We start from the raw sequence: 72,089 nt of genomic DNA on the forward strand, positions 1-72,089 counted from the left end.
CTCCAGTTTTGTTGATACAGTGTGTCTTACCGGTGAGTTTACTAATTTATGACGCAACGCTCTCGTTTATGCATAAAGCACTATTTTGTAGTATAAAACGTGCATGAATTCACTTGCATGGAATTCAGAAACTTATTTGTCTTGTAAACTAGATCATGTACGTTCAATAAAGCACAGATCACTGTTCATTTAGTGTACGGAATGTACGGAAAAGTGACGGTTGTCACAGTCTCCCCCCGTTAAAAGAATTTCGTCCCAAAATTCAAGCGATGCCATCGGTCGCAGGGGAGTTGTGAAACAAATATGGTCACTTATATTCAAAACACGTCTTCATGTTCTCATGTCATGTATTTTATCGTACTCAAGTAAATCAATCATGTCTTTTCTGCATCTTGTGGACTCTTGGTCCGAAACCTCAACAGGTTCTATAGCATTGTGAACTCTTGGTCCAAAACCTTAACAGGTTTCTATAGTATTGTGGACTCTTGGTCCAAAACCTTAACAGGTTTCTATAGTAATTCTTGTCGTTTGTCATTGACGTGAATCTTATTTGTGGGAACTATGACTGTTCCTTGAGTCAGACTCCTCTAAAACAATTCTTGTCGTTTGTCATTGACGTGAATCTTATTTGTGGGAACTATGACTGTTCCTTGAGTCAGACTCCTCTAAAACTAGATACATGAATGTGTCGTGATCACTACTAATCTTTCCTGGAAGTTTCATCTTGTGCGCAATGGTTCTGATCCCTACACCAGGGATTCAACCTTTTTGTTTTCCAAATCACATTGCGCCTTTTCTAGGTGAGGCTCTCGTTTTGGTCATGCTTCTTGTCTCAATTTCTTACGGTTTCTGCCACTCATCGGCGTAACCTTTCTGTATCTTATGGGCTGTCTCGATATGATCACATATCTGAATAACCTTGCCTCTAGATTTTCCCGAACTAATGCGGGTCAGTAGATTGTTTATCTCCGGTCTTCGTCCAACATGACGGGGGTTAACTTATTATGTTCCATCTAAAGCTTTACACGAAGCGGTTTAGACGGCGGTGTGATAAATACTGTTGTAGGAAGACTCTACTAAGGGTAAGTGAGTGTTCCAACTTTTTATTGAAGTTTATCACACAAGCATGTATCGTGTTCATACAGTCTGCATCGTTCAACAGCTCAGTTCATATTCGAGTTCTTACGATCATTGGTGTGCTGCATTCCTTGTGATCAGTAAAGATCGTGCAGTGTTTTCTTTCAGGTAAAAACGTCCAATTTGTGGCGCGCAATTACTGTATCTATCTCAAGGTCTCTTCTCATGATTCCTAAATCAATGTGCCGCGTATGCAATGTCGTGGTCTTGTTGTATTGACGCGCAACCGAGACTTTGTCGAGAAATGTCACATAATTGCAACTCTAGCTCCTTAGCTCTTGGTTGCAGGGTTGGCATGAATCTCGTTCTTTATCCATCATGTATCTTAAAGTTCTAACTTCGCGAATTCGAAATCCGCTTTTCGTTATCATAGCACATACTGTTCTTTCTCTAAGAGTTACAAGGTAAATTGCAGCTGTTGCTCACGACCTTCCTTGGTCGTTGGCCATATGAGAATGTAGCCAATAAGTATATGGCTTATCTAGGTATGGCTTACACGTTCGATTCATGAGGTCCATGAACATTGTCGATGCATGTGTTAAGCCAAATGGTACGACAAGGAACTCGTAACGTACGAAGCGAGTCCTAAAGGTCGTTTTAGGGATATTTCCTTCTTGTATTCACCGTTGTGGACATCCTATCCTCAAGTTGATCCTTGGGTGGTAACTAGGATCTTACAATTTTGTCTGCTTATGTTATCAGTCCTTGGTAAAGGATTATGATTCTCAATTTTCTGGAATTTACGCAAAATGGAACTGTCAACTTTCTCCTCATATCCTTAACTAAGGGCGTCATGTCCTTAATTTCCTCTGTCTAGCAGCTCTTGCAGTTATGTCTGAAGCTCATGCTTTACGGATGAAGCTAGTCGGTAAGATGTCATTAGGCACTGGTGCTGCTCCTGGCACGAGGTTTATCCTAAACTTCTCTTGACGTTGTGGGGGGGGGGTGGCGTTCGTGGCAAGTCTTTAGGAAAAGGCTTCTGGAACTTCTTCCATTATGGGGATGTTCTCAGGCTCTGCAGTCTACTCGGAGGCGTTTCTGTGCCTCTTCGACCAATGCAGGATGTCGCAGATCCGCCGCCTCATGGGGTCTAGCATCCTTGCGCCTATTGCAGGAAAGTTGGGTTTCATCATTCGCAAGAGGGATGCGTCTGATTTTCTCATATCGAACGACTTCAGCTTTATACTTGGATTTCCGATCCATGCTGACTATCATATTATGACTTCATGAGTCAATGGTAACAGAAGGTTCCGGCCCTCTGATTCCCTAAATACAATCCTTAATTGCTTCAACTGTTTAAACTAACCTTTCATATGCTCATTTCTAAAGAATACATGACGTCTATTTTACTTGGAACTAGGCTAAGCAGTTTCTTAAGTTCTAAGCATGTAAGGTTAAAATTGATGCCAGTATTAATTAAAAGTAGATGCATTAGGTTGGTTAATAGGGAACGTACCCGTAACCGCATCTGGATCCTGGCGTGCTTCACGAGTTTCAATCGTGAAACCCTTCTTTGCTTGTTTCTTCTTTGGGCAATCTTTCCTAAAGTGCCCTGCTTCACCACATTTGTAGCAACCGGGTATTCTCTTATTTCTTCCATCTGGGTCCTTCGCCCAATAGGCGTCCTTGCTGTGCCCTTCTTTTCCACACTTTACCTCAGACATCGACCTTTATGGTGAAAAGTGCATTCCTCGCACCTCGGCTTAGTTCCCGAGTACATCTTATCACCAACCTTATTAGTGGTTCCAGAAGCTTTCCTGTCATGCGGCGGGTTCACTTTCTTTCTTTTGTTTGCTTTAGAGCTTCCATAGCTGGCTTGTGTGCCCACCTTTAGGTTCGAAGACTTCCTTTTCTTATTGCCTGATGACTCCACATTAGTTTCTTTCTTGTTACCCTCAGATTCCGAAAATTTTCCCGCACGTAGAGCTTCTTCAGTAAGCGTAACGCTTAAATCGATAGCCTCTGCGATGGTTGGAGGCCTTGAGGTAGTAACTAAGCTCCTAATCTGAGGTGCAAGTCCCCAAATGAATCGTTCAATCCTTTTGAATTCTGGTTTGACTAAGTAGGGGACGACCCTAGACAAGTTGTGAAATCGCTGGACATATTCAGGAATCTTCGGTCTGTCCATTTTCAGATTCCAGAACTCCACCTCAAGCTTCTGGATTTCAGCCCTAGAACAGTATTTCTTTTCCATCATTTCCTTGAGCTCGTCCCAGCTTAGTGCGTAAGCAGCATCTGCACCAAGGGTCTGAACCTGAAGGTTCCACCAGGAGAGTGCGCCATCTAGAAATAACCCTGAGATATAGGTAACACTCTGTTGGGGTGAATAGTTACTCATTCTTAGAACTGAGTCAGTATTCTCTGCCCAACGAATAAATGCAACGGTACCTCCTGTGCCATCAAAATTCAAAGGCTTGCAGTCCAGGAACTGTTTATAGGTGCATCCAGTTGGAGGGTTATTTCCAGTAGTGCCATTACTGTGCTTAGAGCGGAGGGCTTCATGTCGTGTAATTGCCTGCGAGATGCGTTCTTGCAGCTCGGCTTCTGTTCTTGGTAGCATACTGGTGTTTGTGTCTCGCCTGGGCGGCATTCTCTTCTGCCAAAATGGTATGAAGTAGGTTAGACAACATTTCAATTGTCTATGAGATACATAGCACCATAAGCCATTATGTAATCACCCAATTTCACATGTATATATAATCAATGTAGGAGCGAGGAAACAGTTGCTGAGCCCCCACATAGGCTTGCCAACTTGGCTTATTGTTTATCATGAAATGAACTCGAGGCTACATCGCCTTGGTCATTCAAGTTTTAGTTATTTCCTGCTACATTGGTTTTTCTTAGGTCTTTAGCTTTACTGGTGCGTATATTTTCCCTTAGATGGGGCAGTTCGTGTAAGGGTGATAGAGTGTGTATCGTCACGATTCTTTCTGAATGTTATTCCACCTCTCTTGCTTAAATATCGTTTTCTCAAACGTCTCGTATGCAGGTAGACACGGAGTAGGCAAGACAGGTTTCCTGCTTTCTAACGTGCTAAAGCACTGATCTATGTGTTGTTCTACCAGATGAAGGTGTGGACACCTATAGATTAAATTTGGTGTGGTTTTCATTAGCTCGACCCGCAGAGTCCACCAGGATTTCTGTGCACTACAAGTCGTTATTACGTGGGCCCCCGTAATAATAAATTGTCTTACACAGCTACCCCAATTTTCTCTCGTCCAAGCAGATGATCGATCTAGGAGGGGACACTACTGTCCTTATACCTTTGTCATGGAAAGGACCATTGCGGTGGTCCATGCGCTAACATTTGTTATCGTTACGCGCGTATAGGCACAATGATTAGATGTGATAGGAATAGAGAGAATTCCTAGTAGTTGGAGGGGCACCTTCGTGATGAATACTTCATCTCCCTTTTCTGGTCAAGTATGTCGTCAATCTTGCTTCACATAAGCCACAGGGATCTCGTCCCGTTGATTAAGAGTTTGTTCAAGGTTGCCGCCTCTACCTCGTCGTCACTATCGTAGTCAGGCAACTTCGCGATCGAGAGAGAAGAGCAGCCATTTCCTGCGGAAGCGAGCTCAGAATCTTGTCTGGTATTCACTCTAGCTATGAGCTTTATAATGAACGCGAGGTCAGTAGCTTCATCGTGCGAGTTACGTATAGTAATAGGAGTCAGAGTCGAAAGTATCCTATTCATGTCAATAATCATTCCGTACACTTATTTGTATGTATGTATATCAAATACAAATATGCTACTTAGCATAATCAAGCAATTTAATGTATCATATCACGTATAACTCTCGTTTTAGGGGGGGGGGGGTCATTTTGTCTTTGGCAAGTCTAACTCGTGTAGACTATGCCTTAATTGACATCTTATTTTAAGGGTATTCCTCACTAATGTCCTTGCCTTGTCTCTTTTTGAAAAGTGTTTGACTCGTGGATCTTGGCGCTTTCGTGAATGCAATGAAAACCTTTTTGTAAAACGTTTTCGTGAGAGAACTCTAAAGATTGTAGTCTAGACTCGAGAAAGAATCCTAGTTCACTACAATCGAGGCTCTGATACCAAACTGTCACACCGTGTCTTTTGCGGAAGCGTATGATGTGTGACTAGCTTGTTATCATTGCATTCAATCATAATAAACAACTACATGATTTAAAATGATGTTCATCCATTTAGAAAATTTTGAATATTACAAACACTTGTTACTTAAGTTTTAAAACACAACCTTCGTCTAGGTTACAATTCAACAAAACTGAATGACATCTAAGCTTGTACTCTACTTCTAGTTACGACACTTGCGCCCAAGATGCATCCTGTCACCTGAAATACATGTAATTTTGGAAAACATCAACATAAAGTTGAGCGAGTTCATGCGTTTTGCATAGCATGTATGGAAACAGGGTATGTATCTTGTTTAAAAAAAATATTCTTGTATAAATCAAGTTTTCTTGTGTACACCACGTACTAATTGAATGTTTGTACAAGGACATTAAGGCATGTGAGACATATGGAGCATTAGTGTTGGCTCCTTTAAGGCATGTGAGGACTTATGGAGCATTAGTGTTGGCTCCTTTAAGGCAAGTGAGAAAATATGGAGCATTAGTGTTGGCTCCTTTACTATGTCGATTACCCTCGACTGTGTCGATTAACCTCGACTGTGTCGATTAACCTCGACTGTGTCGATTACCCTCGACTGTGTCGATTACCGTCGACTCGGACTCCGAAGCACTACTAGGTACTAGTTTTGACCATGAGTGGGGTTCGGCCGTACCCGTTAGATCTAACCCTCGTCCCTAATTAATGAATGTTTTTAATGGCTTGGTACTAGTTTTCATCAAGACTTTATGGCATTTTTAGTATTTAATCTATGCTCACATGATCTAGTATTTCATAGGCATTTCATACCGTTTAAGTACTTGTACATGTATTTCACCCCCGAGAGTTATAAAACCAAAAACAGTTAAAGAAAAGGGGGAGCATGAACTCACTACTTTGCGTTCCTTGCGTCGTAAACTTCACCGGATTTGCTTAGCTAGCGTCGTGGCCTAAACGTGTTTTATTAACGTTAGTCACTAGACTTGTGTCGCACAAGTATAAGTCACTATCTTTTGTGTACGTATTCTTGTGTTAAAAATAAGTTATATTTTTAACTAAGTGTCTTACTTATATTCTTTTCTCGAAAATAAATATAAGTATTTTGTATTTTGCACTTTGCACCCGAATTATGTATTTTGTCTAAATATGTTGTATGTGTATCTGCAAGTCCTAATATACTAGCACGTATTATACATACCACATACATTTAGCACAATGTTTAGTAATCAACAAATATATATATTTTTCCTCAGATAACATACTCGACATTTAGACACGCAAATTAACACTTATGTCATTTCAACTTAAATATCCAAAACTAGACTGTTTTCGAGCATTTTAATAAAATAGTTAACTTATTCCAAAAATTTCCAAATTTTTACAGAATATCTCAAACTATCCATATATTATTGTGTAAAAATATCGGGGTCCAGTTAATTGCCAATATTTTATAAAAAATCATTTTCCAGGCTGAAATCAGATTCATTATTTTCTGACTGCAGCCCACGGAATAATTCATTAAAAATTCATTGTAGGTCGGATTGACGAAATTCCAGTGGGACAATTACTATGACATCAGTGTCCATCTACAGTACCAATTTCATGATCTAATCCTACCCAGGTTTCAAGTTATTACTGAAAATATAACACCCATTTATTGCTGTAAAAACTCAGCTTCAGTTGCTGTTACAAATCGGGTCTTTAAAAATAGTAAACGAAGTCCAAAAATTATGGTTCCATTGCCATTAGAACCGTATTTCATAATACATAAATCAAGACTTCAGAAAATATATTTTTTGTTAAGGTACGGTCTGGTTACAGCCAACTGAAGTTGGCTGTAAAATCGAACCAGCTTTCTGTTTCAGCTTTCAACTTTCTAATCTGTGTTTGATTGATTCTGTTAACATGTTTAGTGATTACAACAACATCAAACATCAATATTAACAAGTAGACCAGCAAGTAATCAGCAACATACTCAACATATAATCACAACAACACAAGATTTACATCATTTACCTAAATAACTTCTCTTTATCCATCTTTATTCCATATGTTCAAGACTTTAGTGCAAGTTCTTTAGTGTTTCATAATTTGAATCATTAAATCACCTATTAACCACTTACATAACATGAAAAATTAACGGATCTAAGTTCTTACCACTAGCTCAAAGCTAGGAGAGTTCAAGTGAAGAAAAGTGACGGTTAATAGCGAACTAAGAAGGTCCTTTGAGATCCGTTGCTTGCAACCTTCCTAAATAGGCTCGAGACACCTTAGAACCACCTTAGAACACTTGGGAATTGGTTGAAAAAGATGAGGTTGAGGAGGGGTGTTTGGGCCGTAAGTTAGAGGAGGAAGAAGAGTGGTTTGTGAGTTCTCATATGCTAGAATGTAATCACCAAGAACTTGTGGGTTTTTATAAACAACTTCCACATTAAGGATGGCATACGATATCTTGTGTGTGTATATTCCCCAACAAGATCTAATAAAATATAACAAAGAAATAAAAAGTGGGAACTATGTCCCCTAACCGGCCATCAAAGTGGGGGGGGGGTCTAGTTGGATCTTGATTCTTAGTTACTTAATCTAATTACATATTAAGTGATATGTTTAGGGATTTTAAGTGTTTAAGTGTTTTATGATGTAGTATGGTGTTTGGTGATCATAACTTGTTTAGAAACATTAAAACAATGCTTCTAGTAATATTTTTGGTGTTCCGGGTAATGTCCGGTTGTTCGGTTGGATACCGGTTCGTTAAAGTGGTAAATTGCACCGTTTAGTGTCTTTCAAGTATCTTTTGTGACACTTTCAATTCCCGAAACTTAGGGAAGTATTCTGGATGATAAATCATCATTTCTGCATAATATTTCATTGTCATAATGCTGATCATAGCTGAATTTAAATAAATTCTTCACTTAAAGTGCGTTTCGGGTGCTTTTTAGTGCGTATTTTAGCTTCCGCCTAGGCCTTGTATGTATTCTTGGGTTTTAATGTATTCTTGTTGTTGGACCCACGCCTAGGCCTCAATTCTAATGTCTGACTACTTTCTGCAGTTTTGTTGATAGAGTGTGTCTTACCGGTGAGTTTACTAATTTATGACTCAACGCTCTCGTTTATGCATAAAGCAATATTTTGTAGTATAAAACGTGCATGAATTCACTTGCATGGAATTCAGAAACTTATTTGTCTTGTAAACTAGATCATGTACGTTCATTAAAGCACAAATCACTGTTCATTTAGTGTACAGAATGTACAGAATGTACGGAAAAGTGACGGTTGTCACAGCGTTACCCTTGACTTATTGGTTTGAGTCAGCAGGGATACAGTCCCGCAAGGTCGGATTGTTGAAAGATAATTAAGTAAGTTATTTATGCGAAAAGTGGTAGGCCCCCTTCCAGGCAGCGTTACCCTCAACCTATTGGTCTGAGTCAACAAGGATACAGTACCGCAAGGTTGGTTTAAAGTTTTAATAGTAGTTTATAGATAAGGGATTCAAGCGGTTCCTTACTTCTCCTGAGGCGGACATTACCGCCCGGAGTGAAGTCTTACTAAGCTTGAACCAGGTTCTCGCAGGATCTATACACTGAAAAAGACATAGAATTACCTAACCACCTTTCTAACCCCCTTCCAGGCAGTTAACCTGCTTTATATAGACTGTAAAAACACGAATGAGTTAATCAACAAAACATGAAAAATGGTTAAATAAATATGCCTTCAATATAGAAAACTAGTTATTAAAGTCATTAATACATACCCAAATAAAAAGGAGCCAAAGGTTGGAAATAAAAAAGTAATACATAAAAGATTTGTCTTCACCAAGTGATATAAGAGTTTAGCCAAGCAAGGCCTTTGTTTGACAAGAACTCTTACAAACGATGTTGGATCCCGACACTACTACACGCTCTAAATGATGGAAAATAGATGATGGTGGTGGGTGTTGGTGTTGTAGTGGTGGTGGAGTGGTGGCAAGTGTGAGAGAAGTGGTTTGCCAAAGGATAGATTGGAATGGAACCAAGCAACCCTATTTATAGCTGAAGTCAGACGATCAACACGGCCCATGCACGCCTGGCACGGCCCCATGGCCATCATTCTCTCTCTTCCTCATTAACTGCAGTGTCAAGTCTTGTACTAACACGACCCCGTGTGTCAATGGCACAGCCGTTGGCCATTGTACTTGTTGTACTATCTCAGATTCTACGAATCTTAGAGTTAACCACGCCCCGTGTTGCCTTGCCACAGCCCCGTGTTGGTGCTCTGGTTTGTGTTTTGCTGTTGTCTTTTCTTCTGCAGAGAATCTTGACTTGGGCACGGCCCATGCCTGGTGGTCACGACCCCGTGCTAGAGCTTCTGATCTTGTTATTTTGTTGGTTCGGATGTGGATGGGGGCTTGGCGTGTCCTGTCAATCCTCCTTCTTTGTATTTATGTTGGTTTTTACTGTTAATTTGCTTCTTTTGTGCGTTTAAGCTCTTTTGACCCTGTAAATTAAAAAGGAACAAAGAAGCGTGTTTTTTCCAACATTAGTACCGAAAAAGGGTTGATTATACGCCGTATTTATATAATTTATATGTTGTATTTTACGCATATCACTAGCATGCAGAGTCGGGTGTTTAATCCACCTTAAGTCATATTTTATTTTAATCAAGTTTACCTTTGGTTAATTAGGCAGTTTTCCCTATGTCGGTTATATTTGACCTGGCGTGGGGAGTTGGGTGAGTTTTTTTACTTCTTTTGGAAAGGTTTGTATATTTTTTTTGAGTTAATTTAAGGGTAAATTACACTTTTCATTCTTTATGTTTGTATTGGATCGCAATGGACACCCTTTAACTTTAATAACAGTCACAGTCCTTGTTGGTGCATATGTCTGTCGACTTCATCTTTTATCGAGTCTTATATTAGAATAGATAGATCAGGGCACGTAGTACGAGAAAATTGTCAAATATGTGTTTGGAGGGTATTTTGCCAGAAATGACAATGTGTCATTTCGCACGAAATAGGTATTACGTGTGAAGCTGATTTCGTGTGAGCTATTCCGTACGAAATAGCTAGCCCTATATATACTAGGTGTGCCTTGTCATTTGTAACTTTCCGGTTTCAGTGCCGAACTGCTGCTGAAGTGTCAACTCGCTGTAAATCATTGTTATATCAATCAGAAAGACATTTAAAGTGAATTGCAAGCTGAATCAACTTGATACGTTTGTTTCCGCCTCTCATATCGAGCAAAAACTCTTTTGAACGACTCGTTCGAGTCAGAAAATGATCCTACAAGTGGTATTAGAGCTCAGGAGGAAGAGTTCTTACCAATTCAGCTGCAAATTCTGATTTCTACACCTTCTTTTTCAAAATTAACAAGTTTTCATAGACAAAATGACTTGAATTTTACACATAATGTGCGAAACAGTATTTTAACAAACCCTAGAAAGTTTCAGATCTTAAAACGGCTTAAAACCTGATCAATTTTGACAAAAACAGTTCGAGATGATGACATCAGCAGCATCTCGTACGAAATAAGAGTTTCGTTTCGCACGAAATAGCATATTCAGAGTCTTTTCGCATAAAATCACTGAGATTCATTCATTTCGCACGAAAACAACAATGTATTTCGCACGAAATCAGTTCATTTCGCACCAAGTTGGCATTTCGTTTGATCATTTCGCACGAAATCACCTATTTCTGTTGAAAGTGTACTATTTTGCATGAAATCAGTCATTCCGCATCAGATTGGTTATTTCGTTTGAACAAGGTCATTTCGTTTGAAGAGTATTTCGCATCAGTGTTTTGTGTGAAAGCTGCCTATTTCGTTTGAAAGATTAAGTTTTTGTGAAATTTTGTAACCGAATCATGGAAGAAGAGTTTTACAACGCATTTGCTACTCCGATTACCATTGCTCAACACACAATGTTAGAAAATGAAACGGGCACCATGCAAAAACCACCAAAGCTCATGAATATTGAGGAGTATAAAGGATAGGAAGAACGATTTGAGAATTGGGTACAAGCAAATTACTTGGATGCTTGGGAATGTGTTGAAACAAAATATGTTAGACCAATGAATGATGATGAGGAGATTATTGCAATTAAAGATCTTAGTGTTGAAGAGAAAAAGAAATATAAAGATGAAAAGATGATGACTAGTTTATTACATCAAGCTGTTAAGGAAGATATCTTGGTTTTATTGCAACACAATGGAACTGCATATTCAATTTGGAAAGCTTTAAAATCAAAGTTTGTTGGAAGTAAAGAAATGATCAAGAACAAAAAGTCACTTTTGAAAAAGGAAGTTGATCTATTTCGAGGTTGGAGAACTGAGATCACCAAGCAGATCATTGAAAGATACTGCAATTTGTTAGTCAACATGAAGAGGGTGAGCATCACAAAGGATAATGAAGAATTGATTGAAAAATTGGCTGATGCGTTGCCACATGAAACTTAGGGCACATACCTTATGACGTTGAGAAATAAGAAGGATTTTGGCAATCTGACACTGAGTAAGTTCTTTGAAAAACTTGAAGCTCAAGAGATGGAACAAAGGAAGATTTCAAGAATGAAGGATTTTGATGGTGAACAAGATATCGGTCTGTATTACAAAGGAGGTATCACTGATAAAACGAACATGTCACCAAAGGTTGAGACTGCATTCAATGCTAAAAGTTCATCTGGAGGGTCATCTAAAGGATCAAACAGCAAAACGGGATTTTCTTCATATCCATCATTTGATCCAAGTTTTTCAAAGACAAAGAATGGCAGAGTTCTACAGTGCAACATTGCACTAAATCTTGAAAATGATGAGAACTATTCGGAAGAGGTTGCAAAAAGTCACATGTCTTTGTTGGTAACAGTATTAGAGTCATATGGGAGTTTAGTAGCAGGAAGGATCGGGAATCCAATGTTGACAAAAGAGGATTACGATCAGATTGATGCTGAGGAAATGGAGTTGATGGATATAAAGTGGTGTTTGGCAAGTGTGCTAAGAAGAGCTGAGAAATTCAAACAGATCACAGGAAGAGATGACTTCCGTGATGCAAATGTTTCTACTTTAGGATTTGATAAATCTAAAGTTACTTGTTTTCGTTGCTGTTGGTGCATTCATCTGTCGACTTCATCTTATATCGAGTCTTGGTTGCGCTACGGATCTGATCAAGACATGATGTCATCTTATTTATTGATGACATCATATATATTGCATCATCATTACATCATGCTCACATGAAGACAAAGAAGTTATATAGAAACAGAATGTATTTGAAATTGTATTCATTTGAATTGTTGACCGTTTGAAGCATGCATTTCGTTTGAGGTATGCATATCGTTTGAAGTTGTGTCCGTTTGAAAGATGTCTTGTCGCTTTCAAATGGAAGGGGCTAGGACTATAAATACCCTTCAAACGATCTCAGTTGTAACGGTCTTGTTTCCGACGGCGAAGCTCCGTCGAAGTGTCTCCGTGACTGTATTTTCTTTATAATCAATACAAGAGACAATTAATAGTGAATCCAAGCTAAACGAAGACCAAATCAATGTATTCCGCCTCTGATTCGGTCTGAGCACTCTTCTGATCAACTCGTTAGGTCGTTTCACGATCCTACAAGTGGTATCAGAGCTCAGGATGAAGAGTTCTTAACGTTTAGCTCGTTTTCGCTAGCAAATTCTGTTTTTCTACACCTTCTTTCACAAAATTGATACTTTTCACGGTTAAAAACAACCGATTTTCACATATAATATACATAACAGTGTTTTAATCAACCCTTGAAAATATCAGACCTAAACTCAAAGAAAAACTGGTAAAAATGGCCTGAAAACTGGTGTCCGTTTGAACGTGGACTGGTGTTCCGTTTGAAAATTGACCTTTCCGTTTGAAAATGTGAAGTTGTCGTTTGAAAATTGACCTTTCCGTTTGAAAACTGGTCCTTTCCGTTTGAAATTGGCCATCTCGTTTAAACTACCGTTTGAAAGCTAGCCATCCCGTTTGAACACATCTACCACTTGAAAGTACATCGAGTTGTGTGTTTCATTAAACAGGGTGTCAGTTCATTGGGAAAAGTGATCATGTGAATTAAATTAGATCGTATGTGCTGTTGAAAACTTTAATGTGTTAGTTGCTCACGTGAATGTTTTATTCAAGATTTGGATGTGAATTGGTTTGTCGGCTTCCAATCAACCGATTAGTGGGGTGCATGTGAAGTAACATAAGTCCACTAATTCAACCAATCATATTTTATGTTAAAAAGTAACGGCCCTATCACATTGTCAAGGTTGTCGGATTAGTGGATTGTATGGCCAAATAAATATAATTGAACTTTTACAGTTGTCGGGTTAGTGGTTGCGGCCCAATCACTTGTATGATAAAAATCAGCCCAATCATTGAAAGTCATTGCATGTGAAGAAAAAGGGCGGCCCAATCACAAAAATTGAATAGATAAAATTGACAGAAGCTGAAAAGATATCAAAGTTTGCAGATGCTTTACCTGCCGAATGGGATGATGTTTTAAAGAAACTAAAACTAGAGCCTAAATTTTCAAAATTACATTCATCTGATTTCATCAATAAACTTCAAACACACAGTTATGAAAATTCTGATAAGAAGAAAATATTGATGAATAAAATCAAAGGAAATCTAGATAAATTGAATTTGGGAAATCTAGACAAAATCAATTTGGATGTAATTACTGAAATTGATAAAAGAATATGTATGTGTTTCGCTGCAAAACAGAACATGAAATATGACTTTAAAAGGGGGTGTTATGTTGATACAAAATTTAAACCTCTTGATTTTGTTAAAATTGTTTGTGCAGGAACATACAAGACAGAGACAAAGGAAATGTCAAAGAATGAAGAATCTGTGAAGAATGAATCTTCAAGTTCTGAATTAGTGTGCTCCAAATGTGACAACTTTAAGACTGACAATGACAAACTCTTGAAGGATGCGGAAAGTTTGACATCGGAAGTCAAGAAGTTGAGCAATGAGAAGCAAGATGATATTAAACAGATTCTGGATTTATAGGGAAATTGTGAGAAGTTGAAATCTGAGAATGTTAAACTGTTAAATGACCTAAACAGTTTAATATCAGAAAACAAGGTTTTAAAAGAAAAAGAAAAAGACTTTGAAAGCAAAAAGAAATCTTCAGAAAATGAAGATTTGTGGATAAAACTGGAGAACAAAAATCTGAAAGCAAATGAAACAAAATTTCAAGAACAGCTAAAAGTTTTGGAAAAAGAAAAAACTGTTCTTGAAAACATGAAGAATGAGAATGAAAAAACAATCAAGTCTCATCTTGAAAGAATATCTCAGCTTGAAAATGAAGCTGAGAATTCAAGAAACAAGATTGATGAACTTGAAAAGAAATAGAAAGGTTTTGTGACATCATCTGAATCTTTGAATATTCCCTGTCCAAAACCTATCAATTCAGTTCCAATAAGTGACAGTGTCACAAACTTTGACAATGTCAAAGTTGAAGATTGTGATAAGAAATCTGATGATGAAAATGAAAAAATTGAAAAACAAAAAATGTTTTTGAAATTAAAAGAAAAATTTCAGAAAACTGTTCTACGATCGACTGAAAAGGGAGAATGCTCTAAGCAAAATGTAGGATCGTTTGCTGACCCGAACGAGTCGTTCAGAGGTTGTCTCTTGCGTTTCAGATGCGGAATAATAAGAAATGCAAGTAGATATAACTTGTTCTTTCTCCTGACTGCTTGTTTTATTGATTTGAAACGTTTTACAGCTCAATCGTCACACCGGCAGAGCTTCGGCGTGGAATTCGACAATCACGTTATGAGGTCCGCTCAAACGAACCCTATATATAGGCAGTTGGGTCCGCTTATGTGTCATATGACCATAAGAGCGGACCAGACAAGTCCACATAAGCGGACCAATCATGCCAAATAAGCGAACCTAGATCATTATGTCCCTATGAGCGGACCTAAGTCATAAAACCTATACAGACTCCTGTTTTCTCGTAAAACGTGCCCAATGCTATACAATACGACATAAGACCTGATCCTAGACACCTAAACGCAATCAACAGATGTAGTGCACTAACACAAAAACCTTTGAAGAAGAAAGTGGAACAGAAACAAAAGATAAAAAATGAGAATAATGTTCAAAAAGATAATAAAAGCTCATCAGATCGATCATCCAATTAAAATCAAAAATTACAAAAAGTAAAAAATGAAAATTCAAAAATTGTTGGTAATAAGTGGTGCAGGTCGGACCACAGTACTCAAAAGTCAAATCCAGCTTACAAGAGGAATGATGACTATCACCAAGCCAAACAGTGCTTTGATTTGAGCATTTGGACTGAGAATGGTGATTGGTATGATAACAGAGTGTGTTACCGGTGCGGTTATCAAGGGCACATTGCTGTTAACTGCCAAAGTTGGAATTATGAGACGAGAAGATGCTTTAACTGCAACATTAGAGGTCACATTGCCAGAGATTGCCCAAGGAGATCGACTGACAGATTGAGGGCTAAGTCTCAAAAATTGGTAAAGATTCCAGTCAACATCAAGTCCAAAGAACAGAAGGTTCAAGAATCTAAAGTTCAAGAAAAGAAAGTGAAGCTTTCTCAGGGGCAGAAAGACAGACTGAGGAAGAAGAGGAAGAAGGCCAGAGAGTATCTGGAGAAGATTTTGTCCTCGAGTTCACCGGATAGATCGAATAAGAGTTCTGATGAATCAACTCCCTCGACTGCAAAGTCAAGCAAGAAAAATTCATCAGATACAAATCTGAGGACGAAAAAGGAAAAGAAGAAGGTGAAAGTTGGTGGCGATGAATCTGTTTCTTCAGAAACAAAGGAGCCACATGTCGGCGATGAATCTGGCTCATCAAAGTCAGACAAGCCACATTCAGGCAATGATTCTGGTTCGTTAAAGCCAGAGGAGCCGGTAGTTAAGGTAAAATCTAAGAATTCAGGTTTAACAATGGATGATGCAAACTTTCCACCATTGTTGAACAAGAATTCAAAATCACCCAAGGACAGTCAGGCTTGGGTGAAACTTTTCAAATGAAAAACCTGACTTGCCGGAGATCCCAAGTTGGTAATCGTGGATCATGAATCGGCATCTTTCTAAATCTGGGTTTGAGAAGTTTTGCAGGACTTGCCGGAACTCCCAGGTTGGTAAGTGCGGAGTAGGAATCGGCACTCTGAGAATTCAGCCAACAGATAGTAATTGGTTGAAAAACAGGTTTAATATGTCTGTTTGTTGTTCTTACAAGTGGTTAATCAAGGTCATTAATTTGAACTTGAGTTAACTATCATTCATAATATTGGCAAACAATGTGATGATTTGATCCCCAAACCTAAAAGTGGTAAAATCAACAAACTAATAATTCGGAAAAACCATTTTGATTAAAACAAACTTAAGTGTTTTGAAATCATAATGGGAAAATAGTTTGTTGTGAGGGGGAGTTCTGATTGTTTATGCCAAGCGGATGGAGATTTGAGGTAATTCGATATCAGTTGTCATGTTCCTGTACAGTTTGTTTTCAATTTTCTTTAGATGTATTTGTATTTTAGGGGGAGTATATTTTCAGGAAATCCAAAAACATTGGAAAATTTGAAAAAGCCAAAAACATGATAAAACTGAAAAATGAGTTTTTGTTGCATAAAAGAGGAAATGATAGTACATCAGTGGACTGTCACAACATGCTAAAGAAATGTAAAGATAAAATGTGATAAACAATCTCACTACGGATATGTCGGTAGGTTTTTACACATTTAGTAGATTGTGACGAGATATAAACCTAAGCAAGTTTGAATAAAACTTATTCTATGGGGAACAACTTCTTGAATATATAGGTAACCCCTGAAATTTTGTTTGAAAGGTCCCTTATTCTGAGATACTAGGTCTTTATGCTCAGTGATATCTGGGGTATTATCCCGGGACTTTTGCTGTATGGAAATACTGACCTAGTCCCCGGATAATGCTTTCCGCAAAAGCTTTGAAATATAAGCTCGCCCTCAGCAAGCTGATGAAACAATAAAATTGATAGTCGCTGCTGTTGTAATAAAAGATACTCTAAAGGGGACACACCGAAAAGTCGAAGCCGTCATCTCTCTGCGTATACGGAAGTATTGACCTGAGCTCTCACGGCCCTCGGAATTTAACCCCTTTACAGATATCATCTGTGGTATACTCACCTGTAAGACTGAATATTGGGATCTGGATACGGGAGTATATTCAAGTGGTGGGACACACGGATAAGTTTAAGTAATTAAGATACTAATTGCGTATCTCGGAACAGTTGAACTTTGTGTGAAAATTCAAGTGGACCAGTATACTGACAATCTAGGTGAATTGTTTAGAACTTAAAATGTAATCAAGCTTAACGGTGTTAGTGATATGTCTCAAAAACTGATATGATCCTCTTGCACGAACTCACAAAAATATTGTTTGTACATATTTCATTTCTGCATTTAAAATTCTGTTTCTGCCTTATGTCTCATATTTTGAAAATTCCAAAAAGAGTTTTGACAACTGATGTTGGAAAACTAATATTCAAAATTTCAAAGGCTAAACATGATGAACAGATGGTTTGGTTAATTGTTTTGAAATGTTGAATCAGAGTTTGAAATGTTTCAAATTTTGATAAATTTTAAATGTGAAAAATCCTCAAATGTTTAGTTGATTCATTAAGTTGAATCACAAATTGTTGGTTTGTAATAGAGTGTTTGAGATGTGTAGGTTTCTGATCCTGCTGCTATGGAAAGTCAGGGGATACATCAGAACCCGAGAAGAGCTTAAACTGAAAAGCTAGGATTTGATCTCAAGGTGATAGCAAATTCCAGATAGCGATCCCATCATGATGAAAGGGGGAGTCTGACGAGGCTAGAGCTAAAGAAAAGATCCTGGTATATGCTAAGAAAGAAAAGAGACTGATAAAGACTGAAGATGCGAAGACTCGACAGTTAAGCCTCGTCAACATCTGAGGGGGAGTCTGTTGGTGCATTCATCTGTCGACTTCGTCTTATATCGAGTCTTGGTTGCGCTACGGATCTGATCAAGACATGATGTCATCTTATTTATTGATGACATCATATATATTGCATCATCATTACATCATGCTCACATGAAGACAAAGACGTTAGATAGAAACAGAATGTATTTGAAATTGTATTCATTTGAATTGTTGACCGTTTGAAGCATGCATTTCGTTTGAGGCATGCATATCGTTTGAAGTTGTGTCCGTTTGAAAGATGTCTTGTCACTTTCAAACGGAAGGGGCTAGGACTATAAATACCCTTCAAACGATCTCAGTTGTAACGGTCTTGTTTCCGACAGCGAAGCTCCGTCGAAGTGTCTCCGTGACTGTATTTGCTTTATAATCAATACAAGAGACAATTAATAGTGAATCCAAGCTAAACGAAGACCAAATCAATGTATTCCGCCTCTGATTCGGTCTGAGCACTCTTCTGATCGACTCGTTAGGTCATTTCACGATCCTACAGTTGCAGAGAAAAAGAACACTTCAAGAGAGAATGCACGAATCGCGAAGCAAGTGGAGCTCAAAATCCGTTCAACAACAATGATCATTATCGGAAAGCAATTTATCATCAAGTTGCTCAACAATCACATCAACAACAAGAACCACAAACTGCACATGCTAAGAAAGCGCTCGAAGAATCTTCTAAGAAAGCTTATTTGATGAACAAATTGATAGATCAAGAAGATGAAAAATTACCAGAAGGTTTTAGCTAGGAATATTTTAGCTGGGATACTTATTGTCCGGATAAAGAAGTTTTAAAAGCCAAAGATTTTGTCGCTCGAGTTGCTGAAGATAGTGATAATGATGATGATTATTATGCAAAAAGAATGGAAGAGCACTTAAGAATGCTAGAGGAAAGTGACAGTGATGATGGAAAGATTCGAAAGAAAAAGAAGAAAGTTAAAAAACCAGTCAGCAGTGATGATGAAGAAGTTCCTGTGAAAAAGAAAAATGTAATAGAAGTTCCAGCTTTCACAGTTAAAGCAGAAGCCGATGCAAGAAATATTCCTGTGAAATGTGAAAATTGTGAAGCAGTAAAGAAGCAAAACAGTACTTTGATTCATAACATGAACAGATTGAAAGAATCCTATGATGTTCTTAACAAAGCAATGAATCAGTACAACCAATCCAGCAGTGAACAAGCAACAGCTATGAAGACACTTCAAGGAGCTTTCATGACAAAGCAAAAAGTTGTCAACAATTATATGGAGAAGTGTGCTGTTCTGGAACAGAAATTGGAAACCCAGAGGATTGAAACAGAAAGGGTAAACAAATTATTAAAAAGTTACTCATGTACTTCTTATGTCATTGACAGGATTTATCCAACTGTTGAAGGCATGAAGGCGTTTAAAGAAGTTACAACTGAAGAAAAGACTTCTAAAGCAAAAGAAAAAACTGAAGTGAAAGATTCTGGTAAGAAACAAAGTGTTAGTTATAACAAGTGTCCACCCCCACTTGAAAATGGATATTCTCCACGAAATCCAAATTCTAAAAGAGTCGAAAAGGCAACCAACTTAGTGTGGGAGTCTGAACCATCAGTTAATTTGCCAGAAAACATTGATGTTACATTCACTGCATCTGATACTGATAAAAAATCTCAATTGATGAAGAAAGTGGTGGATCATGTGTTAGATAAAGATGATATGGAGGAGTCTAAGTCAGAGTCAAAGTTTGAGTCCAGCATTCCAAATCCAACAGTAAAAAATGACAAACGAGTTTAGAAAAAAGAATTCTTGTTATTGATGCGTGTGTAGTGTAATATAATTTAGATGTATATTTAAGCCCCTTTTTTTACACTTTTAGCCAAGTTTTAAATTTATAAAACACGATATTTACTAACACTAAACACACATATGGGCAAGTGCACCCATCGTGGACGTAGTATAGTGTTGGTAAGATACCGAGGTCGTCCAAGGACACAAGAGCTTTTAATACCGGTTTATCCTCAACGTCTAATCAAATCAAAAAGTTAGAAAAATGTTTTAAACTAAGAAAAATAAAAACTAACTAAATGCTGAAAAAAAAAAAAACCGATAGACAAGATGAATCACTTGGATCCGACACGTGTATTAGTATAACCTTTGATTATTTTCGCACTTTTGCACTTGTTTAAGAGATTATCTTAGTTATTGTAGTAGGCCCCTCTTTTGAAGGCGACGTTACCCTCAACCCAGTAGTTTGAGTCAGCAAGGATACAATCCTAAAGGGTCGGATTATTGAAAGATAATGAATTAAGTTATTAATGCAAATTATGGTAGGCCCCACTTTTGGCGGTGACGTTACCCTCGGCTAAGTAGTCTGAGTCAGCAGGGATACAGTCCTAAATAGCCGGGTTATAGTATTAATAGTAGTTAACTTATGAGGGGGTCAAAGAGTTTGGATCCCCGCCATCCAATACCTATGGGCATTGAAGGAGATCCTACTAAAATTGACCCAGGTCCCAAGCAGGACCTCTAAACGCTGAACAAGGGAAAGACCCTTACCAAACCGTTCCCTTAACCCCCGACCAGGTAGCCAACATACCTCCATATAGACCGTGGAGATATGAATGGTGAAAATCTTTTATTTTATATAGACAGTAAAATAATGCCAAGACACCACGGACAAACGATAAGGAAAGATCACCTTCAACATAACTAACTAGTTATTAAAGTCATTAATACAAAACCAAATAAAAAGTGCAAAAGATTAAGAATAAAAAGTATTATACTAAACACTTGTCTTCACCAAGTGATGTAAGAGACTTAGGCAAACATGGCCTTGATTGTCAAGAACTCTTACGATCAATCTTGGATCCCGAGACGACTCACACACTCTATGATGGACAATGGATGATGGTGGTGGATGATGGTGTTATGGTGGTGGTGGGTGGTGGATGAAGTGTGAGAGAGGTGGTGTGCCAAGGGATGAGAGAGAATGAAGCCAAACTCCTCTATTTATAGGCTGAACAGAAGGCTGGACACGGCCCCGTGTCCGCTGGACACGGCCCCGTGCCCGTCTGACATTCTCTCTCTTCATTAATTGTAATTGCGAATTACAATTAATGCGCCTGCTGTACTTTTCACCACGCCCCCCTGCCCGCTGGACACGGCCCCGTGGAGGGCAATGGAAGCTTCTACTGGTTTGTCTTTTCTGCTGCTTCCTGGGCACGCCCCCGTGTTCGCTGGACACGGGGCGTGTTCAGACTCTGTTTCTTCTCCTTTGCCTTGGGAGGTGCCGTTGAGGGTCCGGGCAGTCTACTTTTGTTCCTTTTCTTGTATTTATGCTAGAATTAGTTGTCTTTTTGCTTCTTTTGTGATTTTGAGCTCATTTAATCCTGAAAATGCAAAAGGAAGACAAAAACACTATTTTTCCAACATTAGTACTCAAAAAGGGTTAGTTTTATGCCTTAATGGATGTGATTTATATGTTGCATTTTACACACATCAAATACCCCCACACTTGAACTTTTGCTTGTCCTCAAGCAAAACTCTTTAAATGTGGCTTACACTCCCAAATGGAATAGGTAGAAGAGAAGATTTTAGCTTGTCCTAGAGTGTCGGGAATCCAAGGTCTTTATTAAGTTTTATTTTTATTTATTTACAATCTTATTCGTTATGATTTATTTTGAACGTTTCATAAGATAAATTACTTATTTGGGCATAGCATGCCTTATTAAAATTCCATTTATATACAAGTTCACATACCTCACGGGGGATCACTCAACACTCGGCCGAAGGTGTATATTTTAGTGAATCACTCGAGAGCGGCATGGAACTTACGCCTTCCATAGGCTTGCCAAGCAATCAATCCTCCTCCTTTTTAACTTTTTACCTTCGTAAATATCAAGAGGACTTTTTGGGTGAAGGGTTAGGCTTGGGTTAAAGGTGGGTGGTTGGGTTAGTGGTTAGTAAAAAGGGCCAAAATCGTAAAAAGCGTCGGTTTTCGTAAAATACCTTGTTTTTAGCAACTTTTTATTTTGAAGTATTTCTCCAAACAAGCTTTTATATAGCTTTTGTTTGTTTTTGACTTCATCATATTTTTTTTTTTTGATCGTCACATAAAAAGGTGAGTTTACTAAAAACCGAGCTTGTTACTAAAATAAAGGGTGAAAAATAAAAAGGTTTTTGGTGGGTGAAAAGGGTTTTTGGGGTAATGAAATGAAAGGTTTAGGCTCAATCTAGGGGGATTTTGGGTAGGTAATAAAAAAAATTGAAAAATAATGGTTTTGAAAGAAAAATGGTTAGTCCTAATGCCTCCATCATTTACTTACTTGGGTTTAAGTTGGTAAGGACCGGGAATGTATCGTCGTGGCAAGTTCTAGATTTGTAAGAACCAAGCGGCTATTCACACAAGAAACGAAAAATGAGCATTTAGTCTAAATATGTATATTTTTATGCTCAATAAAGGCTCAAAACTCACTTTTGTGGGAATGGATTTTTAATGTGATCAAGTATATATAATCGAATTTTTAACTAGACTTGTTATGCCGTTTCATAATTTTCTTATGTTGGTTCTTTTTATCACGACGCTATCGGTTGTAAACTTGTAAAAATATAACCTTTTTAGAACTTGTTATTCCCAACTTAAACTAAGACAAGTAAATAAAAAAAAAATGAAAAAGTTTTTTGAAAAAAAAATTTGGGGTGTTTAGCGGTTCCAATAGAGTTTTGTGTAAGGCTTGTGTTTAGGATTTGCAAAATTCAAGGTTTTATCATCCCCCCACACTTAAATTACACATTGTCCTCAATGTGTCCAAAAATAATGTTTTTGGTTGATTAGAATGTGTAAAAGTGGGTTTAAAAGCAAAGATTTATGTTACTGGCATCCTGGACACGGCCCCGTGTTGACCGGGCACGGCCCCGTGGTCAAGTGCCAGTAACAAAAATTAGAGAATTGGAACAGAAGCCTGGACACGGGGGCGTGTCCGCCGAACACGGCCCGTGTCCAGTTACCTGAACTGGGTGATTTTCTGCAGGGGGCTCAGCACGGGGCCGTGTTGGTTGGGCACGGCCCGTGTTGAGCCTTCTGTGATGGAGATTTTTGTCGGGTTGCTCTGTTCTTCGTGCATGGTTCCATTTTTTTCGTTCCCTTTTTCATCCATTACCACCATGAGTGTGTTTTATTTTCAAAACAACCATCAATCTTAAAAACCATCATATCATTGCGAATCATAGATAGATATTACATTAAGTTAGCTAAAAAACTAGGGGATACATGAGGTTATCATAAGGGTTCTACTTATTTAGGAAAATTTTGGGAATAGCTTCCCGATGTAGTAACACTCTCTAGCCGATGGCTCCTCGGTTGTTATTCCAAGCCATTCTTCTATCTCCCTTGGGAGGTAGAAGGTAGCTTCATTCTCTTCGGTGTCTCGAGGAGGAACGCTCACCGGGACTCCTTGCACCACCCTTGGTTGAGGTACTTGGTGCATGGCGTGCCATTCGGCTGGAATGATGACCTCGGGTACTACATTCCACGCCCTTTGGGTTATCACCGGAACCAAAGGCGGGGAAGCGAGAAGGTTTAACCTTTGGTGCAGGAGGTTTACTTCTCGCAGGCAGCCCTCCAAACCTACCGTCAGATGATTAATACGGTCCACCAATGCTTCTTCTACCCCCGTCATTTCGTCTATGGCTTCCCTCAAAGCGTAAACGTAGTTTACTAGGGAATCCTCCGCCGTGGACGATCTCCTTCCATTTCGGTTATTTCTTGAAGATGTTCCGCTGTTTCTGCTGGCCATTTTATGCGAAATAAGCCGAAGATAACTGATACTTTTGCAAAACAGTACCTCGAACACGGCCCCGTGCTCAGTGAGCACGGCCTCGTGTTCAGCTGTCTGCAGGATTTTTGTCTAACGATTCCAGGTTTTTAAATTATTTTAATACACTTTTATTGTGTTTTAAGCTCAAATAATTTAAAACAAAGTTATAGAACTAACTTTAGACAAGAATCCGTGGCAAAAACTCCTACAAACCTTTCATAGAAGGTTGGAATCATGGGTTTCCAAGCTTCCATGGAGGTAATGTTTGAAAAATTTTTGGAAGAAGGAGAAATGAACAAAAGTGGAAAAGACAAGATGGTCCTTAGGAATCTTCTTTTAGCACTTACCTAGGATGGTATATGTGAAGATCCCAGGAATCTCTGCTTGGTGAAGTGGTAAAAAATGAGCAGGATTCAGGCTGCATTTAAAGAAAACGACAGCACACTGGACACGGCCCTGTGTCCGCTGGACACGGCCCCGTGTGCAGAGAAAATCCTGACACATTTTGTCCGTATTCTGACAGAATCAGCAGAGAATCTTCTGAGTGAACACGGGGGCGTGTTGACCGGGCACGGCCCCGTGTCGGCAGGCTGTTTTATGGAGTTTTGTCTCTTACTAAGGAGTTAATTTATATCGGGTGGCTCTTGACTTGTTGGAACAACCCCATAGTGCCTAAGATACCTTAATTGTCCTATACTAAGACGAGAACGCAAGAGGTTATCGGTGAGGGTAATTCCTATTTTCATTCTAGGTGGACAAGTCCAACCCTTTTCCGGGCTCTCGTTAAAGAAGGTGTACGCCGAATCGCTCAGGTCTATGTATGCACCGAACGAAGTCGATGGGGAGTCCTTCACGGCACAATCGGCACAGGGACGACTATCGTCCACGTCTTTTCTAGGTATGAAGGTATTTTCGGGAGCAACGAGGTTGTCGGAATGCGGTTCCAACATTTCCTCATGGTCATCATCTTGGGATGGATCTATAAAATCCTTCCTAAGTTCTTTTGACCAATTGAGAAGTAGTTCTTCTAGTTGAAATAACTCGTCAAGGAGCATTTCTCCTAGAATATCTGGCTGGGCGCATTCGAGGGAGAAATAGTGCTTATTTTTACTTTCGCCCCTCTTAAAGTTACAAGGAATCGGTGGGTCTATATAGTGGGGCCTATAGTTGAGAAAATAACATTTTAATTCCTCATGTTCGCCTCCACATAATCGACACCACAAACCATAAGAGTGCCGAAAGTAAAAAGAATTACTATCACTCATGTTTGTGTCAGAAATTACCAACCGCCGGGATCTAACGGTTCTGTTTTCAGCAACTGAATCTTGGACACGGGGGCGTGTTGAGTGGACACGGCCCCGTGTTCAGCCTACTGTCTGACTTAAAACAGGATTGCCAGTTCCAATGATTGAGCACGGGGCGTGTTCAGCGGGCACGGCCCCGTGTTGAGCTCTGCAGAAGCTAAAAATCTAAGAAAAAATCCTAAAAAATTAAAGAAAAATAAAAATATGATTAGGCCGTTGATTCCTAACTTTCTTAAAATCCTTGTGTCCCCGGCAACGGCGCCAAAAACTTGATGCGTGTGTAGTGTAATATAATTTAGAAGTATATTTAAGCCCCTTTTTTACACTTTTAGCCAAGTTTTAAATTTATAAAACACGATATTTACTAACACTAAACACACATATGGGCAAGTGCACCCATCGTGGACGTAGTATAGTGTTGGTAAGATACCGAGGTCGTCCAAGGACACAAGAGCTTTTAATACCGGTTTATCCTCAACGTCTAATCAAATCAAAAAGTTAGAAAAATGTTTTAAACTAAGAAAAATAAAAACTAACTAAATGCTGAAAAATAAAAATAAAAACAGATAGACAAGATGAATCACTTGGATCCGACACGTGTATTAGTATAACCTTTGATTATTTTCGCACTTTTGCACTTGTTTAAGAGATTATCTTAGTTATTGTAGTAGGCCCCTCTTTTGAAGGCGACGTTACCCTCAACCCAGTAGTTTGAGTCAGCAAGGATACAATCCTAAAGGGTCGGATTATTGAAAGATAATGAATTAAGTTATTAACGCAAATTGTGGTAGGCCCCGCTTTTGGCGGTGACGTTACCCTCGGCTAAGTAGTCTGAGTCAGCAGGGATACAGTCCTAAATAGCCGGGTTATAGTATTAATAGTAGTTAACTTATGAGGGGGTCAAAGAGTTTGGATCCCCGCCATCCAATACCTATGGGCATTGAAGGAGATCCTACTAAAATTGACCCAGGTCCCAAGCAGGACCTCTAAACGCTGAACAAGGGCAAGACCCTTACCAAACCGTTCCCTTAACCCCCGACCAGGTAGCCAACATACCTCCATATAGACCGTGGAGATATGAATGGTGAAAATCTTTTATTTTATATAGACAGTAAAATAATGCCAAGACACCACGGACAAACGATAAGGAAAGATCACCTTCAACATAAGTAACTAGTTATTAAAGTCATTAATACAAAACCAAATAAAAAGTGCAAAAGATTAAGAATAAAAAGTATTATACTAAACACTTGTCTTCACCAAGTGATGTAAGAGACTTAGGCAAACATGGCCTTGATTGTCAAGAACTCTTACAATCAATCTTGGATCCCGAGACGACTCACACACTCTACGATGGACAATGGATGATGGTGGTGGATGATGGTGTTGTGGTCGTGGTGGGTGGTGGATGAAGTGTGAGAGAGGTGGTGTGCCAAGGGATGAGAGAGAATGAAGCCAAGCTCCTCTATTTATAGGCTGAACAGAAGGCTGGACACGGCCCCGTGCCCGTCTGACATTCTCTCTCTTCATTAATTGTAATTGCGAATTACAATTAATGCGCCTGCTGTACTTTCACCACGCCCCCGTGCCCGCTGGACACGGCCCCGTGGTGGGCAATGGAAGCTTCTACTGGTTTGTCTTTTCTGCTGCTTCCTGGGCACGCCCCCGTGTTCGCTGGACACGGGGCGTGTTCAGACTCTGTTTCTTCTCCTTTGCCTTGGGAGGTGCCGTTGAGGGTCCGAGCAGTCTACTTTTGTTCCTTTTCTTGTATTTATGCTAGAATTAGTTGTCTTTTTGCTTCTTTTGTGATTTTGAGCTCATTTAATCCTGAAAATGCAAAAGGAAGACAAAAACACTATTTTTCCAACATTAGTACTCAAAAAGGGTTAGTTTTATGCCTTAATTGATGTGATTTATATGTTGCATTTTACACACATCATTATCAAAATCTAATTTGAATGATGAAACATTCAAAGTGGCATATACTTTGAATGATTCAGACAAATTATATTCTGATGAGGAATTTCCAATAAGAGGTGTCAAAACTGAAATGATCAAAAAGGTTTTCAAATTAACAGAAATTAATATTTCTAAAATAAAAGATGTAAATCTTTCTAATAAACCTAAAAAATACACATCAAGAGTACAACAAAGAGAAAACAAGAAAAAAAGTTACAGTTCTGGTTCAGGTTATCGAAAGAAACCAAACCATAACGGTAATTTCAAAAAGAAGGGATTAGGTTTTATACCACCTGAAAATCATAAAAATGAAAAAACTTATAAACCAAAAACTGTATTTGTTTCAGGAGCAAGTTCGGAAGAAGAAGAGAAAAGCTCATTCTGGAAGCAATCTAACAAAGAATTCCTTGCGAAGAAGCAAGATTGAATGAAGAATGAAGCTGTTCAAAAGAAAGAAATGAGAAACTGTTTTCAATGCAAAACAATTGGTCATATTGCCAGGAACTATCCAAAGGCAATACAATCAAAACAGGGAGTGTCTCTTGAAATGAAAGATAAGATGGTTGAAAATGAACCACCAACCAAATCTTCTATAGTTTTCAAAAACTCAAAATTTGAGGTTGGTGAATGTTCAAAAAGATTTTACAAGAGAAAAGCAAATTTTGACAATGAAAAATGGGTTGTTAAAAGATATGATGATAGTTCTAGCGATGATTCTGATTCGACAAAACCAGAGGAGCTATCTTCTGGCAATGAATCTGATTCCACAAAGTCAGATGAGCCACATGTTAAATCAAAAGGTGAAAACTCAGTACAGCCAATGGATGATGCAAATTCTCCCCCATTGAGGGCTGAAAATTTTAAACAAAAAGTTGGCAAAGTTGAGATTTCAAATCAATTCTTTTCTGAAAAGAAAGAATTTGATGTTGAAAAAGTTTTTAACCCCAAAGTGCAACATATTTTTGGAAAAATGATTGATGGGAAAGCCAAAGGGGTAAAAGAATTTTATAAGAAGAAAATGAAAGGAAAGAAACCGAGTGTTGATAACTCGGAATCTCCCAAGGACTGTCAGGCTTGGGAGAATATTCTTAACTGAAAAAAAACTGACTTGCCGGAACTCCCAGGTTGGTAATTGGGGAGTAGGAATCGGCATCTTTCTTGAGAAATTCACCTATGTGATATTTCGATCTACAAGTGGTTTTTTTTTAAATTGTCATATCTTGTCTTTACAAGGGGTATAGTGGTTAACAAACCTACAAGTGGTTGACAAGAGGGTTTGTTCTTACAAGTGGTTAATCAAGGTCATTAAATTGAACTTGATTTAACTATCATTCAAAATGGTTGATTAAACAATGTGATGAGTATATCCCCAATCCTACAAGTGGTAAAATCAACAAAACTTATTTTCTGGAAAAACCATTTTGATTAAAACAAACTTAAGTGTTTTGAAATCATAATGGGAAAATAGTTTGTTGTCAGGGGAAGTTCTGATTGTTTATGCCAAGTGGATGGCGAATTTAAGCAATTCAAATCAGTTTGTCAAATTTTCTTTAAATGGTTTTGAATTTTAGGGTGAGTAAGAAATTTCAGAAAATCCAAAAACATTAGAAAATTTGAAAATCATCAAAAACATGATAAAATGAAAAAAAAAAAGAGTTTTGTTGAGAAAAAAAGGAAATGATAGTACATCATTGGACTATCACAACACGCTAAAGAATTGGAAAGTCAAATGTGATAAACAATCTCACTGTGGATATGCCAGTAGGTTTTTATACATTCAGTAGATTGTTTTCGAGATATAAACATAAATATCAAATACTTACTTATATCGTAGGGAACATCTCTCGGATATATGGGTAACCCCCGAAATCTTGTTTGAAAGATTTTCTATTTATGACATACTAGGTCTTCGTGCGTGGTGATATCTGGGGTATTATACCTGGACTTCTGATTTTGCGGGAGCAATAGCCTAGTCCTCGTATAATACTTTGCATAAGCTTTAATCTTAAAGCCCACCCTCAGTACAAAAAATGACGAAACATTGAAAAATGCTAATCATGTGCTGTTGAAGAAAAGATCCCCAAACGGGACACACCTAAAAGACGAGCCATCGTCTCTTTGTCTGAACGGAAGTTCTAACCTGAGCTCTCATGGTCTCGTATTTACCTGTTTACAGATATCATTAGTGTACATTCACCTGTAAGACTGAATATAGAGGTCTGGATACGGGAGTATATTCTGAGGTGGGACACGCGAATAAGTTTAAGTCATTAAAACATTAATCTCGTATCTCGAAACAGTTAAACTTTGTGTGAAAATTTAAGTGGATCAGTATACTATACTGACAATCTAGGTGAATTGTTCAGAACTTAAAATGTTTAAAGCGTAACGGTGTTAGTGTTTTGTCTCATAAACTGATATGATCCTCTTACACAAACTCACAAAAATATTGTATGTAAATATTTTTTTACTGTTTTTCAAACAAAAATCCAAAAAGATTTTAGTGTGTTTTAGCATAAATTTTGAAAAATTCAAAAAGATTTTATTTCATCTTATTTTCGACAACTGATGTTGAAAAGCTGATTTTCAAAATTACAAGTGCTAAACATGATGAACAAAAGGTTTGGGAGAATTTGTTTGAGATGAAAAATTGTTTTGAAAAGAAAAATATTATTTCTACAAGTGGTTCATCAGAGGTTAAAATTGTTAAATCATATTGTTTGATACCTGTATATGGTATATAAATTTGTCAAATTATAAATGTGTGAAATTTATTTTTGAGGTAGAGGATGTGCAGGTAAGCCAGGTTTCGATTCCTGAGGATTCTGTGTTTAGACAGAGCCAGGTTTCGATCCTGAACCTGTGAAAGCCAGACTACGATCCCAAGCACAACTTAATGGGGAGTCTGCTAGCAAATGAGAGTCTGAAGTTGTAAAGAGCCAGGTTATAATCCTGGTGCTGATGATGCTGATGAACTTAAGGAATCAAGAAATATGATCAAGAGAATTAGAGTAAGGTAAGAGCCAGGTCGAGATCCTGGAGACGAAAAGAAGACAGAGATTGAGGATGTTTACATTGTCAGATACTTCGAGAGAGTTCGAGAAGACTGATAAAGACTGAAGATTGAAGACTCGACGCTGAAGACTTCGTCAACATCCAAGGGGGAGTCTGTTGGTGCATATGTCTGTTGAGTTCGTCTTGTATCGAGTCTTGTATTAGAATAGATAGATCAGGGCACGTCGTACGAGAAAATTATCAAATATGTCTTTGGAGGGTATTTCGCACGAAATGACAATGTGTCATTTCACACGAAATCAACTGTTGATTTCGCACGAAATAGCTATTTCGTGTGAAGTTGATTTCGTGTGAGCTATTCCGTACAAAATAGCTAGCCCTATATATACTAGGTGTGCCTTGTCATTTGTAACTTTCCAGTTTTAGTGCCAAACTGATGCCGAAGTGTCAACTCGCTGTAAATCATTGTTATATCAATCAGAAAGACATTTAAAGTGAACTGCAAGCTGAATCAACTTGATACGTTTGTTTCAGCCTCTCATATCGAGCAAAAACTCTTCTGAACGACTCGTTCGGGTCAGAAACGATCCTACAGTCCTTTATTTGTAAAACCCATTACACCCTAGGTCCTTCAGCCCTAAGCAGGTTAAATTTTTTCAGTTAAATTTGGCATGTGCCTTTCACATGAGCGTGAGTTAGTAATTTCACCTATTATATTTAAAATATGTATTCTTTTTCCTTTCATCTTCATAGCCACACAACCAAAAACCTTATCCCCTTTCTTTCTCTTCTCTCTCATGTCCTTCTCTCTAGAAAATGGCTAGCTGCCACCCTTGGTGGCACAGCCACAGCGGCAAGGACAACTACCACCATCACCCCAACCTCCGGTGCCCACCTACGAACCCACTTCCTTTGGTTCACCCTCCTTCCACCTCCCATCCCATCTCATCTCCCCTCTGAATCCCCCAACCTCCAACCTGAAGATCCACTTTCAAATTCCCAGGTTCATCCAACGTTCCGCCATAATGGGGGTTACCAGTGGCCGGCGGTGGTGAATTTTTTAGAGAGAGAAAATTTTTAAAGAGATAGTGGTACGTCTTTAATTAGAAACTAAAACCAATTTGGAATACCTATTTCTTTCTTTTGATCTGAACTTTTATGTACAGTGTTTTTTATTGTTCAATATCTGTATGCCATTATAATAACAACAGAGAGAAAAAATAACTTCTCTGTTCATCTTCACAACCACCAACTTATGATTATGTTCGTCCCCTCCAAATTTCCTCTCTAAAAAGAGATGTGGTGGTGGTTGTAGGTCCAGCGGTGGTGGTGGTTTTAGATCCGGCGGTGGGGGTGGTTGTAGATTGACAGGTGGTGGGGGTCAGATTGAGTGGTGTGACTTTTAAACGAAGGGGGTTGTGGCTACAGATCCGGCAAGGGCGTGGGGTGGATGGGGGCGGTGATGCTCAATAACAATATTCTGATCAGAAACTTTCTTATGTTGTTGAAGATGAGTTGAGAGAGAAATTGTGTTGAGAGAGAGAGAGAGAGAGATAGAGAGAGAGAGAGAGTTGAGAGAGATAGAGGGAGAGTTCTTGATTTATTTTTTTGTATGTATAAATAGGTCAAATTATAAAAGTACTTTCATGTGCTTTGCACATGACCTGATTTAACTGGAAAATCTAACACCCGTTAATGAACAGGACTTAGGGTGTAATGGGTTTGATAAATAAAGGATTGTGACTATAATTATTAAAGTTATAGGGTATCCATTGCAATCCGATATAAAGGACGAAAAGTTGGGCGTCTTCATTATGTGTGCTGAATTTACTGGTTGTGGCACCGAGAGTTAATTTCTTCTGAAGTTGGTTCGAGCCTTGCTTTTTGTTCTATCCTTGATCTTGCCTTTAGTTTCACATCTTCAGCTGCAAACATTTCAACATTTTTTTCCAAGGCGTTAAGGCCTTGAATAACGTTCTCTACTTCAGGAAATAAGGATATTGAGGTTCTTCATTTTTAGAAATTGGGAGATCGGTGAAGACGTAACAGTTTTTTTCGGTGTGTAATCCATAGATCATATAACGAGTGCCATATGAAAAGTTTTAGAGAAAACTCACTTTTTGTCATTTTTAGATTTTTGAAAAGGATATAAAGAATAATAGACAGGTCATTAGCTTGGACTTTTGCCAAAAACTGTGTCCCTTGCAACAGCGTCAAAACTTGGTGTGCTGTGTTGTGTATATAAAAAGTGGTATATTTTTATCCATTTTATACATTTGTTCAAGGTTTAATATTTATATAAAAAATACGATCACACAACACTTCACGTTAGGCAAATGCACCCATCGTTAGCGTGATATAGTGATGGTAACATACCGAGGTCGTCCAAGGATACAATGGCTTTTAGTACTGAGTCTTCGTCAACGTCTAGTCAAGCCAAAAGTAAATGGTTAAAAATGGCTCAACAATAAAATAAAGAGAAAAATAAAAGGTTTGTGATCAATAATAAGAAAATGGGTGTTTGAGATATATGTATCTCTTGATGCTTTGTTAACTAAACCTTACTATGGATAACAAGGGCCTGATTATCAGACGAGAAGTTGTGTTTGTTAATAAATAAAACGGTGTTGTTCTTTTTAGCGACCCTCACACGCTCGACCATATTTCTTTGAATCACCAGGGAAGCGCCATGATGGACGGATCAAACCACAACGATGTTGCCCAATCAGCTGGGAAAGTATATACTATTGTGGTTAATTATTAGTTTAGAAAATAGTTTATGGTATTTAAATTACTTGTGACTATGGTTTCTTTAGTGAGGCGTTAATTCCCAAAGGTAGTTACTTTTATAAAAAATAAGTCATCCACGCTTTAATCTTATAGTAACACTTTGGCAAGAGCTTACCAATCTATAGTCCCATTCTAAAACTTTTAATCCCATTTGGTGTCAACATGTTTTGACTCTTGATAGACATTAAAAACATAAATGTCCCAACTTAACGGAGACATACGATTATTGATAGATTTGAATGGATATGTCGAAAAACTAATGACCTAAGTTAATGGTTACACTAATATTCCACTCACTTACATTAAACATCTCATTATCTAAGGTCATTAAAACACACACACACATACACCTTGTTAATACATGACTCACTTTAGTTAACTCCCCATCAAGGGGTATGTTTCCCCCAAACATCCACAAGAAACTTAGCCAAGAATGGTCATGGAAATATTTTTCACCAAATTTAAAAAGGTTATATTAATCATTAAAAGGTTTAATACACTAATGATTCTTTAGCATTTCTTAATGAATTTAATGATTAGAGATAGTAGGCCGAAGAAAAGTGTGTTATGGAGAAAAGAAAAGAACTTAGTAAGTGAAAATGGAGGCTAGAGAGCTCTATCTATAGGCTACTGGGGGCTTAGACACGGGGTGTGTTTTGGGGACACGGCCTTGTTTGGTAATCAGTAACTGACTATAGCCAGTTGCCTAGAATTTGGAAGACGTTCCAGATTTTGTTTCGTCTTTTAGGCTGGACGGTATGGGGACCGTCCAGCATCGTCCTCCATTCGTCGCCGTTCACCTCTCCATTCCTGGCCCTCCGTCGCCCTTCCTTCCGCGTCGCCAACGTCGGGGTAAGGACGTTTGAGACGCTCACAAAAGGACAAAAAGGTTAGGGTTTCACCAATCTCCGGTATGTGTTTCATCACCGGTCGTGTTCAGTCCCTATCATCATCACCTTCTGTAGCTCAATCGGAACTCTCATCTACACCTCCGTGCCCTACTTCCGTTTCCGATCAACTACCGATCCGGTATGTGTTTATTCAAGCTTTAATTGTTCTTCATTTGCTTCTGCAATTAATTTTGTTGAGATTATCTACTGTAGTTGTGTATCTGTTAGTGTTTTTAGATATTTTGTGAAGATTTTGATTCTATTGATGTCCTGTTAGATCTCGATTTAGGTTGATTCATTGCAGTAATGAACTGATTTTGTGCAGTAATGAACTGATTCTGGTTAGAAAACACAAGTTAGGGTTACATGTTGTGCTGTAGTTTCTGTTTTTGAAGATGAATCGAGCGTAATGAAGCTTAATTGTTTGTTTCTGATCCGAAAACAGAGATTTAAGTTGAGTATGGTACTAAGATTTGTGTTTGAATTCTGTTTAGTACTTTAATTGAATGGCGATGATGAGGAAAATATGATTGTCATTGGCACCGCTATAACATGCTATTGACTGCATAGCAAGTGTTACACACTTACATTCCTAATGTTAAAATCACACCATCTCTCCCAATTCCTATTAAAGTATGAAATATAGACTTTTGCTTGGAGTTTATTGATTTGAATTATGTAACAGATTTGTTAGCGGAAGCCATCATCGTAATCGACATCATATCCGAGTTCGTGTGTGTTTGATATGAATGTAATGTATACATACAGAGAAATATGAAAATGGATATTGTATTGAGAATATCTTGGTGATCTCCATTGTTACAGGAGGTCTCACTTATATACATGATGAACGGTTATAATTGGCGGGAGTAACCGTCATTATGAAACGGTGTCTGCCAACCGGCGTAACCCTTCCCTAATATTCTTACATACACGCATAATTATAAGTTTAATTTATCCTAGAATACATAATAAACTAAGATAATTAAGTTTACTATCTAATACACTCCCCTAAACTTAATTCGGTTTAAGAGAGTTCTTGAGCACGCTTTTGTTGGCTTCGTCCAAAGCTTTTGCTGCTTGTTTGAAATTGAAACGTCTCCTTTTCTGCAGCCTCTTCATTTCATGCCAGTCATTTTTAGCAAATAACGCGTAATGCTCTCCTTCTTCTTTCGGAATGCAGCCATCGCTCATTTCTCTTTCTCTCTGTTCTGCAACTATATCTTGTTTCTCGGAGTAAATCCGACTTCGGTTAATGGGTTCACCACTATTTACTGTTCTTCTTTCAAGAACATTCTGCTGGGTTGTGTCGAACTTGTAATAATACACGAGAACATCTAAATACATAGCATACATTATTCTCATTAACTCACCATCACCATAATCATAACCCATGTCTTTGACTACTATCCGTAATGACTCGTCTCGTCTTCGTCGATGATAAAATGCCTTCTCTTTGAATTTATCATAATGCGTCCATGAATCTACCATGAATTGTTTTGTGATGCCGAGTAAGGTAGTTCTGAAATTTTCGATATCGGGATCGCTTAATTTCCAATCTGTTGTTGCTAGTATCTTTTCATCCGCCGCTAAAAGTCCTGTTTCTGTCGTAATATCTTTTCTTCGCTTGTCGCTAATATGTGCCACTGTTCTTCTCATTTCTTTTTCTTGTTTCACTGTTTCATTTCTATCAAAAAACAGAGACTACCAATTTCCTTCTTTTGATCAAATATTCTTTTTTAATTTTCCTTCTCTTTGTATCATGAATTTTCGTATCATCTATGAAGAACAATCCATTATGATTCTTGTCTATTTTTTTCATAACCGGTGTCGGTGACCGGTTATCCCCTGTGTTCTCTTCCTCTTCTTCTTTATGATCATTCCCTGTTTCCTTTGCATCTTCATCATCCTTTTGTTTTCTCTTGTGATGCTTTCGGTTAATTTCCGATTTCTCTCTTGATTCCGTATCCTTGTCGCCTTCTCTATTGTAATAACCGTCCCTGTCTTCCTGCATCTTACCGTTCAGTTTTTGAACATCTTTACAGGCCAAAACATTCCTTTCGGAATCGTCTTCCTCTTTCCGTGTCATTACTTCGCCTGCATCTTCATTATCTTCGTGACGTCCCGATTCGTATTCCATTAATGCAATTTCATATTGCAATTCCATTATTGCAATCTCTTGTTTCAAGATTGCAATCGCGCGTAATCGGGGACTCATATAATCGGAGTCGCTATTTGTTTCTCGCCTCTTCCCGTGTTTGTTTTCCATCTTCTTCATCCGTATCTTCCCAGGATCACTTAATTCTGATCCTAATTCTTCGTTTTCTAACCATGCGCTCTGATACCACGTGTTAGCGGAAGCCATCATCGTAATCGACATCATATCCGAGTTCGTGTGTGGTTGATATGAATGTAATGTATACGTAAAGAGAAATATGAAAATGGATATTGTATTGAGAATATCTTGGTGATCTCCATTGTTACAGGAGGTCTCACTTATATACATGATGAACGGTTATAATTGGCGGGAGTAACCGTCATTATGAAACGGTGTCTGCCAACCGACGTAACCCTTCCTTAATATTCTTACATACACGCATAATTATAAGTTTAATTTATCCTAGAATACATAATAAACTAAGATAATTAAGTTTACTATCTAATAAGATTAGCATTGTTTGAGGAAAATTGGTGTTTCGTTTGGCTTGCTTTTTTTGGTAGTTATTTGAGTGCAATTTATTTTTAATCTTATTTAACATGATAACTAAGCAGTTAACAAAAAGATGTGTTTTTGGCTGATATGAAAGAGTGATTTAATTTTTGTAGGTTTTGCACATAGTTTTTTTACTTTTATATGAAGGGAAAAAAGAATCACTGTACTTGGCTTTAACTTTAGTAAAGGAATCAATATCGGTTTCATGAATTGGGGATAAGATCTTCTTTTCTTCCAAGTATGATGTTCTTTTTTGGGATTTTTGCAACCACTATGGGGTTTTATTTGAAATTTAAAGCCGAGTGCTATAGTTACAAGCTGTTATCATGTTAATCACTCTCTCTAGACGTGATCAGTGAACAACTGAACACGTTTTGGAACTGTGACGAAAGAATTGTTATTGTGAAGTTTGGTAATTTTTAAAGTTACGGACTTAAAACTCGTTTGAATTATTATTTAAATTATCTTTGGACTCTCTGAAGCATTGGAGTGAAAATGTTTATGCATCGTATTTTTTGTGAATGTTTATGCATCGTATTTTTTGTGAAAATGAGTACTGTTTGTGCCACTTGGCTACTGGTGATATGCTACGAGCCGCTGTTGCTGCTAAAACTCCTCTCGGAATCAAAGCAAAAGAAGCTATGGACAATGTAAACTTTTTCCGTATGCACTACGCATGCGTATTATATATTTAAAAACACTATTTTTACGTAGTTCCTATTCTGTTTGTGTCGTTCTCTAGGGACAACTTGTTTCTGATGACTTAGTTGTTGGAATAATTGATGAAGCACTGAAGAAGCCTTCATGTCAAAAAGGCTTCATTCTTGACGGATTTCCGGGAACAGTTGTCCAGGCAGAAAAGGTATTTTCTTTTTCGACATCAAGATGATCGTTTAATTTTCTGTATCAAATCTCTTTATGTTGATTTAAAAAAAAATATATAATTCTATGTTTATGCAGCTTGATGAGATGCTTGCAAGGAGAGGGGTAAAAGTTGACAAAGTGCTCAACTTTGCAACCACTTTTGGCTGGGTTTTTTCTGGTTCAGTGCACTCAAGGCGGTTTTGCTGCGTCTCGCCTAGGCGCGCGCCTTTAACTACGTAGAGTAAGAGATTAATAGTGGTTTTGTTGAAATGTAACATCAAATAGCACGACATCTGCAGAATTTTAGGCTTCTCATGCAGCATAAATATCATAGCTATCAAAGGCGTAATGCGCACTCCAGGTGCAAAGGGCGCATAGCATAAACATACCTTTTTTTTGGCATTACTACTTGTACTGTTTGAATTTCAAAATAAAGATTGATGCAGCTTTAGTGATTTGTACATTAGGCATTACTACTTGTACATAGTGCATAGAGATTAAAAAAATAAAAAATATAAAATTGGTGGGGTAGGATCATCTAGGACCATCCTCCCATACCCTCTAGTTTTGTGGGATGGACCATCCTTGGGAGGACTATGATGTGGCGCCTACGTGGCGGATCATCCTCCCTTTGAGGACCATCACCATACCCTCTAGCCTTAGTGCTTGGGCATGGGTCGTCTCTTGGGGACACAGTGTGTCACTATTTTTATCTAGAAATTGATTGGCGGTCTTCTGGCTGTCTTCAAAGTTCGAGACACAGCACATGTCTGGCGAGACATGGGGCTTGTCAGGATAAATTTTTAGTAGTTCTTCAGATTTTTGCACGCTTTTCCTTCCTTTGTTTGAATTGGGTAAATTTTTTCATGCAAATAAAGAGTAAACCAAAATAATTCTCTTACAAATATATTTTTTAACAATGTAAAAAAAATGTTGGGTGTAATTTGGAATTAAAAAAAAGTGCACTTTTGCTTATATATATATTATTAGACTTATCCAACATACCATATATTACTATTTAGTCTAAAAAGTTATTTGTAAATTAAATTGGGTAAGATAATAATGAAAGGTTGAGTAGGGGAAATGTATATTTGAACGCTACTTGTTTTCTTATCTAAGCTATACTATATAGGATGGGTTCTCTGCCCATGGTGTATATAGTACAAATTTAAAACTAGGTAACCGTGTCCGAAATTTATTAAATTAACCCACTTAATCGTCCTAAAAGTTATTAAATTAACTACTATTAATTCACATGCATCAGTTGCTCAGTCCACAGCTGCTCAGTCCACAGCTCAGCTGAATCAAAATACTTAGCGACATTGGATGCTGCAAAGGAGGCTACTTGGAACAAGATGTTCATTGTTGATCTCGATGTGGTGCCTGGCCTACATAAACCCATCAAGATATTGTGCAAAAACGTTGGTGCCTTAGCTTAGGCAAAGGAACCAAGGTCACACCACAACACGAATCACATAGTTAGTAAGTTCAACTATCTTATAGATATACTGGAACGGAGAGACATCGTTATAAATAAAGTTCATACGGATCAGAATCTAGCATACCCCTTCATTAAACCTATTAGACTTCCTAGAACATTAAATTCTTACGTTATGTATTTGTTTTGTCTATAATATATTTAAATTAATAAAAAAACAATGACTACTTGATTGTAAATTATTGGTGTTTAGTTAAAAACATTACACCCTTATGAAAAGATCGTTTACTTAAAGGCTACATGCCTACCTCGCACTTTTATGTGACACTCTAACAAACCATTTTAACTAAAATCATTTTAATCAAAACCAGTACATTAGTCTAACAAAACATTAATAAACTCTTTACCTAAGGATTATTTCCTCTCTTATCTTTCTTTTTTCTTTTCCTTGAACATCACCTTTTCCTTAATAATTTTTTTTCACAACACAGATTCTTACTCCCATGTTGTAGAAAGGAGTTAGTAGAGAAGTGAATTGACCAGGCTCAATACGGACTTAACCAATTCTGGTTTAAACATGTCAGACCAGCTTGATCAATAGGTGAATAGGAGTTGAATAGGTATACTCGAGTTGAGATTCTTTACAACCGGTGCTAATTATAAGAACCTTAAGAACAAATTTGAGCCATTGATAGTTTAAATCAAGGGTTGCTATTGATTACAAATAAATCCCTTATAATTAATAATTAGTAGTACCAAGTTAGGGTTAATTTCGTAAAACCGCTAATTTATATTAAATAATAAGATCTTTTATTTATGGTATTTTAGTCATTTAGTCATTTTCCATACTGATTTCAACAAGGTTTTTAAACTAAAATAACTTTTATATACTTCATTATTTAAAAGAAAATTATGCCATAAAATCAATTTTTTTATCTTTAATATGAGTACCATATTGCCCTACCTTTTTTTTTCTTTAATATGAGTATTATATTGCTATATCTTTTTTTTTTTTTTATAAAAGTGATTTTTAAAAAAGTTACAAAAATTTGTTTTATAATTGTGCTAGTTATTTAGTGGAATGTGCTAGTATAAAAAATGTATTCTGTTGATTTTAAATATACACGTGTATTCTTATTTTGTTGTGTAATTCTTATGAGAATCATTATCAAAACAACCCACCCACATTAATCCCCTTTGAGCAATAAAGTTCAATTTCATATAAAACCCCGTTGTGCAATCAGCCTCGAAGACGAACAACATATTGTATACGAACAAGCTGAGAAGCTATTGCGCATTCAGCCTCGAAGCAAACGTCCAACGATAATCACCAATCAGCATCATCACTACATATTTGGTAGGTAAAATCTTCTATAATGTGTTTTTGTACCGGTGTATAATGTTTGAGGGTTTTTATGTTGGGTCAGATTGTGGGTTTTGTGTTGATAAGCAGTTAATTACCATAAGGTTTTTTAATGTTTGATATATTGGGAATTTTTGGTTGTCTGTAAGGTGTTTTTCTGATGGGTTTAATGTTGGTAAGGTGTTAATTATCATAGATGTGGGATAGATGAGTTGTTTGTTCATGTGCTAAAATAGTACACGGTTGTGTGCTGATTATGTGTTAATTAAAATAAAATACAAACAAATACCAAAGGTGGATATAATCAGCACATCAGATGTGCTGATAATGGAGAACGATTGAGGATGTTGTGCTAATGTCGTTTATGTTGATAATGGAGAACAATGTGCTGACAATGGTGAACGTTTAAGGATGTTATGCTAATTATATAGTGTAGTGCTGATTGTATTTTTATTTTATTTTATTTTTTTGTGTGGTGGTTCATACATGTTGGTTGGATCATGGAGAGTTACATATGTTAAAAAATTCAAATTAAATTCAAATTTTAATTTGAATTAAACTTGCATGATTTTAGGAATATCTTAATAATTATTATTAATTAGTTATAAATAAATAGGGTCAAAAGGGCTAAATTACCCCTAAACTAATTTTTATTGAGTGACACTTGTAAATTATGTATTAGTTCTTATATTTACAAACATAAGTGTTTTTATTTGATCCAATGCCTAAGTATACTTAGAGGGTTTTAATTTAGAACGTCCAACACAAACACACTAATCTACTTCTAACCAATATTCAATACGGACTGAAACCCTGAACCTTATTGGGTGACACATCACTTACACAGTTTGATATGGTACGTTAGTTATAACAAACGTAGGATCCTAATGTTTCTTGAAATTATTACGATAAATTTTGATATGATACCTTTAAAAGCGTATGGTACTTTACAAATTATGATAAACGCAGGATCCTAATCTTTATAATAAACGTAGGATCAAATGTTTCTTGAAATTATTATAATTATAATAAACGTAGGATCAAATGTTTCTTGAAATTATTATAATTATAATAAACGTAGGATCAAATGTTTCTTGAAATTATTATGATGAATTTTTGCGTATATCTTCCCCTTACGTAATTGTTGTTTGGGTAAAAGAAGCTAAAAAAAGACGTGATTGAAAATGAGTTACCGTAAAAAGCAACACCCCTTATCATACTCAACCCTAAACCTGGAATTGATCATAATAAAACGTGTGGCCTAAATAAACAAACCGACACATAATCTACTAACCGGTAAACTTCTGCTAACCCGTTAACCCATGACCCATAAACAATCCGATTAGACCTACATACTCCTCACCAATAAATGTGTGTAATTATTCTCCCTACTTTCGTAACAACAAGAGTTGTAAAAAAATACCAGTCCTTCGTTACCTTATAGCCTCAGGTCACCTAAAAGACTGCTAATATATCTTGTTCTGCGATACCATAATGATGAACTTTCAAACAATATTTCATAACATTTTTCTCTTTTGTCTCCTGTTGCGCATTCGGCTGCAACAAGTAAATTGCTCTTTTCACCACGATTCTCCTCCAGGCAAGAATCACTATCTCATTCATTCTCACATACATAGAATCTCTAGATATATGCTTGTATAGATCACTCAAACCATGTATGTATGTTATGCAGATTCAGGTTACCTTCGTTTTACATACGAAGCCACTGATTTCTCTCCGGCGAAAGCTTACGATTACATCATTATCGGTGGAGGGACTGCTGGTTGCCCATTAGCTGCCACTTTATCTGAATCATATTCTGTCCTGCTACTTGAGAGGGGCAGTAGTTTGAACAAGAGTGTTTTATATGAAAGTAATTTCTTTCAGACTCTCTTAGCTGCAAACGATAATGATTCACCGGCTCAAACTTTTATTTCGGAAGATGGTTTACAGATCGTAAGGGCGAGGATTTTGGGGGGTGGTAGCATGATAAATGGAGGATTTTATTCGAGAGCCGATGATTACTCTTACGATAACGCAGGTATCGAATGGGATATGAGAGCTGTTGAAAGAGCCTACGAGTGGGTAGAAAATAGTATTGTTACTCATCCAGCACGTTTAAATAGGTTTCAAACTTCTTTATTTAATGGGTTACTCGAATCAGGAGTTGTTCCTGATAGTGGGTTCACCTTTGACCACGTTCAAGGAACCAAGATTGGTGGTTCAACATTCAATGATTCGGGGATACGACATGGGGCGGTTGAGCTTCTGAACAATGCCAACCCGGAAAATTTGGATGTGTTGGTTCATGCGATGGTCGACCGGGTGATCTTCTCCACCTTCAACCCTTTAGGTAATTAACCATTCTAGCTTCATGATCTAGTTGTGTTGTTGAAACCAACATTGTTTTTCATATAATTGATATTGACACAAAGCAGAACAATAGAAGATGGAATATTGGATTTTAACAATCCAACTATTCGTCATTGGCCGCCAACGGTCCCAACTTCAACAAAATAAACACGGACAGTCCCAACTATTGACATATTGGCCACCAATGGACCCTAACTAACAGAACACTAACGCTGTTAGTCTCCGGTCGCCGGAAAATCGTTATTGGCCAGAAAAAGGTTTCTAAAGATCCGATCAAAGTTTACAAAGAAGTCTTGGACAAAAATGTTGAGTTTTCTGGCTAAAAAGAAGTTTTCTGACAACTTCAATAATTGGGGCCTTTACTAGGAGAAGTTCTTAGAGGTCCGTAATAAGGTTACGAAAAAGTTTGGGACGAAAATGTTGAGTTTTCCGGCTAAAAACTTTTTTCCAGTGATCGAAGACTAATGGTGTTAGGGTTCTGTTTGTCAAGGTCTATTGGAGGCCAATATGTTAATAGCTTGGACCCCTGATGGTTATTTTTTAAGTTTAAACTGTTAGCGGCTAACAGCTAATAGTTGTAATTATTAAAATCTAATATTCCATATAAGATTAGAAAATTCTGAAGAATAATTGTGATAAATCTAATACCCAGACCATTACATTTTTTAACGGTGAAAGATTCATGATATATAGAATAGGTCTAGCATAGCTGGCAAACCCAAGGCACAAAAAAAAAAAAAATGAAACAGTAGAACCTTTTCATGATCACATCTCTAACATTAAAATCTCGCTACCTTTCCCACACTAAGCCTTTTACTTTAGATCTACTTTTTATCCATCAAAATGAGCTCGACACTATGTCCTCCACCGTTTTGTTGAAATTGATGTTATAATCCTTGAACGATTTTTTGTTCCTCGCCTGCCAAATGTGCCATAAATTTGTTAGAAAGACGAATCTCACTGTTTTCTTCCAAACCTTCCATCATATGATACGATCAGCACAAATAAGTCTTCACAATTATTAATACTTTGAGGAGTAGGTAGTTTTAACCAAACAAATACAACCCAAACCATTACATGGGGTGTTATAAATATAAGTAGATGCGTAAATTATGTCAATTTGATATTTACACATTTTAAACTAAAAGACAAATGATTGAAGCTTGGTATCGTTGGGTCTTTTATAGCCATATTTCTCCGTATCTAACTTGTTGGGATCATAAAAAGGCTGCTAACTTTTCTATCAATTCTCAACCAATATGTATGCTGAAAATCATTAGGTTGTTGAGAAAAGCATAAAAAAGATAATTTTAATTTGTGATTTTAGTTTGAAAATTCATCCGCATTTGATAGCTATTTGTATTGTTTTCTTGCATAGCTGCGGTTGGAGTTGTATACCACGATTCAAACGGAAAATATCACGAAGTTCATGTAAGAACGGATGGAGAGGTAATTTTGAGTGCCGGAGCCATTGGAAGTCCACAACTTTTGCTGCTAAGTGGACTCGGGCCAACTTCGTACCTTTCATCCTTGAATATTCCTGTTGTTCGGGAGCATCCTTTCATCGGGCAGTTCATGGCTGATAATCCACGAACTGGGGTAAATATCTTGCTTCGAGATTCAATAACAGATTTAGGCCTCCGTGTGGTTGGGATTACTGAAAGTGGACCATACATTGAGTCGTTTTCAGTCCCCCCAAACACACCTCTCACGAGTATCATACCTTTTGTGGGTTCAGTGGCACTTTTTAACTCAAGTGTGCAGATAATTGGTGGAAAGATTACTAGGCCTAAATCAAAAGGTTCATTACATCTCTTATCTGCTTCCAATGTAACGGTTAGCCCAAGCGTCCGCTTTAATTACTACAATCACACCGAAGACATAAATCAATGCTGGAACGCTGTGGAAGTTATTAGAAAACTGTTGGCTACTCCAACCATGGAAGAGTACAAGTTCGGTGGACAAGATTTCAAATTTATTGGGTTGCCGTTACCTGAGGAGTCATCTGACTATGAGACCACTGCGAGTTTCTGTCGTGACACTTTGTCCACATATTGGCATATGCATGGTGGATGCTTGCCTAACAAGGTGGTTGATAGCCATCTGAAAGTCATCGGGGTTGATTCTTTACGAGTCGTCGATGCTTCAACATTTTTTAACTCACCGGGAACAAATCCTCAGGCAACCATTATGATGTTGGGCCGGTATATTGGTGTGAAAATGCTTGAAGAGAGAGCAGCAATCCGTTCTTAGAATACATCTAATGTATTGTATCTCATGTGTCATTTATGTCTTACTTCCGCCTTTTAATAATATCACGTTAACTAATAAGATTAGTTTAAATAATAGATTGAACCCCTTGTGTTGAATAAGTTTATTATTAGAAAATTTCATTTAATGGAAAATTCTAACAAATCGTTCACTTAAAAAAGTTAGAACAAACTAAATTTTAGATATGTAGGATCGATTTCTGACCTGAACGAATCGACCAGAAGAGTTTTTGCTCAATACGAAAGGCGGAAACAGTCGTATTAAGTCAATTCAGCTAGATATACACTTTAAACTGTCTTTTGATTGATTTGACAATGTTTTACAGCGAGACGACACTTCGGCAGCAGTTCGGTACTCAAGCCGGAAAGTTACAAATGAAATGAAATCAAGGCTATTTATAGACCGGGTAATTTCGCACGAACCTACACAAGCGAAATCAGGTTTAACACGAAACTAGATTTCGTGCGAAATTATCAAGTAATTTCGTGCGAAATTACTTGTCCTATTTCGTGCGAAATTAACCTCTTGACATGTTTTCTCGTTATTACTTGTCCTATTTCGTGCGAAATTATCAAGTAATTTCGTGCGAAATTACTCCCCCTCGGATGTTGACGAAGTCTTCGGTGTGTCGAGTCTTCAATCTTCAATATTTATCAGTCTTCTCGACCTCTTTTGAAGTCTCTAACAATGTAAAGCATCCTCAATCTCTCTCTTCTCTCTTCATTTCCAGGATCTCGACCTGGCTTTATCTTCACTCTAACATCCCAAGATCTGTAGCTGTCTCTTACAATTCTCTTGATCAGATCTCTTGATTCCTTAAGTTCATCAGCATCATCAGCTTGCATGAACTTGAGCTCCTGGATCGTTTGTGGCAACCCGAACTTCCAAGGTTAGTCTTGTAATTCCGATCCTCGTTATTCTTCGTTCATCAGTGTGACCGTGTCAATCATTGTTGTGCTAAGTGTTTTATATTTGGGTCACGTATGTGTTAGACTTTATGTATTGGGTCAGCCCAAACTATTGAAGCCCGAAGCAAGTATTTGTATCATCTTCCCTTGATGGTCAACATGATTTTTAAATATTTTCCAGGTCATTATAGAAATTGTGTTGAATTCAAAGGTTGTCCATCTTTATTTCCAGTAAATTGATAAATCGTGACCTACTAAATGAAAGAAATTCTTGAAGGTTCCATCTACCAACGTGCTAACCTAACTTGAGCGAACTTATCATTAAAATTGGCTGCCTTTTTCAATTAGTTTCAGCAGCCTATTTTCTTGGGCTTAAGCCCATTATCTCAGCCAAAGTTGAACCGCCCCAAGCTGTTATCATATATGTATACGTATCGTGTTATTGTTTATCATAAATTCAAAAATCAAAACAAACCCTAATACTCCTAGACATAGCGACAACCTCCATTCTCTCTTCCGTAAACCTTTCTTCTGCCCGTAACACTTCGGTTAGTGTGTTCTCTTCTCCACTCGAATTACATTGGTTAGTTGTCTTGATTTTTATGTGATATGGTAACCGTTTGATTAAATTATTAGTTTTTGAACAATTATGGGTGTGTGATATTGACAAGTGCATGTAACAAACATAAGATTTTGATGTAACAGTGGCTTAACGGCCCAATGAGAATTTACACATCATAATATTGTCAGCCAACTAGAATGATAGTGTAAAGTAAGATTGTCGGCTAGCTTTAATGGTGTGATATTAAGATTTCACCTTAACTGACATTGAACTTATTGAAACTTGCGAATACATCGGCCCATTAGATATTCATGCAAAGACAAAAGGTCCAATAAAAAAAAAGAAGAAAGAATCAGTTTGATTGCATGTGAAAAATTAATTGTACCTTTCATTGAATTGACTGTGTTTGATATTTGTGTAATGAATTAAATGTGTGATAACATCTGACAATTGCATGTGATGTTGTTTTGAATTAAAGGAACTGAGATATCCATATTCCATGAATATAATTGGACCACAAGATCCATTTGATTGTTTGTTGAAATTCTCGATATAGTGGATTGCAAGTTGTTTGTTGATTGGACCTCTTAGTAAAGAATACGAGATATACACAATAGTTGAGTTAGTCATAATGGGTTGTAGGTTGTTGGGCTGAAAACTTAATCACTAATACGCTAAGGTGGGTCGGGGGAATGTCGTGGGCTGGGCTCTAGGGCGCGGCCTACAAACTGGACTTAATTAGCGGGCTAGAAACTTAAGCTGTATAAACTGAGTTGGGTCGTTAGTTTGGTTAAGTCGCACACTAGGGTGTTCGCTGAATTGATCTAGTTGCCAAGAGTTGTGTGGACTGATAACATGGGCTTAGGAACTGGTTATATGCTACTCGATGATGTTGAATTGGTATGTTAATTATCATGATTGAACGATAAGGGTGTTATTGAAATATTAGAGATGTGTGACATGTGATTGAGTAATATGTGATATTATGATGTATGTTGCGGATTTTATTGAATAGTCAACTGTTACAGTACGTATAACAATATGTGTGTGTCATATGCATGGGATTGCGTGATATGTGATTAGGGAGTATGTGCGCTAAAAGTGCATGAAATATCTAGAGTATGTGCATTCAAAACTAATTGTTGTCGGTAACCAGGTTAGGACGTTTGTGACTGACTGTTAAACGGATAATTAATCTTACCGAGCACTCTAAGGTGAGTTCATTGCTCTTTTCTCTAAGCATGCGTCCCGGTGGTTTGGGACAACTGGTAAACATTTGGAAGGGAAACATTGGGTAAATAACTTAATCGGTTTTGGTTATTGCCTGGAGGGCAATGGGGGTGATTAGTTGATAGCGCTATTAGGTGGGAAACCTCACACCGGGCCGTAAGGACGGGCGTGAACTAATTATCTGGGTATGGCTATGGTTGTTAGAGGCACACTCCTCGGATACATATGGGCACTCTCCCTAGGGTATCTAACGAAGGCAACATAGCAATCGGTCGTTAAGGGGTACCCACTCCCCGGATACACTTGGGCACACTCCCTAGGGTATCTAACATGAGCAACATCGTAACGCAACGTTAAACCGCATTAACATACATATGGTAACATAACTTGTTAACAAAACCTTGAACTCACCAGCGTAGTCTGACACACTTGTTTACATGCTTGTAGGTAATTATTGAAGGGACTTGGGAACTTGCCGTCTGATGATGCTGGAGTGGTTATGGTCATGTTAAACAATTACATTGATTTGGTTTCGATACATTTACACATTTATACTTTTATGCTTCCGCTTAGCACTTTGGTTTTGGTTTAACTTTCACACGATACATTTCTTTCAATTGGGTATTTAATTACATTATTACTTGTGTTTGATATGATTAGTGGCTCTTTGTTGAATCGTTACGCCTCCATTAGGGACACGCCCTAGGTGGTAAATTGGGGGTGTGACAGTTTGGTATCAGAGCCATTGGTTATAGTGAACTTGGTTTTAAAACGTTTTCATAAAACCAGACTATAACCGAACAGTATCGAAATCGACCATGACACTCAGCTCCAGACTGCAAGGTTCGTTTCTCATTTACGATTGCATAGTATATCTAGTGTACACTTATGTATGACATTGCACGTGAATGCACACTTGGCACAACAGCATGAGCCCTTATATTACCAACCCCTGTTATGTGAACTGTTAGTGTGACACTACCCTTCGACTGTTGTGATTCTTGCTCATATAAAACCTTTCGCATGCTATTTGAATGTGGGGAACCTTTTAGCGCAAGTTAAGAGGCACTGAGATAAGCATGCAAATCGCCTTATTATTATGGGTGCACACATAATAATAACGTGAGGTGCATGCAAGTCCCCGTGAGGCTTAACGAGCGTGAGAAGGGTTCTGCCCTATTGTGTGTAAACTTGGTAGTTTGTAGATTTCAATGGGATACTCGACTTTTACCTCATTTCGACCCTTAAGATTGTTCCCTTCTCTTATATAGAACCATGAGTGGACGTGGTCACATTGCTATAACCTAGGCCGAATTAACCGACTTGATCAACACTCGTGTAGCTGAAGCCCTAGCGGCTTACCAGGCTGGTACGATACGTGCCAATTATTTTCTATCCTTGTGTCATATACTCGAATCTTCCCTGTGCGTCTTACTTCCTTCGTTCTAGGTCAACTTGCTTTATTTGACTCTTGTTTCGATTGGAGTTATGTGCCTTAGGGTTCAGTCGTCAGTTAGGACTGACTCCCACCTTTCTTGTAAATAAGCATGTAGTAGAATTAACTGATTTAAATCGATAGAAGTTTCTCATGTTCCTTTTGGTTGTAAACTTGATCTCGTGGGTCAATTGTTCGACATTGACCTACTTCCCGATATTCTTGTAAGTTTTGACGTAGTCGTTGAGCGGAAGTTCTCTGTAAAGAGAAAATCATGCGTATCCCTCTCCCTAGTGGGGAATCCTTATCAGTTCAAGATCATCGTAATGGTGCCATTGTTGGCATCGTCTTAGTCATGAAAGCCCAGAAGTGTCTACTGAAGGGCTACCCTGCTGTTCTAGCTCTCGTCACCGATTCGCAACCTGAAGAAGGGAAGATCGAGGATCTTCCAGTTGTTCGTAAAATATTCTCGCATGTTTTCTGAAGAGTCACTAGGTTTACCTCCACATCGTCAGGTGGAATTTCAGATTGACCCCAGGCAATTTCGGATTCCTTTGGGGATACAGCAATCCCTTGGATTCGCTGGATACTATCGCAGCTTCATCATATGATTTTCGAAGGTTTCACAACTTCAACCTCCTTAGCATAGCGGGGAGCTGTGAATTCCTGAGAAATAAAATCGGGGAAACGTCTTTTCAGCTTTTGAAACCCAACCCTACAACACGCGGAGCATCACTTCTATACGAGAGTACCGATGATACAGCAATATACCATGATGGCTTAATTCAGAGTCCCAGTTACACGCGTTTGTCGTTTTGCAACACTAATCTTTACCCACCAAACTCTGTTTTGGACAAATGACACACTTGCGCGACCGCAATGTAACGAACTTCCCTGTTGTGCCATGCCGCCATGCACCACTACTGGAAATTACTTCTAGACAATAAATTTGCTGGTCAAATCCTTCGGATGTTTAATGGACCCCTGTTTCGCTCGATTCTTTGTACGAACCTCATTAACTCCCTGTTTCTTTGATTGGCAACTGATATAACAAAACGCTAACAACCATACCATGATTTCCACCGATCACCAGATTAGCCCCCAGGCGTTGTAAAGTATCTATAGATCGAGTTCGTCGGAACTCACTTCAAGCCATTGTTTTAGATCAATTTTCGGGACGAAAATTCTTTCAAGTAGGGGATGATGTGACACCCCGCGAAAACGCTTAACAAAACTAGCTTCCTCAGTGACTGTTTGCTAAATTTCGGGACGAAATTTCTTTCAAGTTGGGGATGATGTGGCAACCCGAACTTCCAAGGTTAGTCTTGTAATTCCGATCCTCGTTATTCTTCGTTCATCAGTGTGACCGTGTCAATCATTGTTGTGCTAAGTGTTTTATATTTGGGTCACGTATGTGTTAGACTTTATGTATTGGGTCAGCCCAAACTATTGAAGCCCGAAACAAGTATTTGTATCATCTTCCCTTGATGGTCAACATGATTTTTAAATATTTTCCAGGTCATTATAGAAATTGTGTTGAATTCAAAGGTTGTACATCTTTATTTCCAGTAAATTGATAAATCGTGACCTACTAAATGAAAGAAATTCTTGAAGGTTCCATCTACCAACGTGCTAACCTAACTTGAGCGAACTTATCATTAAAATTGGCTGCCTTTTTCAATTAGTTTCAGCAGCCTATTTTCTTGGGCTTAAGCCCATTATCTCAGCCAAAGTTGAACCGCCCCAAGCTGTTATCATATATGTATACGTATCGTGTTATTGTTTATCATAAATTCAAAAATCAAAACAAACCCTAATACTCCTAGACATAGCGACAACCTCCATTCTCTCTTCCGTAAACCTTTCTTCTGCCCGTAACACTTCGGTTAGTGTGTTCTCTTCTCCACTCGAATTACATTGGTTAGTTGTCTTGATTTTTATGTGATATGGTAACCGTTTGATTAAATTATTAGTTTTTGAACAATTATGGGTGTGTGATATTGACAAGTGCATGTAACAAACATAAGATTTTGATGTAACAGTGGCTTAACGGCCCAATGAGAATTTACACATCATAATATTGTCAGCCAACTAGAATGATAGTGTAAAGTAAGATTGTCGGCTAGCTTTAATGGTGTGATATTAAGATTTCACCTTAACTGACATTGAACTTATTGAAACTTGCGAATACATCGGCCCATTAGATATTCATGCAAAGACAAAAGGTCCAATAAAAAAAAAGAAGAAAGAATCAGTTTGATTGCATGTGAAAAATTAATTGTACCTTTCATTGAATTGACTGTGTTTGATATTTGTGTAATGAATTAAATGTGTGATAACATCTGACAATTGCATGTGATGTTGTTTTGAATTAAAGGAACTGAGATATCCATATTCCATGAATATAATTGGACCACAAGATCCATTTGATTGTTTGTTGAAATTCTCGATATAGTGGATTGCAAGTTGTTTGTTGATTGGACCTCTTAGTAAAGAATACGAGATATACACAATAGTTGAGTTAGTCATAATGGGTTGTAGGTTGTTGGGCTGAAAACTTAATCACTAATACGCTAAGGTGGGTCGGGGGAATGTCGTGGGCTGGGCTCTAGGGCGCGGCCTACAAACTGGACTTAATTAGCGGGCTAGAAACTTAAGCTGTATAAACTGAGTTGGGTCGTTAGTTTGGTTAAGTCGCACACTAGGGTGTTCGCTGAATTGATCTAGTTGCCAAGAGTTGTGTGGACTGATAACATGGGCTTAGGAACTGGTTATATGCTACTCGATGATGTTGAATTGGTATGTTAATTATCATGATTGAACGATAAGGGTGTTATTGAAATATTAGAGATGTGTGACATGTGATTGAGTAATATGTGATATTATGATGTATGTTGCGGATTTTATTGAATAGTCAACTGTTACAGTACGTATAACAATATGTGTGTGTCATATGCATGGGATTGCGTGATATGTGATTAGGGAGTATGTGCGCTAAAAGTGCATGAAATATCTAGAGTATGTGCATTCAAAACTAATTGTTGTCGGTAACCAGGTTAGGACGTTTGTGACTGACTGTTAAACGGATAATTAATCTTACCGAGCACTCTAAGGTGAGTTCATTGCTCTTTTCTCTAAGCATGCGTCCCGGTGGTTTGGGACAACTGGTAAACATTTGGAAGGGAAACATTGGGTAAATAACTTAATCGGTTTTGGTTATTGCCTGGAGGGCAATGGGGGTGATTAGTTGATAGCGCTATTAGGTGGGAAACCTCACACCGGGCCGTAAGGACGGGCGTGAACTAATTATCTGGGTATGGCTATGGTTGTTAGAGGCACACTCCTCGGATACATATGGGCACTCTCCCTAGGGTATCTAACGAAGGCAACATAGCAATCGGTCGTTAAGGGGTACCCACTCCCCGGATACACTTGGGCACACTCCCTAGGGTATCTAACATGAGCAACATCGTAACGCAACGTTAAACCGCATTAACATACATATGGTAACATAACTTGTTAACAAAACCTTGAACTCACCAGCGTAGTCTGACACACTTGTTTACATGCTTGTAGGTAATTATTGAAGGGACTTGGGAACTTGCCGTCTGATGATGCTGGAGTGGTTATGGTCATGTTAAACAATTACATTGATTTGGTTTCGATACATTTACACATTTATACTTTTATGCTTCCGCTTAGCACTTTGGTTTTGGTTTAACTTTCACACGATACATTTCTTTCAATTGGGTATTTAATTACATTATTACTTGTGTTTGATATGATTAGTGGCTCTTTGTTGAATCGTTACGCCTCCATTAGGGACACGCCCTAGGTGGTAAATTGGGGGTGTGACATCGTTACTTGGCTCTTTTAGTATCAGAACATGGCTCTTTCCATCTACAGACTCCCCCTAATAATAAGCTGGGATCAGGATCGTGACCTGGCACTCTTTAGGAATCAAAACCTGGCTTACCTGCACATCCTCTACCTCACAATAAATTTCACCAATTTAAAAATTTGACAATTTTTTGTTCTCTGCTTACCACTTATAGAAAACAAAATGCAGGTATTAATCAAACAATAAATGATTTTACAATGTTAATCTCTGGTGAACCACTTGTAAAAATAGAATGATTTAACATTTAAAAGCTTCTGATGACCAGTTGAAGACAAAACATTCAAATCTTCTTCCATTATATACAAACTCCCTCTCACAAAATGTTCATCTAGTTTAGCATTTTGAACTTTGAAAATCAGCACTTCAACATCAGTTGTCGAAAATCTTTTTGGATTTTTCAAAAATTTATGCTAAAACACACCTAAAATCTTTTTGGATTTTTGAATGTAACGAAATGTAATGCAATAAAGAAATATTTACATACAATATTTTTGTGAGTTTGTGTAAGAGGATCATATCAGTTTATCAGTTTATGAGACAAATCACTAACACCATTAAGCTTTACACATTTTAAGTTCTAAACAATTCACCTAGATTGTCAGTGTACTGGTCCACTGAAATTTTCACACAAAGTTCAACTATTTCGAGATACGAGATTAATGTTTTAAAGACTTAAACTTATTCGCGTGTTCCACCTCAGAATATACTCCCGTATCCAGACTTCTATATTCAGTCTTACAGGTGAATGTACACTAATGATATCTGTAAATGGGTAAATGCGAAACCGTGAGAGCTCAGGCTAGAACTTCCGTTCGTACAAAGAGATGACGGCTCGACTTTCGGTGTGTCCCGTTTGGGGATCTTTTCTTCAACAGCACATGATTAAATTTTTTTAATGTTTCACCATTTTTTGTACTGAGGGCTCGCTTTAAGATTAAAGCTTTGCAAAGCATTATACGAGGACTAGGCTATTGCTCCCGCAAAATCAGAAGTCCTGGTATAATACCCCAGATATCACCACGCACAAAGACCTAGTATGTCAGAAATAGAAAATCTTTCAAACAAGATTTCGGGGGTTACCCATATATCCGAGAGATGTTCCCCACGATGTAAGTAAGTTTTATATTTAGGTTTATATCTCGAAAACAATCTACTGAATATGTAAAAACCTACTGGCATATCCACAGTGAGATTGTTTATCACATTTTTACTTTCCAATTCTTTAGCGTGTTGTGATAGTCCACTGATGTACTATCATTTCCTCTTTTTACAACAAAACTCTTTTTCATTTTTTCAATGTTTTTGGATTTTTCAAATTTTCTAATGTTTTTGGATTTTCTAAAATTTCTTACTCCCCCTAAAATTCAAAAACATTTTAAAGAAATTTGAAAACAAACTATACAAGTAAAATGACAATTGTTGTGAATTGCTTCAATTCGCCATCCACTTGGCTTAAACAATCAGAACTCGCGCTTACAACAAACTATTTTCCCATTATGATTTCAAAACACTTAAGTTTGTTTTAATCAAAATGGTTTTTTCCGAAAAATAAGTTTTGTTGAATTTACCACTTGTAGGTTGGGGTTAATTCATCACATTGCTCTTTCAACCACTTTGAACAATTTTAACAATTTTAGGTTTAATATCAATACAACCATTTGTAGAAAATCAAGTACAACTTAATGTCCCTGATTTACCACTTGAAGATCGAAATATCACAGTTACCAACCTGTGAATTTCTCAAGAAAGATGCCGATTCCTACTCCCCAATTACCAACCTGGGAGTTCCGGCATGTCAGGTTTTTCAGTTAAAAAATTATCCCAAGCCTGACAGACCTTGGGAGATTCCGAGTCATCAACACTCGGTTTCTTACCTTTCCTCTTCTTCTCGTAAAATTCCTTTACCCCTTTTGCCTTCCCATTAATCATTTTTCCAAAAATATTTTTCACTTTGGGGTTAAAGGCCTTTTCAACGTCAAATTCTTTCTTTTCAGAAAAGAATTGATTTGAAATCTCAACTTTTCCAACTTTTTGTTTAAAATTTTCAGCCCTCAATGGTGGCAAAATTTGCATCATCCATTGGAGGTACTGATTGTTCACCTTTTAATTCAACTTGTGCCTTCTCTGACTTTGTGGAATCAGATTCATCACCAGAAGATAGCTCCTCTGATTTTGATGAATCAGAATCATCGCTAGAACTATCATCAGATTTCTTAACAACCCACTTTTGGTTGTCAAGATTTGCTTTTCTCTTGTAAAACCTTTTTGAACATTCACCAACCTCAAATTTCGAGTTTTTGAAAACTATAAAAGGTTTGGTTGGCGGTTCATTTTTAACCATCTTTTCTTTCAGTTTACGAGAAACTTCATGTTTTGAATGAATTGCCGTAGAACAATTTTTGGCAATATGACCAACTATGTTGCATTGAAAACAGGTTCTCGTCTCTTTCTTCTGAACTTCTTCATTTTTCATTTCATCTTGCTTCTTCGCAAGGAATTCTCTGTTTGTCTGCTTCCAGAATGAACTTTTCTCCTCTTCTTCTGAGCTTGCTCCTGAAACAAATATTGATTTTGTTTTAGAATTTTTCTCATTTTTATAATTTTCTGGTGGAATAAAACCAAGACCTTTCTTTTTGAAATTACCGTTATGGTTTGGTTTCTTTTGAAAACCTGAACCAGAACTGTAACCCTTTTTCTTGTTTAAACGTTGTTGAACTCTTGAGGTGTAAGGTTTAGGTTTATCAGAAAGATTTTCATCTTTTATTTTAGAAATGTTAATTTCTGTTAGTTTGAAAACCTTTTTTATCATTTATGGTTTAACAGCTCTTATTGGAAATTCTTCATCAGAATATAATTTGTCAGAATCATTCAAAGTATATGCCACTTTGAATGTTTCATCATTCAAATTACATTTTGATAACAAGAATTTTTATTGTACACTCTTTTGCCCTGTTTGTTTTTTGAACTTGACGTGTCGGATTCAGACTTTGACTCTGATTTTGACTCCGACTTTGACTCCTTTGTTTCATCAATATCTAACACTTGATCGACCACTTTCTTGATTAACTCGGACTCATGATCAGTGTCAGATGCTGTAAACGTGACATCAATATTTTTTGGCAAGTTTTCTGAAGATTCAGACTCCCACTGTAAGTTGGTTGCCTTTTCAACTCTTTCTGAATTTGGATTTCGTGGCGAATATCCATTTTCAACCGGGGGTGGACACTTGTTGTATCTGACACTTTGTTTCTTACCAGAAACTTTCACTTTAGTATCCTTCTTTTTTTTTAGATGTCTTTTCTTTAGATGCTTCATCTTCTTCAAAAGCCTTCATGCCTTCCACAGTTGGATAAATCCTGTCAATGACATAAGAAGTACATGAGTAACTTTTTAACAACCTATTAACTCTTTCTGTTTCAATTCTCTGGATTTCCAGTTTTTGTTCCAGCACAGCAAATTTTTCAATGTAATTGTTAATAACTCTTTGCTTCGTCATGAAAGCTCCTTGAAGTGTCTTCATGGCTGTTGCTTGTTCACTGCTGGATTGATTGTACTGATTCATTGACTTGTTCAGAACATCATAAGACTCTTTCAACCTGTTCATGTTATGAATCAAAGTACTGTTTTGCTTCTTCACTGCTTCACAGTTCTTACACATCACTGGAATCTTTTGTGCATTGACTTCTTCATCAACTTTGAAAGCTGGAACTTCTTTTACCTTTCTCTTGATCACTGGAACTTCTTCATCATCACTGCTGACTGGTGTTTTAACTTTCTTCTTTTTCTTTTTAGCTTTTTCATCATCATTGTCACTTTCTTCCATCAACTTTAAATGCTCCTCCATTCTTCTTGCATAGTAATCATCATCATTATCACTATCTTCAGTAACTCTAGCAACAAAAGCTTTGGCTTGCAAAATGTCATTTTCTGGACAATAAGTATCCCAACTAAAGTTTTCCCAGCTAAAACCTTCTCGTAATTTTTCATCATCTTGATCTATCAGACAGGCTTTACCATCGGCTGAAACATATTTGTCCCAACTGAATCCTTTTGATGATTTTTCATCTTCTTGATTCACCATACAAGCTCTCTTTGATGATTCTTCAATCTCTTTCCTAGCATGAGTAGTTTGTGGTACTTGTTGTTGTTGAGCAACTTGATGATAAATTGCTTTCCGATAGTAGTCATTGTTGTTGAATGGATTTTGAGCTCCACTTGCTTCGCGATTCGTGCACTCTCTGTTAGTGCACTTACATCTGTCGACTACGTCTTACATCGAGTCTTAGAGTTAGACAGATCGGAAATGGCACGGAATCCTAGAAATAGACATTTGTAATAGGTCCGCTTTTATGTACATTCCTAGGTCCGCTTATGTGTCAAGTAGTAATCAGGTTCGCTCATAGGGTAAGTTGTTGGTCCGCTCGTGTGTACGTTATAGATCCGCTTATATGAGCATGTTCATATAAGCGGACCATGCTTGTCTATATATAGGGACCTTGGAGCGATCCATAAACACATAGTTGAAGGTGTTTTTGTTCCGGCATGCTGCTGAAGTGCTGTCAAACCTTGTAATCGCGTTCAATATCAATAATACAGCAAGTTTAAAGTGAATATAGCTAGAATAGCACCGGATCATTAGTTTCTGCGTCTTGATTTGGATAAAAACTTCTCTGATCGACTCAAACAGGGCCGAGAACGATCCTACAATTGGTATCAAAGCAATTGTAGGATCGTTTTCGGCCCTGTTTGAGTCGATCAGAGAAGTTTCTATCCAAATCAAGAGGCGGAAACTAATGATTTGGTGCAATTCTAGCTCGATTCACTTTAAACTTGCTGTTTTATTGATATTGAACACAATTACAAGGTCTGACAGCACTTCGGCAGCATACCGGAACAAAAACACCTTCAACTATGTGTTTATGGATCGCTCCAAGGTCCCTATATATAGACAAGCATGGTCCGCTTATATGAACATGCTCATATAAGCGGATCTATAACGTACACACGAGCGGACCAACAACTTACCCTATGAGCGAACCTAATTACTACTTGACACATAAGCGGACCTAGGAATATACATAAAAGCGGACCTATTACAAATGTCTATTTCTAGGATTCCGTGCCATTTCCGATCTGTCTAACTCTAAGACTCGATGTAAGACGTAGTCGACAGACGTAAGTGCACTAACAGACTCCCCCTCGGATGTTGACGGAGTCTTCATAGAGACTTCGCACATGTCAATCTACAATCTTCATCAGTAGTCAAACTGTCTCTGAAATATCTGTCATTTCAAGAATCCTTGATCTCTATCTTTGTCATCAACAACCTTTTCTCTGTTAACTGTTGACACGGTGTCTACAGACTCCCCCTCTCAAACAGCTGGGATCGTAGTCTGGAATTCACATCTTCATTCTTCAAATCGAGATCATTAACAGGCTCCCATCAAGTTCCAGATCGATACCTTGACTCCATTCTCTCTCAGGATCAAGATCTGACACAAATCCTGCACAATCTCTTCCTAACCATAAATTTTCTTCAAATATTAAAACTTTTCAACAATTCAGAAACTATGTTGATAATCCATAATACTATTTTGCATTCAGAATCAATTACTATCTCTTTTCAAACAAATTTACCAGCTTCACATACACTCTCCCAAACCAGTTCTTCAAGTTTAGCACTTTGAATTTTGAAAATCAGTATCTCAACATCAGATGTCGAAAATCTTTTTGACTTTTTCAAAACTTATGCTAAAACACACCAATTTTTTTTTTTAATTTTCTGAATGAAAATAAAAACAGAAAACAACTATTTACAAATAATATTTTTGTGAGTTTGTGCAAGAAGATCATATCATATATGAAACATATCACAAACACCATTAAGCTTGATTACATATTAAGTTCTAAACAATTTACCTAGATTGTCAGTATGTTTGTCCACTTAAATTTTCACACAGACTTCAATTGATTCGAGATACGATATTAATGTTTTAGAAACTAAAACTTAATTGTGTATCACTCCACTTGAATATACTCCCGTATCCAGATCCCAAATATTCAGTCTTACAGGTGAGTATACCACAGATGATATCTGTAAAGGGGTAGATGCGAAACCGTGAGAGCTCAGGTCAGAACTTCCGTTCAGCAGAGAGATGACGGCTCGACTTTTGGTGGGTCCCCTTTAGAGGATCTTTTATTACAACAGCAAAGATTATCAATTTTATTGTTTAATCAGATTGCTGAGGGCGAGCTTGTATTTCAAAGCTTTTTGCAAAAAGTATTATTCGGGGACTAGGTCAGTATTTCCATACATCAGAAGTCCCGGAATAATACCCCAGATATCACTGAGTATAAAGACCTAGTATCTCAGAATACGGGACCTTTCAAACAAGATTTCGGGGGTTACCCATATATCCAAGAATAGTTACACACGAATTAAGAAAGTTTGATTTAGGTTTATATCTTGTTTCAATTTACTAAATGTGCGAAAATCTACTGACACATCCGCAGTAAGATTGTTTATCACATTTTGGCTTTACAATTCTTTAGCGTGTTGTGATAGTCCATTGATATACTATCATTTCCTCTTTTATGCAACAAAAACTCATTTTTCAATTTTATCATGTTTTTGGCTTTTTCAAATTTTCTGATGTTTTTGGATTTTCTAAAAATTCTTACTCCCCCTAAAATTCAAATACATCTAAAGAAAAATGACAACAAACTGTACAGAACATGACAACTGATATCGAAACACTTCAATTCTCCATCCGTTTGGCTTAAACAATCAGAACTCCCCCTTACAACAAACTATTTTACCATAATGATTTCAAAACACTCAAGTTTGTTTTAATCAGAATGGTTTTTCCAAAAAATAAGTTTAGTTGTTTTTACCTTTTGTAAAATTGGGGTTCAAATCATCATATTGTTTTACCAATCTTATGAATGATAGTTAACTCAAGTTCAAATTAATGACCTTGATATAACCACTTGTACGATCAACTAGTTCTCATTCTGAACCACTTATAACATCCACAAACATACAACCACTTGTAGATTTAGCAATTAAGCTATTCAAACCTGTTTTTCAACCAATTACCATCTTTTGATTGAATTCTGAAGGTGCCGATTCCTACTCCTCGCTTACAAACCTGGGAGTTCCGCGAAGTCCTGCAAGAAATCTCAAACACAGATTTAGAAGGATGCCGATTCATGATCCACGATACCAACTTATACAACCACTTGTAGATTTAGCAATTAAGCTATTCAAACCTGTTTTTCAACCAATTACCATCTTTTGATTGAATTCTCAAGGTGCCGATTCCTACTCCTCGCTTACAAACCTGGGAGTTCCGCGAAGTCCTGCAAGAAATCTCAAACACAGATTTAGAAGGATGCCGATTCATGATCCACGATACCAACTTGGGATCTCCGGCAAGTCAGGTTTTTTATTCTTTGAAAAATATATCCACCCAAGCCTGACCTTCCTTGGGTGTAACAACATCTTCTTCATCTTTTCTTTCAACAGGCTTGTAAACACGTCCTTTGGAAGCATAAAACTCTTCGATGCTTTTGGCCTTACCATTGACCATTTTTCCAAAGATACGTTTTACATTTCCGTTGAAAGTTTTTTCAACATCAAATTTCTTCTTGTCAGAATAAAATTGATTTGATATTTCAACTTTTCCGATTTTGGATTTGTAATTTTTAGCATTCAGTGGCGGAAAATTCACATCATCCACTATCGGAACTTTCTTCTCAACCTTTTTCTCAACACGTGGCTCCTCTGATTTTATGGAATCAGATTCATCACCAGAACTATTACCTGAACCTTTTACAACCCATTTTTGATTTGGCACATTATCTTTCCTTTTTGAAGCACTCTTTGAACATTCTCCTTTTCAAAAGTTGAATTTTCAAAGCTAGTAAACTTCCGGGTTGACAGTTCAGTCTTTTCAACAACTTTTTCTTTCATTTTACTTGAAACTTCCTGTTTTGGCTTGAAAGTCTTCGGACAATCCTTTGCCACATGACCAGCAATCTTGCACTGAAAACAGGTTCTCTTTTCAATTTTCTTCTGAACTTCATTCATCTTTAGTTCTTCTTGCTTCTTGGCAAGGAATTCCTGATTTGTCTGCTTTCTGAATGATTGTTCTTTTTCAGCCTCTGACGTTTTCCCTGAAACAAACATAGTTTTTGGTTTATACATTTTCTCATTTTTATAGTTTTTCGATGGAACAAAACCAAGACCTTTCTTTTTGAAATTACGATTATGGTTTGGTTTCTGTCGGAAATTATAACCACAATTGTAACTCATTTTCTTGTTGATTCTTTGTTGATCTCTTGAAGTGTATTGTTTAGGTTTTCCATTAAGCTCCGTTTCCATCGGTTTGAAGGCATTGAGTGTAAAAGAGTTGAAAGAAAGTCGGAAATCCTTCTTTCAATCCTTCTCATCATGAAAATGTTTAGATCTATGGTGGATCTTAACTTGTTTATGTGGAAAACGGTTAGATCTAAGCTAATCATGGTTGAATGATGCCAAAGTTTGATGTTCTTCAAGAACACCATGATGACATCACCCAAGAACGCTTAGATTTTGGTGATTTCACGGTTAGAATCCAAGTTTTGAAAGATAGAAAGGTGTAGAATCAAGTAATGATCAAAATCGTACAAGATTTAGAGTGAAAACTTACCGGGATTGAGAGAAATCAGAGAAAAGATGAAGAACAAGAGCTGGCCGGTCAGAACTTTCCAAAAGTGGGAATGAAGACAAGGACAGCCCTATTTAAAGGCTTCCAAAAGAGGAAAGTGGCAGCCGATCGGCCAGGAGCTCCGATCGAGTAGGCTGCTCGATCGGCTGGCAAGATGTTAGCCGATCGGCTGGCCCGTTCGATCAGGATGCTTCCTGTTCGATCCGCCACGCACTTTGAGTATTTTGCGACGATTTTCGACGTTTCGATTTCGATGGACGATGATACGATTACGATAGAGTTCCTAGTCAAATTACTTTTAGTCCCAACCACTATATCTAACATACAATCTCCTATAAGTCACGTTTCGATGTCGGTTTCGATTAAGTTCGATTGCTTTTCGAGTTTCGATTCGATTTTTGATTGATTTGCTTGAATACCACACCAACTATAAAGTAAACACGCACAAGTAACACATAAGGCACACACACACGTATAACAATACCAAAATTCGCATAATTCGAGTCTCGAGTTTGATTGATTGTTAGATCGGTTTGATTACTGATTAGTTAACTTTATCGCATTGTTACTTCCTATCATTCACAGTCGTAATTCGGTTCGCGTCAAACATTCGATTACTTCGATTCTTGCTGATTACAACACTTACTCCACATAATACAACTAAAACATAAAATCGACTATCTACAGTCAAAGAAAGTCAAAGTTGACTTGGACTTTGACTTTGACTTTGACATTCGAAAACACGGGGTGTTACCGCCTCCCCTTGTTTAGGGAATTTCATCCCGAAATTAGGCTGGAAGGCTACACAAGACCGTGATTTACCAATTTGATGCTTCAGATCTATTTATTTAAACAACTGCGGGTACTTGGCCTTCATGTTGCTTTCGAGTTCCCAAGTGAACTCCACGCCTCCTTTGCCTTCCCATCGGACCTTCACGATCGGGATTCGAGAGCGCCTGAGTTGCTTGGTTTGACGATCCATGATCTAATCGTACCACTCGACGATCTTCAGGTAACGTTTCGTTGACCTGAAGATCGTCGAGTGGTACGATTAGATCATGATCAGCAAGGCATTTTCGGAGGTTAGAGACGTGGAAAGTCGGGTGGACGTTACTGAGTTCCTCCGGTAATTCGAGTCTGTAGGCGACTTTTCCGATTCTTTCCAGAATCCTAAAAGGTCCAACATATCGAGGCGCGAGTTTCCCTTTCTTGCCGAATCGGACTACACCCTTCCAAGGTGATACCTTTAGGAGTACGTAGTCGCCAACTTCAAATTCAAGGGGCTTGCGTCTTTTATCGGCGTAACTTTTCTGTCTGTTCCGAGCTTTCACCAAGTTGTCTCGAATCTGGTGGATTTTGTCAGTCGTTTCTTGTAGAATCTCGGGACCGGTTAGTTGCGAGTGACCGATCACAATAGGCGATCGACATCTTCTACCATACAAAGCCTCGAAAGGTGCCATTTGAATGTTGGCATGATAGCTGTTATTGTACGAGAATTCGACCAATGGCAGGTGTTTGTTCCAACTACCACCAAAATCTATGACACACGCTCAGAGCATGTCTTCAAGAGTACGGATCGTTCTTTCAGTCTGTCCGTCGGTTTGAGGATGGAATGCAGTACTCAGATTAAGCGACGTACCAAGGGCCGCTTGAAACGTTTCCCACAATGGCGAAGTGAACCGAGCGTCACGATCTGAAATGATGTTACGAGGCGTACCATGATTACGAATGATCTCGTCGGTGTAGATTTGGGCTAGTCGTTCCACCTTGTAGTCTTCTCGTATCGGCAAAAAGTGGGCTGATTTCGTTAGACGATCGACTATAACCCAAATACTGTCGTGACCTGATGGCGTGGGCGAGAGTTTTGTTATGAAATCCATAGTTATGCTCTCCCACTTCCATATAGGTATCGGCGGTTGTTCGAGTAAGCCAGAAGGTCTTTGATGTTCAGCCTTGACTCTTGCACAAGTTAAACAGCTTCCAACGTACAGAGCGATATCCCGTTTCATACCCGGCCACCAGTACTTATAACGCAGGTCCTTGTACATCTTGTCTGCGCCGGGATGAATAGAATACCGGGATTTGTGGGCTTCGTTCATGATAATCTTTCGCAAATCGGTCCGCTTAGGGATCCAAATTCGGTCCAGATAATAGAATATCCCATCTGGTTTGCTTACTAATTGAGCTCCATCGTGATAGATTCTTTCTCTCTTCAATGTACGCTTGTTGAAGCAAGCATGTTGGGCTTCACGAATAAGGGTTTCGAGGTTGTGCTGGGCTTGGATGTTTCGGATACTGAGCACGTAACTCTTTCTGCTGAGAGCATCGGCAACCACATTCGCCTTGCCTGGGTGATAACGAATCTCACAGTCATAATCGTTGAGAAGTTCTACCCATCGGCGTTGACGCATATTAAGCTCTCTCTGATTAAAGATGTGTTGTAAACTCCTGTGATCAGTGTAGATCGTACACTTAGTGCCATACAGGTAGCGTCGCCAAATCTTCAATGCAAAGACAACCGCGCCTAGCTCGAGGTCATGGGTTGTATAGTTCTTCTCGTGGATCTTTAGCTGACGAGATGCGTAGGCTATAACCTTGTCTCGCTGCATGAGAACACAGCCGAGACTGAGGTTAGAAGCATCACAGTAGACAATGAAGTTGTCGCTTCCGTCGGGCAGCGTAAGAATCGGTGCGTTGCACAGCATATGCTTGAGGGTTTGAAAGGCAGTCTCTTGTGCGTTTCCCCACACAAATGGCTTGTCCTTATGAGTAAGAGCGGTAAGCAGCACAGCGATCCTGGAGAATCCTTCAATAAATCGTCGATAATAGCCCGCTAGTCCGAGAAAAGAACGAACTTCTGACGGGTTCTTACGCGTAATCCAGCTTTTGACAGCTTCAATCTTCGCAGGATCGACATGGATACCCCGACTATTCACTATGTGACCCAGAAACTAAACCTCCTCCAACCAGAATTCGCACTTGGAGAACTTGGCATAGAGTTGGTTCCCCTGGAGTAACTCGAGAACCAAACGTAGATGTTGCGCGTGTTCGGCTTTCGATTTGGAATAAATCAAGACATCGTCGATGAACACGATGACGAAACGGTCAAGGTATGGCTTACACACGCGATTCATCAGGTCCATAAAGACCGCGGGTGCATTGGTTAAACCAAAGGGCATTACAACAAATTCGTAATGGCCATAACGGGTTCAAAAAGCGGTTTTGGGTATGTCTTCCTCTTGAATCCGTAGCTGATGATATCCTGAACGTAGATCGACCTTAGAGAAGCATGCTGCACCTTGTAGCTGATCAAACAAATTGTCAATTCGGGGCAAGGGGTATCGGTTCTTGATGGTTAGCTTATTCAATTCCCGATAGTCGATGCACATCCGGAACGACCCGTCCTTCTTTTTGACGAAAAGGACTGGCGCGCCCCAAGGAGAGGTGCTTGGGCGAATAAAGCCTTTTTCGAGTAATTCCTGGAGTTGGTTCGAGAGTTCCCTCATTTCGGATGGTGCGAGTCGGTAAGGGGCTTTGGCAACGGGGTTAGCTCCAGGAATGAGGTCGATACGAAAGTCGATATCACAACTTGGTGGTAGTCCTGGAAGATCATCAGGGAACACCTGAGGAAATTCACGAACCACTGGAACATCTTTGACTTCAACTTTCTTTTTCTTTTCCTTCTCCGCTACTACAATGTTGGCCAGAAAGGCTCGGTATTCCTTACGGAGATACTTGTTGGCTTGAATACACGACATGAGCTTGAGACCTTTCGACGCTGTTTCACCGTATACACACCGAAGATCACCATTCGCGAGCGAGAATCGAATCATCTTTTCAAAGCACACAACTTCAGCATGGTTTTCACGAAGAAATTCCATGCCTATTATGACGTCAAAACTTCCGAGTTGCATCGGAATAAGGTCGATTGGGAAGATGTGATTGTTGAGTTCGAGAGTAAATCACGGAGTACTGAATTAACGGCAATAGTTCTTCCTGTAGCAACTTCGACTTCGAATGACGAGGATAGATAAGAGCGCTTACGACTAAGGAGCTTCTCGAATTCAAACGACACAAAGCAGTTATCGGCTCCAGTATCAAACAAACATGATGCATAAATACCATTCACAAGGAACGTACCATTAACCACGTTGTTATCCGCCTGAGCCTGGCGGGCATTGATGTTGAAGGTTCGGGCATGGGCTGCTTGCTGCTGTTGCTGAGGCTGCTGTTGTTGCTGTTGCTGCTGAGGCTCTTGCTTGACTACCCTGTTCGAGCATCTGTTGGCAAAGTGGTTAGGGTTACCACATGCAAAGCAGACTCGAGCATTAGCTGTAGGTGCTTGAGCTGCTTGTTGGCCTTGAGGGGCAGGGAGCAGAGCTTGGTTGGCAGTAGCTTGAACTAGGGCTTAACGGGGACCATAGCGGCAGTTCGCAGTGAAATGACCGTACAGGTTGCAGTGAGCGCAAAAATGACAAGCTAGACCCACTGGATGGTGATACGAACATGTCGGGCAGAGTGGGTGAGGGCCTGTGTATGCACGCTTTGCTGGCGGTGCATTGATCACTGGAGCTGAGCGCTGGTGCTGCTGCTGTTGAGCTGGTACTGTTTGCAGAGGAGTGGCGTTTGTCGCGGCAGCACAGCTTTTGTTGCTGGAGCTGTTGTTGTTCTTCTTCTTCCTTCTTGAGGACTTGGAGGATTGAGCAGATGAGTCGGTGGGTGCTGCAGTGGCTTGGTGCAGAGACTTGGTTTGCTTATCCCAAAAACCAGACTTTACTCACTTATCATTGATCTCAGCGGCAAGTAGGTAGGTTTCTTCGATCGTTGCTGGCTTGGCGGCGTGAACAAAGTCGGCTACACAATCAGGTAGGGCTCGGATGTACTTCTTGATGGCTTGGTCTGAGGTATTGACTTGATCAGGACAGATAATGCTAAGCTGCTTGAAGCGGGTAGTAAGAGCAGCGTTGTCTCCATCCTTCTACTTGATTTCCCATGATAGCCCGTAAGCTGCATGAGGAGGGCAGAATTCTTCGATCATGATTGCCTTCAACTCTTTCCATGATAGCCCGTAAGCTGCATCATTTCCGCGCTTGTTTCGTTCGGCCGTCCACCAGTCTAGAGCACGGGACTGGAAGACGCCTATAGCATTGAGAGTGCAGAGATGCTTGGGACATCCGCTCTGGCGCAGAGTGACTTCGACCGAGTTGAACCAGTGAAACATGGCTGTTGGACCATCTTCGCTAGTGAACTCTTTTGGTCCGCATGCCTTGAACTGCTTGAAGCTGAAAGCAGCCTTGTTTGAATCCTTAGGGATCTCAGCTCGGGATTCTTCTGACGACTTGCTAGCGTTTTCATGCACCTCACTCACAGCTTTTGCTACGGTTTTGGAGATGATAGCAGCGAGGCGTCGGTCCCTCTTTTCCTGGCGGGTAAGTGGGGTTCGGTGTCGGGATCCAGACGACGACATGGTCTGCAACAGACATAGTCACGAGACTCAACACAACGAAATCGAATCTCACCTCACACGTCTACTACTATCTAAAGCTTAGAATTACGTCGAAACACGCATCACATAAACACATAAACACATAACCACAGATACGTAAGCACAGAAGCATATAAGCACAGAGTCACATAAACACAAAAGCACGTAACCTAGGCACTTAATCACTGACGTAGTCAGAAAACAGAAACCTATCCTTCAAAGCTCGCGTGTCGTTCATATAGCGATTGCGTATAGCATATCGAGTAGCACAGTATAGTATATCCTAGCTTAGTCGTATAGCATATCATATCGTAATATCGTCTAGATTGCAGCAACTGAGGATCGATTAGGGATAGAAAAACAGTACAAGTCGTGTGTGTCGATTAAAATGATAGCAGAATCGAATAACATCACAAACATAACACAAAACAGAGAAGCACACATAACAAATCAACGAGTCATCAGAGTATGCGGTTACGGTTCTCAGAATCGAAACACATAAAATCGAGAGGTAGATTGTCTAGACATCGACTACCCAAGGCAACTCGACTATTCACTGTAGACTTGTCATCACTTTCGACTCTACAGGTTGTGTTTCTGCCTCGATTCTCGGGCATTCCACACGCGTTTCCCTAGGTCATACTTGTGAGTTCAGGTCGTTGGAGTCTGTCGAATGCCTTGGTGAGATAAATAAAGTACAGAACAAACTGCCAAGGTCGGGGTTTCACCCCTTGGCTTAGCAATTTCTTCCTTGTTTTTTGTAAAATAAAGGAGACTATGCATCAAAATATGGATTTCACTCCTGATTTGGTATAATCTCCCTTGTTTGTTGGTGAAATTGATGAGATAAGCATGAATAAACGAATAAAATCAGCATAAGTCAGGCAGTTTGGTCAGGAGTTTGCGGCTTTCACACCTATTCCTAACTAAATCTACCGACTTTTATTTGAAAACTCGAGTGCAGTGATAGTGAAGGGTTATAGAATAAGAACATAAACTTGGTCTGATGGTTCCTAACTATAGTCTAGGTCTCTAAGACAGCGACCCGGACTAGGTCGTGTCTGCCTAATTCCCTATAGTTATGGCTCTGATACCAATCTGTCACACCCCAACCGATGGCGGAATCATCGGGGCGCGGCACTGAGCGAAACAGATTGTCCAGAAGTTTCCACAACAACTATAATATAAATTCAGTTTGAATGACACGTCCCATACCATGTCCCAAATAAATAACAAGTTATCATAGAAAGCAACAAGACAAGTAATTTCGTTCCGACAACTCAGGTTTAATTATTACAGACAAATGTTTATTATTTCTAGACTCCCTAGCCTTGAGTTCATCACCATACACCTAAGCATCCTAGCAGCTTAAACACCTGTCACATACGTTAAAATAAAGTCAATACATATAATGTAAAGGTGAGCATACAAGTTTGATATTAGCATATAGAGTTCGAATAGTTTACGCATAACCAGCACGTACACAGAGGGCAATGATGCATGTAAATTATCAACATGGACCTATCAATACCAATGACTGCGGGTTGACTGCCCGAGACAGTTCGCAATACATGATCACCACCGTAAATCATGTAAGTAGATTGTCCTTAACAACCCCCGTGTGAACGGGTGCTGAGTCAAAACTATAGTACTACGTTGCTAAGGCAGGTAGACAGCTTTCCACGTGTAACCATAATAACAAGCATACATTTAATCACGTAATACATGCAATCGGTTAGCGTTCAAATAGTTTGAATAGTGTGTTCGATTGTGATTTTGATAAGTAACGTATGTAACACCCAAAAGTGCTAAAGCAAAAAGGGTTCGAGTATACTCACAGTGGTTGATTATGGATTGAAGGGAGCGCTGGGAGTAGGGTTAGCCTGAATAGTTCGATAGCACAACAATGAGTAATGTGGAAATGCAAACAAGTGTGAACAGATCAAATGGGCTGGTCTATCGAACGGCAGGTTCGATCGGACGGCCTGTTCGATCGACTGGTATATCCGATTGGACAGTGCTGTTCGATCGGCCGGTAGGCTCGATCGGCTGGACCATTCGAGTGGATTGTTTCTTCCTCTGGTGTGTTTGTGTTTGAGGATTTGAACTTTTGAAGTTTTCGTTGCAGTATTTGAGAACACTGAAGTGTTCCTACCTTTCAAGTCGATCGATCGAGCGGTTCGCTCGATCGGCTAGCTCACTCGATCGGCTAGGAATTTCAGAAGTGGTCCTCAACTGAATGTCACTCGATCGAACAGTCTGTTCGATCGGCTGGCATTCCCTACTACAAACGAGTTGTGAAAACGATTAAGTGTTGAAGCATAGTATCTCATGATCCGAACAGTAATGTTTACCAATCGAGTGACCTATTCGATCAAACATTACTTCGTCAATACTATACTTCACAAGTTCGGAAAAGTGGGACGCCATGTGCTAGCCGATCGGCTGGCCCGGTCGATCGGCTGGTGTGTCCGATCGGCTGGGCTGTTCGATCAGCCTAGCCGTTCGGCCAGCAAGTCTGACCTGGTCGGCCTTTCGTCTAACACTTGGTCGTCTGGTTACTTGTCATTATATCGAGGTAGTTTGATAACGAGTTGACCTATGATACCTTCGTTCTTACCCGTCTCTCCGGCTCGGACAGGAATCACCCAAGTCCGGCCGGTGAACGGTTCGGGATGTCGGTTTAGAGTTTAACCCAAAATCGGTGAACCTTGTTCATAGAACCTGAATCTTGAACCTTTTAACTGTTCGAATGATTAGTTAGCCGGTTCAAGCTCCGTTTCCATCGGTTTGAAGGCATTGAGTGTAAAAGAGTTGAAAGAAAGTCGGAAATCCTTCTTTCAATCCTTCTCATCATGAAAATATTTAGATCTATGGTGGATCTTAACTTGTTTATGTGGAAATCGGTTAGATCTAAGCTAATCATGGTTGAATGATGCCAAAGTTTGATGTTCTTCAAGAACACCATGATGACATCACCCAAGAACGCTTAGATCTTGGTGATTTCACGGTTAGAATCCAAGTTTTGAAAGATAGAAAGGTGTAGAATCAAGTAATGATCAAAATCGTACAAGATTTAGAGTCAAAACTTACCGGGATTGAGAGAAATCTGAGAAAAGATGAAGAACTAGAGCTGGCCAGTCAGAACTTTCCAAAAGTGGAAATGAAGACAAGGACAGCCCTATTTATAGGCTTCCAAAAGAGGAAAGTGGCGGCCGATCGGCCAGGAGCTCCGATCGAGTAGGCTGCTCGATCGGCTGGCAAGATGCGAGCCGATCGGCTGGCCCGTTCGATCAGGATGCTTCCTGTTCGATCCGCCACGCACTTTGAGTATTTTGCGATGATTTTCGACTTTTCGATTTCGATGGACGATGATACGATTACGATAGAGTTCCTAGTCAAATTACTTTTAATCCCAACCACTATATCTAACATATAATCTCCTAAAAGTCACGTTTCGATGTCGGTTTCGATTAAGTTCGATTGCTTTTCGAGTTTCGATTCGATTTTTGATTGATTTGCTTGAATACCACACCAACCATAAAGTAAACACGCATAAGTAACACATAAGGCACACACACACGTCTAACATTACCAAAATTCGCATAATTCGAGTCTCGAGTTCGATTGATTGTTAGATCGGTTTGATTACTGATTAGTTAACTTTATCGCATTGTTACTTCCTATCATTCACAGTCGTAATTCGGTTCGCGTCAAACATTCGATTACTTCGATTCTTGCTGATTACAACACTTACTCCACATAATACAACTAAAACATAAAATCGACTATCTACAGTCAAAGAAAGTCAAAGTTGACTTGGACTTTGACTTTGACTTTGACATTCGAAAACATGGGGTGTTACAAAAAAGGCAGTCAACATAAAGTTAAAGTCTGAAACCATTGATGAGTTACCAGACAATATTGACGTCACATTCACAGCGTCTGACACTAATCATGAATCTGAGTTATTAAAGAAAGTGGTCGATCAGGTGTTGGATATGGATGAAGAGTCAAAGTCGGAGTCTAAATCTGAGAGTCCGAGTTCACCGGTCAAACGGGTTTACAATAAAGAATTTCTGATGTCGAAAAATAATTTGAATGACGAACCAATCAAAGTGGCATATACTTTGAATGATTCTGACAAATTATTTTCTGATGAAGAATTTCCAATAAGAGGTGTTAAAACTGAAATGATTAACAAGGTTTTCAAACTAACAGAAATTAATATTTCTGAAATAAAAGATGTAAATCTTGCTGCGAAACCTAAACCTTACACCTCAAGAGTTCAACAAAGGTTAAACAAGAAAAAGGGTTACAGTTCTGGTTCAGGTTATCGAAAGAAACCAAACCATAACGGTAATTTCAAAAAGATGGGATTGGGTTTCATTTCCCCAGAAAATCATAAAATTGAGAAAACTTATAAACCAAAAACTAAATTTGTTTCAGGTACAAGTTCAGTAGAAGAAGAGAAGAAACCATTCTGGAGACAGACAAACAAAGAGTTTCTTGCTGAAAGGAAAAAGAACATGGTGAAGGAATCTAAGAAGAGAGTTGAACGAAGAACCTATTTCAAATGTCAAGAAGTTGGACACATTGCTTGGAATTGTCCAAAGTCCAATAACACAAAACAGGGAGTTTCTTCTAACTCTAAAATGGAGAAATGTGTTGATGATAAGAAACAACCAACAGAGAAATTTAAAGTTTTCCAAAATTCGACTTTCGAAATTGGTGAAAGTTTGAAACGTTTTTACAAAAGAAGAATTGATTTGAACAAACAAAAGTGGGTTGTTAAATCTGAAATTAGTTCTGATAATGAATCTGACTTGTCAAAGTCAGAGGAGTCTTTTGTTGTGAAAAATGTTGAGAATTCCGTTCCAGAAATGAACGATGAAAACTTTCCACCATTGTCAAAAGAAAACTTG

The 72,089-nt window shown here is 38.4% G+C and overlaps 4 protein-coding genes across 4 annotated transcripts; 3 read left to right on the forward strand and 1 right to left on the reverse strand.

Moving 5' to 3' along the window:
• Window positions 1–35,600: 35,600 nt before the first annotated feature.
• On the reverse strand, window positions 35,601–36,275 carry LOC110883570. Its single transcript, XM_022131289.1, has one exon. The coding sequence runs from the start codon at window positions 36,273–36,275 to the stop codon at window positions 35,601–35,603; it is 675 nt and encodes a 224-aa protein (XP_021986981.1).
• Window positions 36,276–37,174: 899 nt separating this feature from the next.
• LOC110883718 (adenylate kinase 4) lies at window positions 37,175–37,727 on the forward strand. The gene is made up of 3 exons (XM_022131380.2): window positions 37,175–37,273; window positions 37,366–37,485; window positions 37,584–37,727. The coding sequence occupies exons 1-3, from the start codon at window positions 37,208–37,210 to the stop codon at window positions 37,725–37,727; spliced, it is 330 nt and encodes a 109-aa protein (XP_021987072.1). The 5' UTR covers window positions 37,175–37,207.
• A 4,022-nt stretch (window positions 37,728–41,749) lies between these two features.
• LOC110886886 ((R)-mandelonitrile lyase-like) lies at window positions 41,750–42,649 on the forward strand. Its single transcript, XM_022134762.2, has 2 exons — window positions 41,750–41,888; window positions 41,982–42,649. Exons 1-2 carry the CDS (start codon window positions 41,783–41,785, stop codon window positions 42,647–42,649), a joined length of 774 nt encoding a protein of 257 aa, XP_021990454.2. The 5' UTR covers window positions 41,750–41,782.
• Window positions 42,650–43,813: 1,164 nt separating this feature from the next.
• Window positions 43,814–45,004, forward strand: LOC118490389 ((R)-mandelonitrile lyase 1-like). Its single transcript, XM_035988000.1, has 2 exons — window positions 43,814–43,922; window positions 44,040–45,004. Exons 1-2 carry the CDS (start codon window positions 43,814–43,816, stop codon window positions 44,912–44,914), a joined length of 984 nt encoding a protein of 327 aa, XP_035843893.1. The 3' UTR covers window positions 44,915–45,004.
• The last annotated feature ends 27,085 nt before the right edge of the window (window positions 45,005–72,089 follow it).

The sequence above is a fragment of the Helianthus annuus genome, chromosome 3 (genome assembly GCF_002127325.2).
Source record: "Helianthus annuus cultivar XRQ/B chromosome 3, HanXRQr2.0-SUNRISE, whole genome shotgun sequence".
Classification (NCBI taxonomy): Eukaryota; Viridiplantae; Streptophyta; class Magnoliopsida; order Asterales; family Asteraceae; genus Helianthus; species Helianthus annuus.

What these genes read in the sequence shown, in the direction of transcription:
- LOC110883570 (XM_022131289.1), bottom strand. Translation starts at nt 36,275, where the DNA reads ATGGCTTCCGCTAACACGTGGTATCAGAGCGCATGGTTAGAAAACGAA.
- LOC110883718 (XM_022131380.2), top strand. Translation starts at nt 37,208, where the DNA reads ATGCTACGAGCCGCTGTTGCTGCTAAAACTCCTCTCGGAATCAAAGCA. An exon ending in CAAAAGAAGCTATGGACAAT is followed by an intron (nt 37,274 to 37,365) that starts GTAAACTTTTTC and finishes GTCGTTCTCTAG; the next exon opens with GGACAACTTGTTTCTGATGA. An exon ending in CAGTTGTCCAGGCAGAAAAG is followed by an intron (nt 37,486 to 37,583) that starts GTATTTTCTTTT and finishes ATGTTTATGCAG; the next exon opens with CTTGATGAGATGCTTGCAAG.
- LOC110886886 (XM_022134762.2), top strand. Translation starts at nt 41,783, where the DNA reads ATGATGAACTTTCAAACAATATTTCATAACATTTTTCTCTTTTGTCTC. An exon ending in TCACCACGATTCTCCTCCAG is followed by an intron (nt 41,889 to 41,981) that starts GCAAGAATCACT and finishes TATGTTATGCAG; the next exon opens with ATTCAGGTTACCTTCGTTTT.
- LOC118490389 (XM_035988000.1), top strand. Translation starts at nt 43,814, where the DNA reads ATGATTGAAGCTTGGTATCGTTGGGTCTTTTATAGCCATATTTCTCCG. An exon ending in TATCAATTCTCAACCAATAT is followed by an intron (nt 43,923 to 44,039) that starts GTATGCTGAAAA and finishes TTTCTTGCATAG; the next exon opens with CTGCGGTTGGAGTTGTATAC.